This window comes from Engraulis encrasicolus, chromosome 2 (genome assembly GCF_034702125.1).
Source record: "Engraulis encrasicolus isolate BLACKSEA-1 chromosome 2, IST_EnEncr_1.0, whole genome shotgun sequence".
Lineage (NCBI taxonomy): Eukaryota > Metazoa > Chordata > Actinopteri > Clupeiformes > Engraulidae > Engraulis > Engraulis encrasicolus.
In genome coordinates, this window is record NC_085858.1 from 1,069,951 (window position 1) to 1,135,000 (window position 65,050).

The following is a 65,050-nucleotide window of genomic DNA, read 5'->3' on the forward strand; positions in this document are numbered from 1 at the left end:
CCCGGTCCCTATTTCTCCCCCCAGTCCAGCCCTGTGCACACGCACACACGCACGCACGCACACACACATACACATACACATACACATACACATACACATACACACACGTCCACCATTTATGTAGCATACTGATTGATCCCTCATTACAAGTTAATATCATATCACACACACACACACACACACACACACACACACACACACACACACACACACACACACACACACACACACACACACACACACACACACACACACACACACACACACACACACACAAGACTGTCAGAAGCAGGCTACTTGCTGAGTTGTAACACAACATGTGCCATACAGTAATTTCACCACTGTGCACAATTCATTCCAACACATCGTCATCTACCTGCCTGTCTGCCTGTCTGTGCCTGTCAGGCTGTCAGGAGTAATACCCTACTAGGGCACTAGCTCTCTGACAGACCAACACTGCTCCCATTTGGATCACAAACCAATTAGCAGCATCACAGCCCCATGTGTTCTGCTCAGAAGAGGAAGGAATTGAGCATCATGGACTGCCCATTTGCATAAAACTACCTCTACGACGGTCTACACAACAGCACCCTCCTCTGTCTGACCATGGTAATGAAGACCACTTGGGTTCGGTGCAACATAGCCACTAAACAGATGATTGGCCTACACTGATGATTGGTCTGTTACAGTTTGGTTGGAATTGTCTAATAAAAATAATTTTGATAGCTGGAAGCGAGAGAGAGAGAGAGAGAGAGAGAGAGAGAGAGAGAGAGAGAGAGAGAGAGAGAGAGAGAGAGAGAGAGAGAGAGAGAGATAGAGAGAGAGATGTTTCTAAGAGGAGTGGCTCAAAAGATACCACACAATTTATAAATATCACTTTTATAATGATGATAACAATCTAAGGTCTGTGCTAGAATTACTAGCAAAGTTCTAAATTAATATCCGCTGGTGAACATTCAGTTAGGCTGGTAGAAAGACTTACTAGCCACTTTGACCCATTTGTGAGTGTGTGTTAGTTTACTAAGATTTACATCTACTATTAGCCATTTTGCCTGGTGATGTCAATTTAGTTAGTAAAGTTAATTTAGAGCCCTGATTACTATTAGTCCCTGTTAGCTGTTTAATTGGTGTTTTCTGCCCCCCATTCCCCACACCCCCCGTCGTGGTTTTGTTTGGTTATTTGGCTTTTCTGTTATTTCATTACACCACTGAAGTGATTCACTTGATTCATCCTGCCGCGCACCTCATCTGTCACAGGATGAATTGCTGACAATGAGGGGAATATTTTCACCTCGTCAACTGTCAGTCAAATGTCAAATCTGTGCAGAGATGTGGTGAGACAGACATCTTGTCAAGTTCTCGTAGAGGTCCCTGACTCAGCCGACAGGCCGTCTCAGTGCCCTGTGCCTCTCTATTCACCTCTTCCTAACTACCACACAGGGCCGGAATAATGCACAGGCTAGATATGGCTGCAGCCTAGGAGCTCCCATCAGCCAGGTACCCCCTGATTGGTCAAAAGGGGGAAGACAATTTTGCTGAATTGCAGATGTGAAAAAGGTATCCCCTGTTAATACTTAATTTATAGCCAGTGGTGTAGTCTACGTAGAACGCGGGTATACGGAGTATACCCACTTCTAAATTTCAGGGATTTTAGTATACCCACTTAAAATTGATTGATCCATTGCTTTGAATTGCACAAATATATACAGTATACCCACTTCAAAGAAATCTCAAATATACAGTATACCCACCATAAAAAAGTAGACTACACCACTGTTTATAGCTTACACACACACACACACACACACACACACACACACACATTGTGTCAGGCAGACCTAACATTCTGGACTTTCACATCCTCAACTCCATTCTATTCTCTCTCTCTTTACCAAATGTCGCCACCTACAGTCTGTAACCTGCTGTAGCCTGCTGAACAGACCTTACTAATCTATTTCTTCGATTACATCATTGTATAGATTGGTACTGTCTGTCAACTAACAACACAGCGGAAACTGGGAGCGGTTGGCAGCCAAATCAAGCTAACGTTAGTGTCTGTAGCTGGTTTTTCCATAACCCTAGCCCACAATGGAGCTGTGTGAAATACTCTATAACAAGGCTGAATATATAGAAACGGTAAGCGGGCTGCCATAGTCAGCATGTTTTCCACATCTCTGCGTTCGCTGGCAAGAAAGATGTGCTAGCTAACCTACTAGCGTTCTTTTTATCATTGCGAGCTTGTGAACTAGTGCTAGCCAGATTTGTTTGCTGCAGACTATGACAATTTAGAGCAAGGCTTATATTGAGTTGCCGGCCCTACAATGGACTCCTCTTTAGACCTGGAGTTTATTTACCTCTAAACGGAATATTACCATTCAAGTGGCTGGATTTTGATAATCATATGGGTTGCAGTCACATGCAAGTTAATTTCAGCTACCACTGACAGTAGCCTACTTTGTTTACTTGGTATTCGGGTACCCTATATCTATGCATGTATTTATCTGGTATATCTCCATGCATGGTCACCAGGACCGTATAACTAGACACTGTGGTGCCTCCGGGCACTACACCTCACAGATGCCCCCTTTATGAACAATATTTCTAAAGTGTGTGTCATGTAAACTTAGTATCCGCTACCCTGGCTGTATATGGTTGGTGCCCCTGGGCACTGTGCCACTGGCCCAGCCTTTATGGATAATCCGGCCACTAACGTGTAATTTGGAAAATCTGCAGGCATCTGGGAACAAGGTCAGCAGGCAATCGGTACTCTGCGGCAGTCAAAACATCGTGTTGAATGGAAAAGTGAGTATTGGTCTGCTATGGGGGCATTTTAATCTCAGTTTCAATATTAGAGTGTGGATCCTGGACATGTTTAAGAATGGCGTGAAATAGGATTGCAACTGACTTTAATGCACGTTTTTCATAGACCATTGTAATGAACGACTGCATCATCAGAGGGGATCTTGCTAATGTCAGAGTTGGCCGACATTGTGTCATCAAGAGTCGGAGTGTAATTCGTCCACCATTTAAAAAGTTCAGTAAAGGGTAAGCAGAATTTTCTCATCTCAAAGCCAGAACAGCCTACATGGTCCTTTGTGAAATAATAGTTCCATGGATGTGGCAGGGTTACTTGTAAATCTAATTTTACCTCGCACTAATTCTGTGCCCTTATCATCAAACTGTGTTCAGAGTTGCCTTCTTCCCATTGCACATCGGGGATCATGTATTCATTGAGGAGGACTGTGTAGTCAACGCAGCTCAGATTGGATCATATGTCCACATCGGAAAGAACTGTGTCATTGTGAGTACACATTTACGGCAAATTATGGACTTTTTTTTGCACACGGACGACTTTGAAGTAGATTGACTCTTTTGACTTGCAATACTGTTTTCAGGGTCGCCGGTGTGTCCTGAAGGATTGCTGTAAAATTCTGGATAACACCGTACTACCACCCGAGACTGTGGTTCCTCCCTTCACAGTGTTCTCTGGTTGTCCAGGTAAGTGATATGCACTTTCATCGGCTACTTTATTACTTGCACCTCCTTACTGGGTTGGACCCCCTTCTGACTTCAGATACTCAGGTAGACCATGGTGTTGCAACAATGCTCAAATGGTACTAAGGGGCCCGAATTATGCCTAAAATGTCCCCACACCACCAGCCTGAACCAAAGTAGTAAATGGTAAATTGACTGCATTTATATACAGTAGCACTTTTTTTCAAAGCACTTTACATTTATGCCTCTCATTCACCAGTCCTTGGGTATCTTGAACGGCGCTTAAAATAAAAAATATTATTATTATTCACACACTGGTGGCCGTGGCTTCCACGCAGGGTACCACCCTGCCACCGGGAGAAATTTGGGGTTAAGTGTCATAGCCTGATTATGATCGACTTTCAAATCTCGGTTTGCTAATTATTGTTTGCTTCCCAACAAAGTGGGAGGAGTTCCCGTATTTGCGGGAACTCAGAAAGTACTTGCATTGCGTCTTGACCTGACTGGTAGTCACTAGGAGGGCACGGCCTGGCTATAAGTGTCATGCTCACGGACACATTGATGGGAGTCAGACAGAGCGGGGCTTGAACCTGTAACCTTCTGGTTGCCGAACAGGCTCCTCTACCAACTTAGCCACCGCCGCCCGTTATCCATACTTCCATGTTTCTACTAATAGTAGCCTCAGTTTCCTGTTCTTAGCTGACAGGAGTGGCACCTGGGGCTGTCTTCTGCTGCTGTAGCCCATCTGCCTCCAGGTCCGATATGCTGTGCGTCGTTCAGAGATGCTTTTCTGCATACCTGGGTTGTAAACCAGTAGTTATTTGAGTTACTGTTACCTTTCTATTAGCTTGCACAGGTCAGGCCATTCTTCTTTGACCTCTGACATCAATAGGGCCGCTTACATCGGTGTCCCAGCCCCGGGCTGGCCTGGACCAAAAGGTGCATGAGGCATTTTCAGCCACAGAAATGCCCCTCACTGGATATTTTCTTTTTGTGGGACTATTCTCTGTAAACTCAAGAGATGGCTGCTCGTGAATATCTCTGTAGATCAGCAGTTTCTGAAATACTCAGATCAGCCTGTCTGGCATCAACAACCATGCCACATTTAAAGTCACTTAAACATGCCTATGTGATTGGCTTATTAGAAATGTGTGTCAATGAGCAGTTGGACCGGCATGCCTTAAAAAAGTGGATGGTGAGTGTATGCACTGTTTACATCTGCCTTGCCCTCTTTTCACAGGCCTGTTTTCCAGTGAGCTCCCAGAATGCACACAGGAGTTGATGATTGACGTCACAAAGAGCTACTACCAGAAGTTCCTCCCTCTCAGCCAGATCTAACACTCCCCAGCCAAACTATCTTGGACCAAAATCAATTACTGAAAGACACCCATTTTCACCAAGGCTCTCCAAGCTCAGCATATAGCCAAAAAAGAGTAGAGTAAGATGATTCAAGCCTGTGCATTTCCTGGATCCATGTGATGTCATGTGAATGCCCCCTTAGGAGACCTGCTGTTAGGAGACCTTTGGAGGCATTAGGTTGAGAATAAATGGAGTTCCCTTGGCACTGTAGATGGTGGTTGCGCACATCTTATGCAAGCCGTCACCAAATGCCACAGAAGGAGTAGAAGGAGGGGACAACGCCCCTTTAGAAGACCGAAATTGAGTTTGAATCATCTTACGCTACTCAGAAAATCTTTGGTGTAGTCTGAGCAGCAAATAGAAGAGGGACAAGAAGAATGGATGGACATATGGTGGCTCTTTCTGAATGTGGGTCCAAACAATTGATAGGACTAGGAATGCATCTCAAGGTGGTGCATACTTACCGACCTGCTCATCATACTTTGTAAATGCTCTAGTCCTTGGCCATGAATTAAAGGCTGACAGTCCTTAACTGTGTGATGTATCCCTGTCAGCTGCACTCATCAAAGTTAAATGGTTCGCAACAATCACTTCAAACGAAACAAAAAAAGTTTAAGACACCTGTGATTGACAAGGAGTTTTCACATTGAACCCACACTGTATTATGTTGTCATTGTTCCAATGCGATTTATTTTTCCTGCCTGTGCCTCCTCCACAGATGTTGGTAGCTGTGTCGAATGCCCTTTGGGGTGGTGGAAACTAATCACAAGACAGAAGCCATGTCACATGCTGTAGTGTGTCACATGGTGACCAGTTTAGTTTGCTCTCTCTTGGCCTGTTATTTATTGTTTGTTTCACTGTCTTGCATTTGCAACACTAAATACTAAAAATAATAAGAATGGTTGCTAATAAATGCATTTATATTATCTCAATTATGTCATTGTTTAATATGTATATATTACACATTATACACTCTTACACCAAAAAATGCATGTTTTGTAGTTTTGGAAATTAGATCGCATCAAATTGATGTAGTTTCTGAAGACGATCTCAGTTTTTCAAATGGACGTATGACTGTTCTACAGAAGACCATAAAAGGGGGCTTGCCATAGTCTGGGAACCCTTTTCAAAATAGTTACGGATTTATAGCCATCAAGTCAAACAAGTTATAATGTGTTCTGCCTTGGATAGTGCCGACATAGGGCACTATGAAATAACCCTCCACTGACCTCAAACTAGGATCATCCATACTATGAATGGGGAGAAAGGTGCACAAAGTTATCAGAAAGGTCTGGAAGAAGTGTTTCCACAGCCATAGGAATGGAACGCCATAGGTGGTTCTTGTGAAAGGAAAATGTGGTTTGTTGAATACATGTTGAAAAGGCATGGGGGATGAAGAATGATTACAGGCAAGCTACAGCACACCACAGAACTACAAGAATATCGAGCTGCCTATAGTGCAATTCTACCTGGTTCCTTCTGCGTAGTCTTCAGATGGAAAAAGCTCATTGGATGGGTGATGCATGAAAAGGCTTTCGTGTGTATTCATCAGTTGCATGACTATTAAAAAGCACACCTGGATATGCTGAAAGCATTTTTGGAAAATCATGCTGTATGGTTAGATGAGACTGGCATACGGTTTGACCATAACAATAGGGAGGTGTGCATGGCTAAAACAACACAGTCAGTGCACTCACTGTATAAAATTTGGTCCTGTAATGGGTCTGTGCGGCGATGGTACTATAAACATTTTTAATGTTGAGGGCTCACATTTTTGAAACATCAGATTTTTCAAATGGATTTTCAAGAGTCATCCACAAATTTAACCTTCGAGTTGGCCCACGATTGAATTCCATTGATCAACATTCATAAAGGAGTAGGATTTTATGCAAAAGCACAAGTGCAATGTTTTGAAATGGCCACAACAATCTTTAAATAGTTTAAAATGTATGAACTGATTGAAGCAAGCTGTTTCATATGCAAAACAGGCAAGTATCCTGGCTGAAACGGAGGGGTTTTGGATAGAGTAGTTGGCAACTATTCAAACTACCAGATCTGACAGGCCATTATATCAGCCAAGGTAAGCTCCACTTAATATTAATGGAATACTTTCTTTGAGATGCTCATAGTTATGCACATGCATATTTTTTGTTGAAATAAAACTATTGTCTCTATTCGACCTATTCAAATAATTCCACTGCTGTTTTTCACCCCCTAGGCCATGCTTTAACATGATAAAACCATGCTGCTGCCTCAAAAGCTAAAACAAATACAGGTACTAACCATATAATTACTGTAGAATATCATGGAAAAGTTTAGGCCTATTTATTTCCATAATCAATAATGTTTACCTCTCAGTGATTGTAGATGCATTGCCCACATTTTTAACTATTCAAATCATTCATGAATTAATTTGTTTATTTTTACAGAAGTATTTTGGCCTTCCAGTTCCAAAAAACATGAATTGAGGAATTCACATTATTAGAATATTGTAATAAAAGCACCATTTTCTTAAGAGAAAAAAAAATAGATTCAGGTCACATTAAATCAGTTGAAATTTGGTCCTTTCTATATAACATGTCAATGTTCAATACTTGGTTTTATATTTGGACTGTCTTTGTCTTAATCACTGCCATTGACTTCAATGTTAAACGCATCAGGGCAGAGGCATTGCATGGGAGTTATGGAAGGCCAGGTATCCTTGATCAGCCTGATCTCCAAAAATGTTTTGCTCCTGGACACGGATGTTAAGGACACGAAATCCGTGTCCAGGAGCACGGATTTTGCCAAAATTCCGTGCTCCTGGACACGGAATTGTTTTCCGTGCTCCTGGACACAGAATTGTTTTCCGTGATGGGCACACGGAAGTGCTTTCTATAGGCTATTACCACAGCACTGTGTAACTCTATCATTAGAAAATACATACCAAATGCTAATCCTAAACAAAATAATGCTATAGCAATTTAAGTTGTGCCCTGACCAAAACATTCCCTAACCTTAACCTGTCATTAAAGACATATTTCTGAGAGCCCAAGGGGGATTCCTGGGGACTTTTGATTCCTAAAGGTATTCTAAACATATCCTGACATTTTCAGCTTGTTACTAATTTGTTCAATCCACCCACTGAATTGTAATTGCGCTAACACATGAAAAATCATCAATTTTGGACCCCATCTGGGCCACCATATTGAATTTCTCAGAGATGCCAAGTTTAGGCTAGTGACAATGGGCCCAAAAAGGCCTTCGTTTTCGAGATACCCCAACCGGAGGTAGAACAAAACCCAATAATGTTTTTCCTCATCTCTAGGGTGTCCCATACATGAAAATGATTCTTGGCCAAAGTGATTTTAATGCTAAGCCTCAAAATTTTACACATTTTCATTTGCACCTCCAAACAAAAAAAGCACCCAAAATGTGACCTCTCCGTATGGGAGTAGATATACAAAAAATCATGCAGAAAATTGCCAGAAGCTCTGAGAGCTTTGAGAATTGGTATGCTTGTGCCCAGGGGCTACCTGCACCAGATAGAAGTGGTTGAATTTGACCATCTTGATGTATGAAGGAGATATAGGCATTTAATCACACACCTAAAATAGGCGGAAAATGAAAAAAAGTGATATTTATACAGAATGTCATCATTTACATTGTAATTGCTTTGTCAGGGAATGTCATATGCACACATATGATATCTTGATGGAAAGGTGAGATTGTTCTGAATCCAGCAATACCTCATATGTATATATTGTCAGAATATTAAAGATGGCATATCGTTCAATGTATGAGGTGCCCAGAATGAAAAAAAATCGAAAAGGAGTTACAGGACCTATTTCAATACACTTCAGTGGTGACAGGAATGCTCACAATTGTATTACAGTATATTATTTCAAAAAACCTTATTATTATTGTGTGGTGCTATAGATTATGCTTGAATGAAGAATCAGATTAGTGTGAAAATATATTTTTCACTAGTGTTTATATATCATTTCTTGCACATTGTTAAGCTGGAAAATGCAGTGACTCCACCTACTTCCAATGCCTTGCAACTAGCTCATCAGAATATTGCATCACTCCTTTCAGGTAGATATGATAGAGGAAGGGGAAATAGAGTGGATGTTATTCAGTTTGTTCAGAAATCTTTTATCTTCCACGAAGTGGAGGACTCCAGTTCTTCTTCCATGAAAGAGCTAGCTTTCCTTATCAGTCTTATCAGTCAAGACACCCAATACCCCCTCTTCATTGTGCTCCCTCCCCAGCACACCACTGCATAGAAAAGGACACATACTGGCTTCAACAGTCTCATAGAACATATTAAGGAGTTTATAGCAGACAAGTATAGCCAATACTGTATTTTTTTCTAAACTGTATCTTTGGCTGACCAGTCCAGTTTGTTGTCTTGTTAGACGCTGAAATACTTAGATGTGCTTACAATCTCCACTTCATCAACCTCAATGGAGATTGGTTGCAGAGCGGGCTTAGACTTCCAAAAGTCCACCTTCTCTTAGTGTTGAGTTGTAGGTGCATTACACCACTGCAAAGCCCTGTACTCCTGTATTCCCTCCTGCCTTAATACAGCCTACAATTGTATTATCATCCAAGAATGTCTGCATGTGGTATGTGCCTGTGTTGTAAATATGTTAAGTCCGATGTGTACAAAGTGAACAGGAGAGGAGGGAGCACAGTTCCCCAGGCTGCTTTAGTACCACATACTGCAGTGTCCAAGAGGCAATCTTTCAGTTTGACCAACTGTGGCCACTCTGTTAGGTAGTCCCTGATCAAGTGCACAAGGAGGGCATCCAAACCCAGGAGCCTCTCTCCCAATGGAGGGTTGGATGTTGTAGAAAGCGCTGGAAAAGTAAAGGAACATGACTATATGTCCTGTGCAATAGGTATGTAATGGCATCATCCACTCCAACTTTCTCCTGGTATGAAAACTGTACTAAATCCAGTGCATGACATACTGCAGTCTAAGTGTATGTAACAGCATTGTCTTCATGCACATGTGTGAAGGGAGGGCCTCTCGGTTTAAGTCATTTATCTCTTTTGGATGTGGCTTTTTGGGGACCGGGATAAGGCATAATGTGTTCAGAGTTGGTGCCTTACTAAGATGTACACTCGGGCTGAATAAATATTCCAGCAGCTAAGCCACTTCAGCGCCACAGGTCTTTAGCAGTCTTGGAGATGTCCTATCCAGTTAATGGGCTTTAACCAGGTCTGCTGTGATTATAGAGAGGAGGGAGGGAGGAGGGGTTGTGATAGTCTGATAAATGAAGACTGCTCCTGGAAGGAGCAATGATTTATGTTTACCTACAAATGGTATGTGTATTACCAAAGCCTGACAGCAGGAAGCAAAGGCCTTTTATTTCATGAGCCTACTGAAATAAACAGGGAGGGGAATAGCAAACATATTCAGTGAATTCAAAAGTTCATAGATCCATGCACAGCTTCTTCATTAGGTTCACTCAGGCATTACCTGACATCACTCAGGTGTGGCTTAATACCATCATGTAGGAGCGGGAAAGGATCTGCACACTGCTTGCAAAAGACTTCATTTGGAGCAACGTTTCGATCATAGATCTAAAGAAGTTTTTTGATTTGGCACCTGCTGATGCTTTTCTGCTGGATGTGCACTACACTCTTAATACCATCCTGTCACATGTTAGTGAATTGAATTCAGTGAATTATTTGTTTCATAGTTTTTTTTTAAAATTGATTTACCCACTTTCTGCCATTAAATGTTAGTGAAGTCATAAAGCACCATATCTGTAGCCTACTGGTGACATTTCACTTAACTTATCCATGTCATCTGATGACTATATGGCTGGATTGACCAAGTAAAGAACTATGATGTCTCACACTTTTCTTCATCCGGTAGCAGATCGTTTTATTTTTTACAATATCATTTTGGCAAATCATTTTTGGCAAATAGGCGGAAAGGTAAGGCTAGGGTATGTTTGTTAAACTAAGGGAAATAACAGTGTGTCAAATACAGTAGACTTCAATCCAGCAACCACATCATATTCTATAGCTAAGCAAATTGTTTGGCTGGACCTGGAAGAAAGGGCTAACCAAAGTGCAAGTCAGAAGAGTAATGACGTTATCTATCCTGGTCCATTTGTTAAATGTAGACTTAATACAATTCATTGGGAACAAGGCATCGGAGGTAGACCACACTGGGCATTACTTTAATGTACCATGGTCAAGACCCCTCAACTCAAATCCTCTCAGGGGTACCAGGGTTCTGTGCTATAGGCCCCCTGTCTTTGCCATCTTTATCTCATCTCACTGGGCAATGTTGTCCACTCACCCTGCTCCCTGCTATGTTGAGGATAAACACCTGTCTGTCCAGCGAGATAACTCCATAGTTTCTGCGTGTACACTACAAACGTTTCAGAACATCTCTTTCACCTCTAGATGTAATTACCTTTGTACCATTTCAAGCTATGCATTCAATGTCTACAACTTGAATTACAATAAATAGCTGGGACAATTAGGGTGTTATAATGCTCTAATGCATTGTCTTGGTTCCGCCTTTTTGCAATGTCTATGTGTCTATCTGCCTGTCTCTCAGACCTGGCCACATGGATGAAGCAACACCACCATCATCTGCCATTATATCAAGCAAGACATGAGGTCAACCACTGTTACCCCAGAAAATGCTACATAAACCTGGGTGTTATTATTTATGACTGCCCATCATTTCTGAAAACACCGCTTACTGATGCTCTTTTGCACTGTTCAATATACAGAAAATCAGACTGTACCTGACCCAATATGCCACTCAGGTTCTCTATCTTGAGTGCAATTCTCTCCTGGAAGGAACTGTTTCATTTTATCAGAGGCTGCACTAAAACGTAATGTTGCTTCGCAATACTGTAACACCAACAGTCTGGCCTTGGCCTCTGACAAGGTAATCCCAATGGTCTGACAAGTTACCAGCTGATACAAGAGTTTGGTCATCCCCCTCAACTTTTAAGAAGCTGAAAACACACATATCACACATATCATACACATATCTTCTAGGAGTATTTATCTTCATGCTCAACTTTTATAACCCTATATACAGTATAAGCCTGCACTCTGTATTTTCCACACACACTGAATGTAGCCATTGGATAAAAGAGTCAGGGAAATGTAATGAACTTAAATTCCCTATACTGACCAGATCTAGACAGGGTGAGATGGCATTTAGTCATTATGCAAAATGCTGGAACCAGCTTCCTGTCCAAATTAGAACTGCCCCGGTAGTATCTTATTTTAAAAAGAAATGTGAAAAGGTTTATTCTCATCTGCCTTAAGTGATACAGTACAGTACACAATGCATTCTTTCTTCTCTTTTCTCTTTCTCTAATCGTTAGGACATTGAATGGCAATTTTGTATCATGATGTACTTTGATTGATTGATCGATTTTATTGATTTAGGTTTATCAATGCCATTACGATACCTGTATACATCAGTGGTATGTTGGTGCAGTGTATCTGGTACGCTATACTATTGTAAGGAAGTTTTAAGAACAAATATCCTTATACCAAATAGTTCCCTCACTGTGTTGTATTGGTTGATAATATTATACTTAAATATATACTAGGCTTCAGAGCACCACTACGGTTAATTAATGAATCAGCCTTTGAACTTTTATATCTATGGAATGGACTGGTTCGTTTTCTTTCTTTTTTGGACACATTATGTATTGAACGGTGTACCATCATCAATGTTGAGAATATATATACATATTAGGTAATGTTAGATTCAGCACAATCTCATCTTTTCCAGCTTTACAATTGCCTACAGATGCAAGAAATATATAAATATATATATATAGCTGGCTCTTTCATGGGAGAAGAACTGGAGAGCTTCACTTCGTGGAAGATAAAAGATCTCTGAACAAATTGAATAACATCCACTCTATTTGCCCTTCCTCTATCATATCTACCTGAAAGGAGTGATGCAATATTCTGATGAGCTAGTTGCAAGGCACTCGAAGTAGGTGGAGTCACTGCATTTTCCAGCTTAACAATAACTACAGGTGTGCAAGAAATTATATATATACTGTATATACATATATATACACACTAGTGATAAATATATTTTCACCCTAATCTGATTCTTCATTCAAGCATAATCTATAGCAGTGGTTCTTAACCTTTTTTTCTTAACACACCCCTTTTCCAGTGCCGAAGACAAGCCGCGCAACCCCAACACAAACTTCCACATGTGTATATGTGCTAAAAATGGTTTAAATAATGAATTACAATCATTCTTGCTTGAGACATTTATCAATACCTTAATGACTTAAAAATAGGGACCATAACATGTTATAATTTGGTCTTACTTTGACCGAACTATAACGTTTGCAAGCATAATTGTGGTCACAACCTCAACACAAACAAAATTCCGTGCACCCCCTGGAATCTCTGGCGCACCCCCAGGGGGTGCCCGCACCCCAGGTTAAGAACCACTGATCTATAGCACCACACACTAATAATAAGTTTATTTGAAGTAATATAGCCTACTGTAATACAATTGTGAGCATTCCTGTCACCACTTAAATGCATTGAAATAGGTCCTGTAACTCCCTTTCGATTTTTTTTTTATTCTGGGTACCTCATACATTGAACGATATGCCATCTTTAATATTCAGAAAATATATACATATGAGATATTGCTGGATTCAGAACAATCTCACCTTTCCATCAAGATATCTTATGTGTGCATATGACATTCACTGACAAAGCAATTACAATGTAAATGATGACATTCTGTATAAATATCACTTTTTTTCATTTTCCGCCTATTTTAGGTGTGTGATTAAATGCCTATATCTCCTTCATACATCAAGATGGTCAAATTCAACCACTTCTATCTGGTGCAGGTAGCCCCTGGGCACAAGCATACCAATTCTCAAAGCTCTCAGAGCTTCTGGCAATTTTCTGCATGATTTTTTGTATATCTACTCCCATACGGAGAAGTCACATTTTGGGTGCTTTTTTTGTTTGGAGGTGCATATGGAAATGTGTAAAATTTTTAGATTTAGCATTAAAATCACTTTGGCCAAGAATCATTTTCATGTATGGGACACCTTAGAGATGAGGAAAAACATTATTGGGTTTTGTTCTACCTCCGGTTGGGGTGTCTCCAAATTTTGAGGCCATTGTCACTAGCCTAGTTGGATTCCTCTGGATTTTTTGTATGTTGTTCCTATTATAGTTGAGTGTTAGCATACAAGATTTGGTGCTAATCCACCCACCCATTGAATAGTTATTACGTGAAAACTTTTTAAAAATATCATAAATTTTGGACGCCATCTTGAATTTCTCAGAGAGCACAAGGGGGATTCCTTGGGACTTTTAGTATGTTATTCCTGAAGGTATTCTGAACATATACTGACATTTTCAGCTCGTTACTAATTTGTTCCGGGTGAAACCCTAATACTCTTGGCCTATCTTGACATTTTTCCCCCCACATTTTTATTTTTTAAATGATCATTTATTATTCTACACAGCATAGAGCAGTTGCAACCTTCATTTCACTGCCAATTGTGCCTGCACAAGAAAGCATGTGACAAATAAAAATCTTGAATCTTGAATCAACATTGAAATACAGTATTTTGTATTATCTAGGCTACATATAAAATAGGCTACACAATAAAATACAACAAAAAACATTGTGTACAAAAACTACCAATTTGACTTATACAATGATGACATTGAAATGAAATGATGAAAAGAAAAGAAAAGAAATGATGACGAGAAAACAAAGAAGCACAAATAAGAAAGAAAGAGGCCCTGCTCTCTGTAGTACAACACTGACACAGTGGTGTTACTTTGATGATCCCTTTCATCATTACTATTTTCAAACAGCTTTGCATTCAAATATTGCTGATGGGGCAAGTTTATAAGGCCTGCAAAATGAGAGCAATAAGGCTGCCACTGCGTGGAAATGAGCATAGGCTCCACAGGAGTCCACAATATAAATGTACCCCAAAACTCCGGCAGAGGAGCCATATGTTCTATTTTATTGAGTGTACTTTTAAAACTTTTTGAACTTTTCTAAACTATGTTTCTCTTACAGCAGGGTTGGGGAACCTTTTTCAGTGGAGGGGCCACTTCGAATTCCACCAAGGGCCGTAAAAGTCCTCTGAGGGCCGTACTATGATCACAAACCAGGATTTCCTGCAGTACTTTCCGCCTAAATTGAAGACAGCCACCTTTAAAACAGACCCCACCATCTCTAGATCCCCTGAATATAATTTAATTGTATTGCAAATGTATTTTTAAAGAGTCCTTAGAACATGTCATATTTCATGTGAAGCTGCATAACATTAAAATGATATAGGGGCCGTATAAAACGTCCTCCAGGGCCGCAAACGACCCTAAACGACATAGGTTTCCCACCCCTGTTTTACAGGATGCACTGTAAGGATGGTGACCAGAGTAGAAAATGCAACAATGCTGCTCATTAAAACTGTGCTTTCTACTGCCAAATTTGATCTTTTGATGAATATCTACTTACTATTACCAAAGAACAGTAGGTTTTGCAGATTAAGTATCTGTGGATATTCAAAATGGCGGACATGGAGAGGATCCCCCTTTTTGTGTGTGAAAAATGCAATTTTCCCAGTCATAACGAATACTTGTGTGGTAAGTAAGTAGGCCTATTTGTGAAAACGGTAGCATTTGAGAATAGCCAGCATGAATTTTGGCAAGAAACTAAATTATAATACTAAATTATTACACAGTGCATCTTTAAGGATTTGTGTATTTCCTCTTAGTGTTTGCACATTCCTCTGGTACATACTTTTGCTTGCACAGCCAGCGTTTTTCAAAGTGGACATCAGTGCATTTTGATCATTATGTGCAATGAAGTTGAACTGTGAGTGGAACGGTTGAATAATTTGTCCTGTACTGTCTACTGTCATGTCAATGTCCTGATATAGCTTGGTAAATGTGTAATGTAAATGTGCTAAATCTTTATTATATCAGCCCTGCCGTGGTTCAAGCGGTACTAGACAGCCTAAACAATGTCTACTTGTCATGACCATAAAATCGTTTATGACTCATCGTTGACTGTGTCATGATGACAATGTTTTGACACGGTTATGACACCATCATGTAATGGGTATGACGCCGGCGTCAAGTAAAGTGTTATCTTAACAGTTACGAAGAGGCTGGAAAGGAGGATTCCAGTAGGCACCCCTGCAGGGGACGGCTTCAGTCCAAAGTCCACTCACTAAGCCACTGCTGGCACTGTGCCCTCTGCTCCTCCGTCTCCTCTACACTTCTTCTTTTCTCCTCCTCTTCCTGTGGTGGTGGTGCATCTGCAGGAGGTCGGCTCTCTTCTGCGCAGAGGTTCAGCAGATCCTCTAATGCTTCCTGCACCGTTTTCACAAGTCTCTCTGGAGCCCATTGCTTGTCCGTCTGTGGCAGGAAGGGGTCAGGTGCTGTCACTTGAATGGGTTCCTTGGGTAAGGGAATATGCAGGAAGTGGGCGTGCAGCATCATGCGGTAGGGGCCGTTGTCCTGTCCCAAGCTGTAGGTGTAGTCTCCCACAATCGGATGGCCAATGGCCCTACAGTGGACTCTCAGTTGATGCGTGCGCCCTGAAAAGTTTGAACGGTCAAATTACTTGGTCAATAAACATTTTTTTCCTTTTAAACGGATCACACTGCACACGTGATTAAAAAGTGCCAAAAGATAAACGAAAACTGCGAAACAAGAAAGAAATGTCTGCTGAGCTCTAAGGCAGGTCTGTCGACCAAAGGCTTGGCCATTAAATGAACAAAAGGATTGAAGTGTGCAGACATTTTCTTTTTTTGTTTCACAATGAATGATTTTCCAAAGGCAACTGACAACAATGTAACTCATTATTATTATTATTATTATTATTATTATTATGCATGGTTATTGGACACAATGCTTCTGATAATGTATTGGAAGTATGAAGTATTAGATTCAAGATTCAAGAGTTTATTGTCATTGTCAAAAAGGCAACGAAATTGTGTTTGGGGTACAATACTTAGTAGCAGCAGGTTTTCAAGTAAAGTGCAATAAGTGGTAAAAGTGTGACACCAGTGCTTGACCCCCCCAGCCCTCCCCATCCCACTTAAAGTGCAGCAAAGATTAAGTGCATAATGCTCGACATCCCCGCCCTCTCTCAAACACACACACACACAGAAATGTCCAAAGGATAGATGGTACAGTGCTGTAGGGTCTACCTGTAAGAGGCTGCAGCAGCACTTTGGTGACCGGCTCACCGTCATACGTCCCATACTCAAGGACTTTGAGCTCAGTTTGACATGGCTTTGGATTTTCACACTCTGAAACCAAAGGCACAAGGCAATGGAGCATTTGTTTACCATCATGAACAGTTAGTGAGAATTCCTTCATCAGCATCTGCTCGACACTTGACAAATATTCTACACAAACTATTGAGCATAACGCATAAACGCATGTGAAAAAATAACCTCTCACCTTCTGTGCCCTCAATACACATCATGTGAGTTTTGCCTTCTGTTGTGTTTTTGCCAATAGCAAAGTCCAATGTCATTGTTTCCTCTTCAACTGTTCTTCGGAGCTGTGAAAAATAATAATAGAACAGTTGTCATATTCAAGTAAAATGACGCAAATGACCACGCTAAGACTGGGTTAGGAGTGACAGATTAGTTACCAGTGCCAAGTAGGCCTTTGTGACAAGTCGCTCTTTGAAACACTTGTAAGCACTCCCAGCTGCAGCCTTATTCAGAGCGACACACAGTGCTCCGCTCGTGGAGAAATCCAACTGGTGGCAGAATCTGAAACATATGGAACAAAACCTTAAAAGGTGCACTGTGTAATATTATTCACAGTACCTTTGCCCATTCACAAATGTTAACTTTCTCATACTCCTCTCCACCACCACCAAGTTGTAAGTGTTATGACTAGGAATATCCCACTTTTCATACATGAAAAGGTGGCTATTCTCCATCTCTGCCATTTTTAATTTCCAGAAGTAAGGTTAGACATTTTTAGCTGCAAAACCTACTGTAGGCCTACTTTGTTCATGCTTGTAATTATTAGCTTATTATTTAGTAAAAAATATATATATATTAATGAAGAGATGAAATTTGGCAATAGACAGCACTGTCTCAGTGAACATCTCAGTTGAAATAGACAGTATATTTATTCTGGCCACCATCCTCCTTATTCTGGCCACCATCTTTACAAAGACTGTTTTAGCATTTATGACTGGCACTGGCTTAAGTAAATTGTTACTGCCTTTTCACTGACACATCAGAACGTAAATTAATAAATGAAATGGGGATGCAAAATGTAACCAATGCCATCGTTCCCAGTTCGCTACTGGGGACAAGAAACCGCTTGCACGTCTTCCAATTCACAGGATGTAGGACCTACAGAACGATACCTGTCCAGAGGTCCAGACAGACCGAACCAAAGTTCTTTGACTGAACTTTGCTAACTGGCATCCGTTACAAATTCAATTAGGGTTTGCCCCAGAAAGTCCCTTATTTCATATAACTTTTGATTTGTTACATTCTCTGAGTTGAAATAAATGAAAGGTAACGTGAGGAGAATAATACCTGAAACCATAGTACGTCCCAGGGTCGGCCAAATGTGGGAAATGATGTTTCAGCTGATGCTGAACTGTCAGATTTTCATACCACATCTTGCTGTCAATTCGTATGTCCCAGTGCTTATTGACAACAATGTAATCGGCACTGTGGTGCAAGACACTTAGCTTCTCCAAACTCGCTGGCTCCATGTTTACTCCCTGAAACACTATAATAAACTGTGAGCGAGTATTCGGACAGTGGTTTTGTCATGTCACGTCATGTATGCGGTCTGACTAAAGATTGCTTACAAATCATTGCCAAAATAAACACACGTGCGTCTTAACACCGCCCGTTTAAATTCAGCGAATGCCTGACCTTTATAACTTCAAGAAATCCTAGTACACGAACAAAGCTGTCTACTTCACAGGATGCTTTAAAAACGTGCTCTAAATAAAATCAATGCTATCCAAGGACTTACACAATATATATTTTTAAAAGCACGTTTCAAAACAAGTCAAAATCGTTTCCGTAACCGGTTCAAGTGTTCCCCAAACGCGCATGTGCAAATAGGCGATTTTCTTTACACCAATGCATTCTGGGAGATTTGACGGGATTCCTCAGACATGGCGGCCCGTGCGTTGACTCAGTGTGTTCGCTCTCTTTCCCGGTCTACGACAAGGTTATACCAAGGATCCGTGGTCGCTAGATCAAGCAGTGCACTTCTTATTTCCAATGACCGAACATTTTCTGCCATTAGTTGCTCCCAGGGAGCGCGGAGGATCGAACAGTCACGGGTAAGAGTCAAATAACATTGAACGCCGATTAGCAACGTTGGCCTTGCAGTGCAAGATGGTGCAGTGAGTGACCTACCAATGTCTTTTCTGCAAACTCAGTCAGCCCCCCCTGGTTAATCAACTCTAAACCGAAATATGACTTGCTAAAGTAAATCGCTGACAGACGAACGTTAAGGATTGTGTGTTTTCTCGTGGAGCCCAAAGTGACTTTGTCCACTGCTTGGCGTAATGTTGTCTTTGACGTTAGCTAGCTAATAGGCTAGCTAACAAGTTAGTGGCTGACCTACCAACCTAGTAAGTTGACATACCAAGTCGACTGGCGATGATAATACGTGGTGTGGTGATGCCAATGGTTCAATGTTGTAGACGGTTAAAAGGCTTAATTGTACTATTTGGCACGGTTACTTAATGTGAGAGCATGCAGGCGAGATTAAATAAGAACAAATAGCGCTTGTAAACGACACTAAATTGTGTGGAATGATGTGCTTCCTTTCAGATTTCACAGCTGACTCGACAATACGGAGGGTTGCCTCCTCTTACCATCGAGGCAATCGGAGAGCGAGTAATGTACGTGCTGAAACTGTATGACAAGATCAACCCAGAGAAGGTAACCTCGTTTAACCTATCAAAACTGGCACGTGTGGTGTTGTCCTCAGTGTCCAGTTGTAGTTTTCCTGTTAATCGTTTAATAACTTGCACTAACACCCACTTACCAATTGTATCAAACATGGTTAAGCATCATTGATTGTTACAATGTATTCTATAGTCATATTTTTAAACTAACGAAATGGCTTCACCATTTACTATTTTTCCAGCTTCAAGCGTCCTCTCACTTCATGAAGGACTTGGGGTTGGATAGTTTGGACCAGGTGGAAATCATTATGGCAATGGAGGATGAATTTGGTAATTGTTTATATGAATGAATTTGAACAGCTTTTGTTGTGTTTGCTGTATATCAGCATCTGATCCCTGGTGCGTGTGCGTATGTTCCTAGGATTTGAGATCCCAGATGCAGCTGCAGAAAAGTTGATGACGCCTGAGGAGATTGTACAGTACATCGCTGACAAGAAAGATATTTATGAATGAGGTAACTCAATTGAATCAATTCACCATCTGCTGTCATTGTCTCCTTCCTTTTGAATTGATATTGTTTGCTAACTTTTCATCTCTTCCCCCCCCATTTTCTATTCTGTCCCATCTCTAGGTGTTGTGTCAGTGACCTTGTGTTCTTGTTCAGTTACGCCGCAGACGTCAACAGGCAGTGTGTTTCTTTTTTTTATATCCACATGCACACCTACTCAGTTTGTGGATACCATGGTCCACTGCTATGCTGTATGTACCACTGTATGTAATAATAAATGTGACTTCCCTTGGAGTTTTGGAGAGGATAATTAAACCAGATCTTAAGAGAAGACCTGTTGTTCTAATGTCTGTTGTTGCGCACTACAGCACCACCTTGTGGCTTATTAGAGGAATTTCATCTAAGTCCATGAAGGTGCACAACTGACAAATCACCAGTTCCATCTGTTTGAACTAATTCCATTGTTCTGTTTTGAGGAATATATAAAATATCCACCGTCTTTGTTGATGTGCATTCTTTATGAAAAGGTAATGATGTTAAGTGAAATAAAAGTGTATATTATACATGAGAACTAATCTCTCACCAGTACTTACTACTTTGGCTCAGTCTGATGGAAGATGACCTCATTGCAGAAGTTACGGTTACATTTCATTACTTACAAATGATTTCTCCTGCCTCTTTTAAACGGCTAATCACTCAAGACACACCATCATGTGGGCTGATGGTTTATAGGAAATTTAAGTGTGTTTTCAGTATTAGTGTTCAAGTTCATGCTCTCAGTAACAAATTAAGTTCTCCAAGAATTTCAAAGGTACAAGTAGCTAAATGGAATAAATAATGAGTTAGTAATTTCACACAGGAACACTAAACACCACATTTCAGGGGTGTGAATGTTAAGATGCAAGGGAAACTCAATGGGAGATACATCAGAACTCAAATTATATACAAAAGGATTTCGTTTTTAACATATGCCCCACTCAAAAAAAAAAAAAACATTTCCGTCCCAAATGGGTATAGTTCCCCCATTAGCGCGTCACTGTAAGACCAAAGGTGGTATGTTTATAAACGGCTCCATTGAGCATTAGTGAACAAGTTGTAGAAGTTTTGTGAGCAAAACTCAAGTCAGTTTCCTGTACAATGCAATCAGAGGCATGGTGCAGAAATGAAACAGTGCTGTGTAATCGTATACAATGGAGTATTGAGATTCTTCAAAGGCTGCTCCTTTCCTTTTAATGACTTACATGTGCACTGTAATATTTTATGCATTGTCTCTCCAGAATTCATGCTTCCCACTCACAAGTGTTACATTAAAAAAAAAAAAACTTGCCATCAAATTCTTAGTATTCATTATGACTGGGAAATGTTCACTTTTCATACATGAAGTGTGATTGAAGACTCAAAAGAATCTACACATCTGGTCTTCTGACGTTTGTACCAATGCCATTATTCCAAATGAAAATGCTGTTAACTCACTTAATGAATTGCCTCATTATGAGTGAACCATTTCAAGAACTCTGGCATAAATATATCCATGACTTAAGCATCATTAAGAAATCTATCGTTTCAAGAATACTATACATTTAAAGGTGCACTCTGTAGGATGATAGCCAGAGTAGGTATGGCAACTGCTTTTCATTGAAACAGGTGCCTGTTGCCAAATTTGATCTTTTCATGAATATTAACTTAATACTAAACTATTATTTACCAGTATGACCCAACTACAGTTATGCCGTTAAAAAGGTCTATTTCAGGCAATTCAAAACGTCAGACATGGAGAAGATCCACCTTTTCATGTATGAAAACTGCATTTTTTTCTAGTCATAATGAATACTTGAAATTTGATGGTGGTGGGAAGTATTTGTGAAAAAGGTAACACTTGTGAAAGGGCAGCATGAATTCTGGACAGAAACCGCTAAATATTACACCTTTAAGTTAAATGTATATAGAACCTGCTGAAAATACCCCGGAACAATGAAAATTACTGCATAGAGCAGATTCACTTCAAATATTATAACATGATTTCACACAATTCAGGATCACTATACTGTGTGCTACTCTAGAGAATACATGCAAATAAAAGCAACACAAACACCTTGTTCTTAATGTTAGGCTTTTTATTGAGGGTTGTACCCAAGTTATACAGCTTTGTATTCTGATGTCGAGGATCAGAACGTTACAAACAGTTATCAGTCTACGAGTACAGCCAACATAAGACCTAATATCTACTCTACAACCTTAGTACAATGTTCACTTAAGAGCACTAAAATTGAAAACCAAGCAACAAGGAGTAAAATAAAATACAACAGCATCAGAAAAAAAACATTCATCACTAAACACGAGTTTTCTACCTTGTATTGTTAGGCTAATTCCTGTCATTTTTAACCAATACAAATAAGGATTGTCCTTCAAAAAGTGCAGTTCCCCAAGTGAAAATTCTACGATGACCCCAGGAAGACAGTGACAAGTACTTCCTGCTTGTTTAAGTAAGTTTATTGATGTTGATTTCAACACAACTTTAAACAATCAACCAAAACAGTGTGCATATAGGTTTATGAGGGCGCAAAGAATGTTTTTTTGATATACGATTTCAGTTATTTGTTTTTGTTTTTCTTTTTTTTAAGAGGTTGCATTGAAAACTCCAGCTTTTTTCACGTCCACATATTCTGTGTTGGAGGAACAGTGAGAAAAGGCAAGTTTTCCAGTGTAATGCTCCTTCTGCTACAACTGGCCAATGTATTATTTTTTGGAAAGAAATACAACACATAAAATTCAATAATGGCACATGTTTCAGGATTTTTTTTATCCTCCTGTCACTACTGTGTAAGATTATATTGAGAGGAAAAACAAACAAACAAAAAAAAAACACATTGAAGCCTCATTTCTCACTGCATAGACTTTCTTAGTATTCTCCCAAATGGAAGTTAAGATTCAACCCCTCATACATCTTTTTTTGTGTTTGTATTACTGAAGCTCTTCAAGAGTTTTTAAATGACAAGACAGAAATACAGTTTAAGTCAATTGCCGTAGCACAATGTTCAACAGTAGGAACCATTTAAAAGACATGGGTATATTTTGCTCACAGGATAATTTCAGAAAAGAATTACATTTTGTCATACAAAAGTAGAATGTTGGGCCAAGCCGTGTTCCGCTCTACCCTCGCATGGCCATACAAAATGGGGATTGTACATTGCTCATGAATTTCCTTAAAACATCCATTTGCAAGTGGCATTTTAAGCATATACATTGTCCAGCTTTTACAAAAGAACAAATCCCTTTCCTCCCTCTCTCCCCTCAGAAATTTTGGCATGACAGTGAATTTTTCATGTCTCAAAAGGGACACCTTTGTCCAACACTAAACAGCTGTACATACATAAAGACATCACTTTTAAGAAAGACAGGAGACAGAAGAAAAAAAACAAAACAGGGAAACAAAACGAAAGAAAAAGTGGAAATTAATTGGGTGCCAAATGGCTTTCCCTATGCTATTAATTCACTCCATTTAACAAAAGCCACAGTTTGGGAGATGATACCACAAAGTCATCTCTCTCCCAACAGTTAGAAAGATCCTATTCAGAACCATTAGTTAAAGCCATGCACAGCGCACCAACTTTCAGTACTGCCACACCTCTACCCTGGACACAGTGGAAGGCAACACAGCTCCAGACGCACAAAGCCCTGGGACGCTGGCCTCCCATGAACAAAACTTAATAAAATTAAGAATACATGAACAGTAATTACAAAAAATAAGGGGGAAAAAAAATCACAGCACTCTAGTGCCGGAGAGTTCGTGGCTTTAAGGCCCGATACGGTCTCCGCGTTTACATAAACTATAGCTCAAATACAGTCGTTTCCTTCAGAGCGAGGAAGAGAGCAGGCCGAGTCTGAGGAGCAAACACGCACACAGAAGTAAAAAAACTGTTACCATCGTTAATCTGTCTCACACTGCTCGGATTAGCCATTGTGCAGGAAACAATCCCAAAGACAGACAACACACATCACACCTCCCCAACCCTATCACTGAAGCCACAGAAAGCCGTTCTCTCCTCCAGGAAAAAAAATACAGTACAACCTAATCAGTTTCATTTTATGTACACCAAGTGCAAATCCAAGGCTTTTCATTTTTAATTTGTCATTGTGTTTATTCTTGAACCCTGTACCCCCCACCCCACCCCACCCCTTGCCAGAAAAGAAACACAAAAAACCTGGTTCCAATGTTCCTCTTAATATTTGTTAAACAAAATGAGAAGCAAGATCTGGAATTAAGTAAACAAATCTTCTGATTGAAGTATATTTGGTAAAGCAGTTACTCAATATGGTTCAATACTGGCACACCACTGTCAAGTCAGGGTAATACTCAAAGGGTTTTTGTACTACGCTTTTTGAGTCATTAAATACAGATAATTTAACACAGTGAGCAAGTTCTACTATTCAAATAAAACTAGAATGGAGAAGGAAAAAAAAACAGCTTAAACAAATATTAAGGTCCATGGCTTAGCCTAATGCTGACATATCTCTCTCTCACCCTCTCTCTCCATCTGTCTCAAATTCTTCCTCACCTCTTTGAAGCTTTTCAAATATATTGTGCATCTTCAACTAAACAATCAATAATGTATATCGTCCGTAAATCTATGTACATTTTTTTTCTTGTATTCAACTACCAGCAATAGTTTACATTCACCTCTGTTCTAGCCTTCCATGGCTTTGTAATGCAGAGGCAAGCCATTTTCAATGACAAAACCAGCTCTGGAGAGGAAAAGAATACAGGTATTGTATATGAGCAGCCAAAAATGTTTGATTTATTAATATTGTAAGGAACTTCAGATTAACACAACCAAACTGTACACGTTACAATCATATTCTATTTGTAAACAGTTAAAAGCCACTTGACTTGTTGCATCTTCGGACACAATTTGAATCAAGGCAATGAAATGTGGACGACTTTTGCACTGTTAAAAATACCCCCCCCAAACAAAGAAAAAAAAAGAAATAAATTGAACACCATCTCTGGCGATGAGAAATATTGGAAACAAGGTTTTTGCCATTACTCAGAATATACAAAACAAACAAACAGAAAAGATTCTTCTGACCAAAGAAAAAGCCATTCTGTAGGCCGTGTCATTGGGCTACAGTATGCATAGTTACAGATTTCTGCTTTTTCTTCTGAAGTCTGACAGTTACACTGACGGTCACAGAGCAGGAGACAGGAGAACATTGAGCCACCCATGAGAGGAGGGAAAGAGAAAAAAGGACAAGATGGTGATTCTGCAAACCATATCCACCCATTATTAAAAAGACAGCATATTTTTTTGAAAGCAGTATGTAGACCATCTCCAGCTTAAAGCAGTTATTTGGCAGAGAAAAACTTACAGAGCTATAAGTACTTTCAGTGCTAGAAGTTGGATTTTTCCTACAAATGTTTCTACAGGGGAAAACTGGCTATATTTCCTGAGAACCATGCTGGTTATTTAGCAGACAAGAGGAATAGGTCAAATAACCAACAACATGGCCAAACACTGATCAGTATTCCCAGAGATAGAACGCTTCGTCTTCATCCTCAATATCATTTTTTTGTTCATTTTAATATTTTTTTCTTTTTTTTCTTTTTTTAAACTTATGTATTTTTTTGCTTGTTTTTTTTTCTTTGTTTCTTTTTTTATTATTTTAAAATGAAGGAAGAATGAGCATACTTTCCCCCTCAAAAGTCTGTAAACAAGAGGGCACGATGTGGCACCTCCAAAACAAAATTGAAAGCCTATTTGAAAGTGCTGTTCCCCCTGGCTTGCAGGTCGGGTTTGCAAGTCACAGCTGTGGCTACAGTTTTTACACACTGCAGAGCTAAATTCTTTAGTTTTAAAACACAAAATTGGTGCAATACTTAATTCTGTAATATCATCAAATAATCCTAAGTCAGCATTTATTATATCTTGATCTTGAACTCCACAATAGCACAATAAGGTAGGCGTCCATCAAGGCATGCCATAGTGGAGCGCACACTGTAGGAACATCCTTGAGTAAACAGCTACACTGGAACTGACTGCTTTCTCCATATTGCAGATTATACAGAGAAAAACCACATTCAGTGCAAAGTTAAAACAAAAGAAAAAAAGAAAAAAAAGCTCATACTCCAACATTGTCAGCAAACAAATGCAAATAATAAAAATAAAAATAAAACGAATTGGAATTCAAATAAACATGATGAATAAAACACGAGCTCGATTGAAGCTTTTTTCTGCATGAAGAGCACTACCTGGAAGTGTAAATACATCCTTTCACATTATAGTATTGGCCTGCATGATTCAAGTATTCAAACTGATATGTTTTGGGCTAAAACAAAGTGGACATATGTGCAGAGAAGAAACAACGTAACTTTTTCCACAGGGCGACCCCGCCATATTTTTGTAAGTGAAGAGAGTCCAACTAGTGCCGTTTGATTTTTTTTCTCTTTTTTTGTCCCCATCTGTCTCGATCATATGATAATGATTTTTTTTCTCTTTTAAACTACTCCAACTCTGAGGTCACGGTTATTTATTCATTTAGGTCATTTGTATGCTTTTTGTTTGATTTTTTTCTGTTTTATATTTTTTTTCTTTTTTTAAATATATATATAATATATATAGATATTTCTAAGTCAGAGAAAGTGAGTGAAACGTCGTACTACCACCACCACTACTACATGGCCTCCCCACCTCCTGTCAGGTGATCGACAGGAAGGAAGGAGCCGATGGGGGAGGGGCTGCTGATTCGGGGCCCCTCATTGGTGCTGGGGCTGCCCCACAGGCTAGTGGAATAGTTACCCCCACCCCACAGCGAGGAGGCATGGAGCTCTCCAGGGCCCGGCGCCCCTGCCAGGCCACTGCCGTTCCAGTGATTGGGGTCAGTGCGGGAAGGAGGGAAGGGGTGGGCTGAGCCTTCCATGGAGCCCGGCGCCCCCAGGCCTCGGCTCTGGGACGAGCCCAGCGACGTCTGCCAGCCAGGAGAGGCAGTCATGGACTGACCTTGTGCAAAGAATCGGTTTATTTCCTCTTCGCTAGCAAACTCAGCGAGAATAGTAGTGTTCCCTAAAACACACCTGAGAGGAGAGAGAAGAATGGGGGTTAAGAGGTGAGGAGATGAGGGGGAGATGAGGACAGGTGACCAAAATGGATGAGGAGAATTGAGGAGGGAGGGGGAGCGACAGTTCACGTATTGCTTCAAGACTGAAGGACTATCTTGAGGGTATACAGATTGGTGTCTGAGAACTCCTCTAAGAAAATGCTTTCTCCCCCAACCACTGTGTTACTTAAACCAACCCTAGTCCTATAATCAAATTGTACGGACACTTTAATACATTTGACATGACCAAGTAACCAGCCTCTTTCTGACAGTTATCCCATTTAAGCCACGTGCTGCCTATACGCTGCATTGACCTAGGGGCCTGGAGCTACATGGATGCTGCATTCAGGCTCTTGAGATTTGATTAAAAATGTGGGTATGTTAGAGCCGAATTAACACATTCTAATGGAAGATGAGCCTTCTAAATGCAATTTTTTGCAGGTGCCTTAGCTTAAATGGGCTAATGTAACACAGACAGATGTCAACCTTTAGCTTGTGAAGCCGGTTGTAGAACCCCATGGCTTCCAAGACTCCCTCAGTGGTCCACTGTCCCCTGTCCCATGTTTACTAAGCAGGAGGGTTACTTACATGTGCAGAGACTTCTGAGCTTTGGCGGCCTCCTCCTTGGAGCTGTAGCACACCACAGCGTTGCCATGCGGCAGGTTCAGGTGGAATGTAATCAGTGGCCCGTGCTGCATGCACAGAGTGCGCAGGGTGGATCCATCGATCTGCAGGAGAGGAGGAGCAGAGGGGTGGCGGGGAAGGGAGGGAGGGAGAGGGGAGGGAGTGAGGACCAGCATTGAACAGGCAAGCACAAAGGCCTCTGCACATTAACTCTGACCAAGTGAGGAGTACTGCTCCTACCAACATCGTTTTCGATACAACCTTGCACACTGTTGTCGTTTGTTGATTACAATTTTTTGACCGGAAGGTTCCCGCTTGATCAAGAATCTTTGCTGGAGTTTAACAGACACTGAACTTGCAAAATGGGTTACATTTGAAAATAAATACATCACAGGACTGTTGAAGCTATACACAAGCTTGGTTTACCTGAGGTGTGAGATTTTTGAGAACAAGCCAATTAGTTCTCCCTGAGCTGCTGTCACCCCAGCTGGAACCTGTAAAGAGATGAAGGACATTAAATTAATAACAATAATAACAAAACAGAAGAGTCTGCGGTACAGTCTTTTGGACCATGGGTCACAATTTGCCAAAATTTTGACTGGAAGAAATTCCACTTGACAAGAGCTCTGGGTTTCACATATGATGGCAGTGAATTTGTATTGGCGTCAGAGGACCAGTCATTTTTGTCTGTCTAACCTAGCACTGTACAAAAAATTTGCCAAATACGAGAGCCAAGGCTGAAGGCAGGCAGGCAGCCAGACAACCCTACCACTACACTGCGCCTGACGTGGCTACACGTCACATATGCGACTTCTCTTGTGTAGTCCAAATAATTAGATATTTTTGCATGCACACAACACATGCTCTGTCAATTCAAGTTGGCAACCACAACATTTTATCATTAATTCTGAGGTACAGTCATACCTGCAAACTCAGGGGTGTTGAAAAAGGTGTCAAACTATCGTGACTTAAACACACGTCACACACAAACTACACCTTTAACATACACTAGCCAAACATACACAAAACCATATACTACAAAACCTCACATCCCCCACACAAAACCACACACTACAAAACCTCACATCCCCCACACAACATCACTCAAACACACACAGCATAGGTGAAATACCATGGACACAATGCGCAGAAGATAGGGAAGGAGAGGAGTAGAGATGAAGGGAGAGGAGAGAAGGAGAGGGACAGGAGAGCACACACACACACACACACACACACACACACACTAGGGCTGGGCGGTATACCATTAAAAAAAACGTGATAACGGTTTCACCTACACAAGGTTCATTTTTTGATGAAAAGGTTTTTTTGGTTTTTTTTAGTCCAAAAAAGTGATTAAAATAGAAATAGAAAAATAATATTTCAGGATTCTCATTTTTAAATTTAATTTTAGCCTTTTCTTCAGAAACATTGAGATGTGGGGGGAAATCGCTGCTTATGAAAAAAAAATTGTGCAGAGAACCATGATATAAATTTTCCTCAAGAAAACCGTGATGCGATTTTTTCCAGAACCGCTCAGCCCTAACACACGCGCACGCGCGCACACACACACACACGCGCACACACACACACACACACACACACAGTATATTGTGTGTTCATTTATGCTGCTGCTATAAGACTTCCAATTCCTCCACAATTTATACATCTGTATATACACTCTACCATGCGCTAGGAATGACAAGTACTAGCCTACGCTATCGAAACTAGACATCCAATAACGTCACAGAGACCTTACTTCTACTGCTTGCATTCACCAACACCTAACCTTTCTCTAGCTGCTACCACGTTCTTTATCACCCGTTGAAAATTTTGAACCGCAGGAGGCTGCCATTTTAGCGTACCTGGGTGTCATTTACAACCAGCCGGATTGCAACCAGCTGCAATTATAAGTGCGATTACTGTACCAGAAGCTGAAAATCCTGCCTCCCAGGCATCTTGAGGTTTACAGGAACAGGTTGACACAAATCAAGCCCTACTACACTACTGATAGTTTGTAAAACTTACACTTGGCTATGTGTACAGTGGAAAGTGTTTTAATCACTTGTCACATATGATTGTCATAATTGACAGAGAGAGAGAGAGCGAGCAAGAGAAAGAAACACTAACCAGGAGTATATCTGGAGTCAGTACCGGACCAGCTAGCCAACCGGAGGGAGCCATTGTCCCAGGAGGAGGGCGGCGGCTTTTGATTAGTCAGGCCGGGAGGAGGGCGGGACGGAGCAGAGAGACCTTTGGGGGGAAGAGGAACCTTCCACAGCTCATGAGCCAAAGAGGTGTTGGTGACTGTACCAGGGGACCATTTGGAGTCACTGTTTCTGGCTGTGGGGGTACAAGAAAAGAAGCAACACAAGTTGATGATTAAATGCCAAATCACATCTGGCCTTCTGGACAGTTTTTAATCTAAAGCAGGAAAAACGCAACCTGAAAATCATCCAAATATAATGATATAAAGAAATGCAATTGTGAAATTTACTGTAATAACAACTGGTTTTTAGGTCCCATGTCGGAACTCTTTTAGTCCTGGCCTAAGGACATACTGATTGAGCATTTACATGTTCATAGAGAGTGTTGCACAGGGCTGCGAGAATAGTGGGATACAAACCGGAAGTGCTTTGTGCTGTACTGCTGAGGGAACCACTGTGGTTGGAGGCACGAATGGATGACCAGGCACTATTTGAAGGCAGCGTGGTGTTAAGTGATGAGGATGGCCCTGGGGGGATATTCAAATGTTGGGGAAAAAAAGTCCAAGTCAGTCATCTATATTGACAATTTCTGCAAATGTACAGGATAAACAGAGGAATTAAAATGGCATTTCTCACTGTCCCATTGACAAAGACAGGACAGACATTAAACAACAAAATAGTAGCCAGTTAAACCAGCGCCACCCGCTGGACACTGAAAAATATTCAGCTGCGAGTGGGTCTGGCCTTGGATCTGAGAACGTTTTGAACACTGTGCCCTGAGTCGGGCAAAACCAATTACAACGCAGAGATTTGTTTTGAATCAAAGCGGGGGGGGTTTTGAGGGAGTGACGACGAAGCTCGCAACACCGTTGGGAAAACACATCAACCGCAAAGATCACTGATTGGTCAGAGCACCGGCACGGTTTGAAAAAACAACAGGTTGTTCTCATCAACAATCAGAGGTATCGTTCATCGGGACCAGACTAAATTACTCCGGTGTCACATTTAGGCTGGTTTATCAGGCTTACAAAACAGATCAACACTGTGTGTGCAGTATTAACTCCCCTTGACTAGGGAAAAAAAGAGAAAATTCTCCTTTCCCTTTCCTGGCCGTTTCCTATCAGTGTCTATCTGAAGTGTAAAAAGATACTTGAACAGCTAGGACGAGTGCCTCGTGGAGTGGGGATTACTCATGCCCGACTCAATACATGCCATATTTTAGAAGTAAAGCATGGTAGAATTAAGAGCTACCAAGCAAAAAACAACAATGTGTGCGTTAGTGTCCAAGACAAGCACACAGAACTACTGTATGACCTAAAGCAGGCAAAGGGGTGCGTGTACGTGCAGGCAATATGCTGTATTCAACTGGAGCACAATATTTGGATTTCCCCCGATTCCCTGGCTCACTAAGGATTTATAAATGCTCATATCCCACATGTATGAACAGAAAGCAAAGATTAAATAACAAACAAATAGATAGCCTGCCCCTGTTGTAAAACTCTTACTTGTGTATCTGCAAAGCCTCCTGACATGGCAATGGAAAATAAACCCAAAACATACAAACAAACAGCTTACCATTGTTCCTGTCCCTGAGGTGATCAACATCCCGAACTGTATTGATGGAGAGATTGTTGATCACACTGCCAGGAGTGACGAAGGGATCAGTTTCAGGGTCAATGTTTGGGTATCCTTTCCAGGGCTCACCAGGGCGGAATTCTGAATGAAGAGAACAAATGACATTGCTTTAGATTTCAAAGCTTTGACAGATACACACATCTCACATCTCATTTTAAACTCATTCCCTTGACACAACTAAACAGTTCAGAGTGCCAATGTAAACAGGGCATCATTAATATTTGCCATGTTATGGCATCACCACACTTGTCTGCCCAGTCACGATGGTCTGTTAACTAGGGCTGTAGCGATATTGTATCGAACAGAGGAATTGCAATAGTTTCGTGGCTCTGCCTGTCTCGCAAACCTGAGAAAGAGAACAAGAGAGGACGAGCGAGCCAGATTAGAGCGAGAGATGCTGACACTTCCCCCAAATACATAAACAGCCCGAAACGGCTAGTCAGGGGGCCGCCTGAAGTTAGAAGAATGTTCAGGTCAAAAGGCAAGCAATCAGTCAGCATTAACCAATAATCCCCCCCCCCCCCCAACATTGATATGCTGATTGCGGTAATACTAATCGCCTACCTGGCGAAGACATGCTGTATTTCAGTCTCTCCACTCATTCTTGCTTTTGACGGTGTCAAATGCAAGGCTTCTTTAAAAAGGGCTTGGTTTGCTACGGGCCGAGGCCAGAAAAGGTGGTGCCGAAGTTTAAACCAAACATTTTCTTAGTCCCAATAGAACGTCTCTGCTTAAACCGCCTCTAAATACGCCTCTACCCAGGGGTATGGTGTGTGCAGTACTGACCTGGTGGCCAGTTGACATTGCTGGAACCATGAGGTGATTTGGCACGGTTGGGCCAGCCGTCCCCGACGGAGCCCGGGGGGCTCAGAGGGGAGCTGCTGGACGTCATGAAGTCATACGGACCAAAGGGGGAGTCCTCCAGCCTCAAACCGGAAGAGATAGCACCTGCACGCACGCGCACACACACACACACACACCTCATCAGTTTCAGCAACCACACATTTCAGGACAGTCTCCCAGCAGTATCAGCAAGTTCTTTCACAATAACAAACTACCATCTACTGATCATCTCATTCAGAGCTGGTTGGATCAATTTTGGTTGCACTATTTTCAGTCTCATCCCAGGAAAGACATCTTTGCCAATACATTATATAACCATCAAGGCAGTAAGCTTTCTATATTGTTGTGACCTGATCCCTGGCGTTGTTTATGTTATGTTATTGTATGATGTTCTTATTTTATTTATTTTATTTATTCATGATGTGTGTTTATCTTTTTTATAACCATATTTATGGTCATTTTAACCTTTTATTGACCACTGCACTTTATGTCTGTCCTGTGGTATATGTTGTTGCTGTCTATATGTGCTTATGACTTGCTGCACACCTAATCGCCCCTTCTGGGGACAATAAAGTTGAAAAGTTGAAAGTTGAAAGTTGAAGTATTTCTGCCTGTCAAGGTAAAAAAAAAGTCCTTGGTGGTTTCGGAGATGTGCGTACCAGGTTTGCTGGGGTTTTGATCGAGTGGGGAGTTGGAGATATCCATGGCAGTCCACTTCTTCAGGCGGGACTGAGGCTCCTTGAAGCCAACACTACCAATGTCGAGATTGCTTACATTCGAGGTCAGACCTATGGAGACGGGAAGTGGGTCACAAGGTAAGAGCACAACATTAAGAATTTAACAGACAGAACACGAGCCACATGTACGACTTTATGAACAATTACAAGTGAAAACAGAAATGCAATGGCTTTGGATTAAAAACATTAAAATTAGCGTAAAAAGCGTTTGAAAGAAAAGTAAGAACCAAAACTATTGAGGTTATTCTAAAAAGCATGAAAACAAAGACCAATATTACAACCGCACACCATATAACGTTTATGCGCATAAACACAAACATGCATACACAAGGTATGGCTTCAAACCAAGCAAGGGTGTATGCAAATTAACAGACACTAGCAAATAAGAAAAGGCTGCAAGTTGAGAAAAATCACGGGACAGATGAGGGCTAAAGCAGGAGGCCTAAACTCAGCCTGGTTTCCATTCATCGCCCATCCTTCTTTTGCCTCAAAATACAGAAAAAAGAAGGTAAAGGAAAAATGACCAAAAAAAGGCTACATAAATCCACAATACTGTGATCAACATAAAAAACGTGTGTATGGGGGAGGGCACGACGTAAAAAAATAAATAAAAAATTAGGGGGTCTTATTCACCTCTTGCGGACATTGTGTTGTTTTCAGGATAGGCAAAGGTCCTCCCAGACCGGGATGGGAGGGGCGAGCCCGGCGCGTTGTGGCCATTGCTCAGTGCGGGGCTAAGGAGGCTATGGGCCTGACTAGCATGGGTGACTGGGCTGCAGCCTGCCATTTCAGGGGCAAACAACATGTTGGTGTTGCCGGCCTTGGATTGGGCAGCTTGGGCTTGCTGGTGCAACAGAGCAACATCGGCCTGGGCAAGGGTGGCGGGACGGGAATGGGGATGGGGAGGGAACCCACCTAGAGGGAAATTAGTGAAGGAGCTCATGGCGCTGGCCTGCTCCTTCTGCATGTCGGGCGCATTTTGGGACATGAGGCTGTCCAGGTAGGACTTGAGGCCCGGCTGGTGCTGGTGCATGGAAGGGGGCTGCGGGGAACTCTGCTGCTTCAGCAGAGAGGGGTCCAGGTGGCGCGGAGCCTGCATCATCTGGCCTGACGGGCCCAGGGGACGACCCTGCAGAGAACAGACCAGCAGAAACAACCGTGAGAATTGCACAGTGCAATCTTACAGCTTAGTTCAAGAAAGAAAGAAATCCATGCCGGAAATGACCTGTAGAAACGGATAAGGTAATAATGCAGTAACTCCAAAAAGATGTAATGAAGGCTGAAAATGTAATAAATGCCCGTGAATGTAATAAAGTACATTTCCCAATAATGTAATAGTCAGCATAGTGATAATATAACAGTTACATTAACAACTTGACCTCTATTTTGCATGTTCTATTTGAAAACACAGCCATACAATATGAAATAAACACAGCCATACAATATGAAATAAACACAGCCAATAAATTAGGCTACATTCAGACAAGTCGCTACTAGTTACTCTCAGCATTAAGGGTAGAGAAAGCCACATGCCAACATTTGCTGTATGCACTCCTAAAATTGGTAGGCAGCTTATACTAGTCTAGTTACACCATCCCCTCTTACTAATTTTATTTGTACAGAAGACATTGACGATGTATTGAAGGGTAGTAATCCTTTGCATCAACACACTGTTACTGTTACAATTTCCCTCGTGATTTAAAAATTAATTTTAAAAAGCTTTTATTAAAAAGTGTGCGCATCCGTCTACAAGCAAGTGATAAATGCTTGATTGCGTCAAAAATAAATTGGGAATAATCCCCCAAAAACAAAAGTAAGATGTCTCTGGCCTCACCGGTGGCTCCTGCTGCCGGCCAACTGGCATGGCCCTGGGATTGATCTTCTGCTGCTGGAGGAGGAGACGCTGCAGGGGAACACAAACAAATCAAGACAAACGCATATACTAATGAAGGTATATTTTTTTAATTGTCTTTGTGAGTCAATGAAAGCGCAATGGCATAGCAATTTAGGGAAACAGCAATATTTAAGTTCACCAACTCCCATCAATTGGTTGACACATGTTATAAGAGTGCCATATGAAGTCTAAACCTACCAACTGGTTGATCTGGGAGAGTTGAGACAACTGGGACAGCTGGCTGAGCATGGCGACCTGCTGAGGCAGCAGGGGATTCAGATTTCCATTGTTGGGAGCGTACTTCAAAGATGGAGGGACCTGAAGAAGCACGGAGCAAACACAGGTGAGTTGGGGGAATCATAAACACATGAGGAAACAGCAGTCCATTTAAAAGGTGCACTGTGTAAAATGGCGGTCAGAGTAGGTATTGCAACTATGCTGCTCATTGAAACTATGCTGCGTATTGCCAAAATGTTATCTTTTGACGAATATTTACTTAGTAATAAACTAAAATGTACTTGTATGATGGTCAAAGCACAGTAAGTTTTGTAGTTTATATGTCTATTTCTGGAAATTCGAAATGGCAGACATGGAGATCCACGCATGCATGAAAAGTGTCTTCTTTCCAGTCATAACGAACACTTAGAATGTGATGGTGGGGATATGTATTTGTGAAGTCAACATTTGTGAATGGGCAGCATGTAATGTATCTGTAAATAAACTGCTAAAAAAACACTACTCAGTGCACCTTTAAGACAAGCCAGACCAATCTAAACACCATCGTTGCAAACACCACAGCTGCGAATTACAATGCAAAACATTTACTGATGTCATTCTATCAACATATGCAGTTGCCAAACAAGCTCCAACTAACCAGCAAGAAATAACAGTTAGGACACCCATATCTGCATGCTAAAGGATAACTTCTTCTTTCGACATGCAGTTGTAATGCTTACACTACCCTGGACTTGTCAGTACCTGAGAATATTTTTTTATTCCTCAGCCTTTTCCGAGATCCTGGTCATTGTAATGGGGGCAGGCGTTTGTTTACATTAAAAAAAAACATCTTGATTTATTCTCAATAACATCTAAAAGGTTATGCAACACCAGCAGACAACTAGCAAACATCGATACCTTTTGGGATAAGATTTCGAGTAAGCTTATGTTAAGAAGGTTTTTCAATGTTAACAGTCCTCCCCCATTAGAATAGCTCAGGTCTCGGAAAGGGCTGAGCCAAAAAATGCAGCATCACCGGGTACTGACAAGTCAAGGGTAGCGTGAGCAATACAACAGCTTATTAAAGTAAAATTGGGCAGAAGTTCCCCTTTAAGTAGCTGTACGTATGCGTGCGAGCAGTGGGATAAAATGTCAGACCTGAGAGGGCAGTAGAGGCGGAGGCACTTGAGGACGAAGATTGGGCTGCGCAGAGTTCAGAGGCTGTACTGAAGGCTGCTGGGAGTTCCGGCCTTGTGCTGCGTTGCTACCACCATACATGGGGTTTACATTCTGCACCACAGAGAGGGGAGGAGAGCGCACACAGACACACACTTAATGCTCAGTAGCAACAGTTGACAAAGTGACAGGGAATAACAAGAAGGGGTGTTGGGTGGGAATGTCGAACTGTGTCTGTGTGAGTTAATAAAACCTTTCACAAACAAAGGCAAAGGGGGTGACAAGTTGAAAAATGCTTTAGGGAAACATGGTTGCTCACTGTGACATGGGTTGGAGATGATCTGGGTTTAAAATGTGAAATGACAGGATTCATTTTGGTTGCAGTGCCCCATCACTGCTACCGAGTATTGATATTATGCATTTGCACTGCATACTGGGGGAATTGTAAGGAGGACATTGTGTACCCTAAGAGGGATGGAGCATTGGAAGAACATGTCACACTCCTCTCTGTTGGACACTGATGAAATGAGGAGACCGTCACAGAGACACACACACACACACACACAAGTGGACAGACAAGATGGACCAAAGGTGGCAGCAGCAGTAGCAATCAGCACCAACTCACCTGCCTACCAGAACCAGGCCCAGAGTTAGTCTGGCTGCTTGGTGAGGCATAATTGGGGTTCTGATTGGGATCGTGTGGGGGTTCCTCTGACCCAGAGGAATCGTAAGAGGCCACAGAAAGCGAGTTCTGCTGGCGGGGCAGGGCAGGGTAGGACGGGGGGCAAGCCAGCCGGACCGGTCGGCAACAGAGCGAGCAGAAGAGGAGAGCAGGAGGAGCAGTGGCAGAGGCAGCAGCAGCCAGCAGCAGCAACAACATTGGCAGCCACCCAACAGAAGGAAAAGACCCCAAGAAGCCAGTGGATTATAAGAACGGGACATATACAGCAGAGAGAGGAAGGGGGGAAAGACAGAGAGAAGAAGGAAGGACAGAGAGAGAGAGAGAAAAGAAAAGGAAAAGAAGGGAAGGGAAGGACACAGAGAGAAAAGAAAAGGGGAAAAAAGAGCTAAGTTAGCTTCTGTCATAACCTGCAAGGCTGTAGCACAGCTAAAAGCAGAGGTAAAAAAAGAATGGGGCCCAGAACAGCGCAGATGCACTGGTTTGGGGCGAAAAGAAAGGCACAGCATGTAGTCTTTCACTCTGACCCAGCGCCACCATTTCACAAGCGCAGCTCACTAGTCAGAGAGAAAGTGCTAGAAAGAGTGCAGCACTGCATGCAGTCCACTAGGGGGAGACCGAGTATCCGTCAGACACCCAGGGGGAGAAGGAGCAAGATGGCACAAGATGGTGAGAGAGAGAGAGAGAGAGAGAGAGAGAGAGAGAGAGAGAGAGAGAGAGAGAGAGAGAGAGAGAGAGAGAGAGAGAGAGAGAGAGAGGGGGGGCATGAGAGTAAAGACGAGAAAGGGGTGGTGGTGGTGATTCAACCATGCAGCACTACTGACCTTATCGAAGTAGTTACTGCGGTCCATGGAGTCCTTGTGGATCTGGTGGCGAGAGGGGCCATTCTTGTATTCGCCCATGTTGAACACATGCTTGTCTACGTCCATTCTCTTGTCAGACATCATTCCTGCACGAAGAAGTAACAAACGAAAGGGTTAATGACGCAGCCTTTTCGCCTGACCAATGGCCATCAAGAAAGCCCTCTGATAAGGGCAAATAAAGCACTGAACGAGGAGCATGACTCACCACCAGACATGTCCATCTTATTGCTCTTGTGAGAGTCCTCGGATTCTCTCTGTTGGCAGCAGACAAGGCATAGTCAGTTTACACATCCACCCCCTGGCTCTCACTGCCCTACAGTTCTATACGTGTTAAATGTACATGCATACATATATACAATGGAAAACAATAACTTAAGGACCTATTGTTCTGTTTATTTTCTGTGCACTTTGTATCTGAAAGTGTTGTATGCTGTGATGATGTCCTCAGTTGTAAGGTGCTTTGTACCAAAGCATCTGCCAAATGCAATGTCATGTAAAAATGGACAAGCATACTCACTGAAAAAGTCATGCTGTTGAATTGCTTCACCATCGGATTCATCCATTGATCATCCTGCTTTCCGGGTCCTTTAGTCATCTAGAAGTTCATGGTAGAAAAGTGTGTTAAATAAAGCGAAAGGAAATCATCATGAAAACCCAGAACTCTATACCTCAATACTTAACGCATGAAGGGGAAACAACCCTCATTGTGTCCAAGTGTATTTCAGCTGCTGCTGTGTGTGTGTGTATATTTGTCCATCAATATGTTAGTCTTTTTGCACAGTGTGTGCGAGTGTATCTATTCTGCATGTCTGTACAATAAACTACTGTGTGCGTGCATATGTGTGATTCATGCATCAGCATGTTAGTATGTTATTACTGCACAGTGTGTGTGTGAGAGTGTTTGTGTGTGTCTAGTCTAGTGTAACTCCACATTAGAGTCTGGTCAAACGCAATTTCAAACTTCTGTGCTAACCCTGTATCCACAGATTTTGGCCAATGAAGTCCACTTGACTGGAGGTGTGGTTTACCTTGGGAGGCATCTTCTGCCTGGTGTAGGTGCTGTTATTCCACATGCCAATCTCAACCTCCTCCTCCTCCTCTTGCCCCCAATGGTTGTGGCTCGAGCCTGCCATGGGCATCTCCTCTCCACACCAGTTGTCTTGCATAGGTTTGGATCCTGGAAAATGATGTAATACAAAACATGTAATGCAACACTGATCATGATCATAGTCTTCTTTGTAGCAGCTCATTTTTAATCACAACGTACTCAAGGTTAATTATCTCGTATGGTCCCACAGCCTATAAAAACAACATTTCCCTTATGCTTGTATTTGCTTCCTGATGGAACAAACAAACACTGAACCTGAACTTACTACACCTAGTCTAGCCAAGAACTCAAAGAATGAATAATCATCTCAGTGTACCACCCACATGTTTTTTCTTTCTTTCTCACAGACAACACTGGAAAGCCTGATCTCTCAAACACAGCTGTAACTGAAACAAAAGCAAAACAAAAGAAGGACAAGCAAGGCTTGTACCAGTCTTGTGTGGAGGCTGCTGGGCCATGGATGGGTTCCCCCAGCCGCTGCCGCCAGAGTTGTCTCGACCCGTTTCCTCCCAGCTGGAGCCGGTGTCCATGGGCTTGCCCCAGGCCGAGGTGCCGTTGTCCACGGAGACGGGTGGAGGTCCAGACGGCTCGCCCCAGGAAGACGACTCCATCTTCTGAGGAGCGATGTACGTCTCTCCCCACCCTGACAGGGTTGAAGACCAGGGTTATGTTACAGGAAAAGACATGGAGGATGTCAAGTCCTCAAGATTCTGTCATTCATTCCAAAAAACTAAAATGTGTGAGCATGTGTTCTTTTTTGCACAATTAATTTTTACCATTCAAGGGACTCCTACATTCAAGGGACTTGTGTATACAATACTTAACGGATTTTTGATGCAGACAGTGGAGAAAGAAGGCATAGTATAACACCACCAAATTAGCTTAAGAAAATATTTTAAAAAGTACAATGAGTGGAGTGTGCCCTCTTTCTGTGGTCCCAGACTAAATATGTCCCTTATGTAAGTTTTGTTTACCCTGACGTTCTACCCCACGCGCCTCCTCCTCAAAACTGACCACGGGCCATTTTGCACTTTCCTCCCAACACATACCCAGGATAGTTACTTTAAAAATAGCCTGTTCATGCGTGTCCCCGCTGATCAAGTTGCTGCCATATGACTGCAACATCAGCGGTCATGTAACCTTAGCTTGCTACAGCACTGACCCTACAACCAGTAGCCAGAAAAAGAGACTGTAAGGTAGGGGTGGGCGATATGGCAAAAATGTTGTATCACGATTTTTTAACATGAAATCACGACTTCGATTTTTTATCACGATCTTCCATCCAAAAAAATAAAAACAACAAAAAACAACTTTCATATACTTGCAATTTGTAATTTGCAGTCAATAAAATGTTAACACACTGATGATACTCTCATAAAGTGTACAATTGGAATATAATAATGTAAAGAATAAAGTGAAGGCAACAACACAAGTGAGAAAACGTCACTCTGATACTGATAATAAACATCCTCACTACAAGACGATCTATACGATTTCTCCACTTTGGCAGATTCGAGACGATCTTTTACTCAATATCGCGATTCACGATATAATATCGTCATATCGCCCACCCCTACTGTAAGGCGGTTCTCTACTGCCAACTGACTTTGGAGGCCTCTGAAAGCCAGAGCAGTTTTTGGAATTGATTTCAATAGCAAATAAAAAACCACCCTTACAACTGCTGTTCAATATTCTCTGATGTTCTTTCTTGACTGGCAGTTCGTAATAACAAGACCTTTCAGTTCCATAGCCATAACAGGATGAGGCCATTGTAAATTAGTTACATGGCTGGATAGCAAAGCCATGTGCACACCTCTCTGAACCTTCAAGAAGCAAGGTAGGTAAGACTTCGCTTTTGTGACTATTTACTACACTAATGCTTGAGCTGGCCCAGTCCCAGGGTAAACTCTATGGCACGTGTATGTACGCTGTACTTAACTGTGCTAATGTATTTAAAAAATATTGTATATAACCCTACTTGCCATCAGCACTTGTTGTTCTGTATTTCGTGTGCACTTTATATCTGTAAGTATTGTAGGCTATGATTATGTCCTCAATTGCAAGTCGCTTTAGTGAAAAAGCGTCTGCCAAATGCAATATAAAGCAATGTAATGTAATGCGTCTTCTTTCTAGGCCACTGACCTGAGTTGCAGCTCTTCTCCTTGGGGGCCATGTTGGGGGGCACCTGAGGTGGTGGGGGCTGGGAGTGGGAGTGAGAGTGGGAGTGGGAGTGGGGGTGGGACTGCTGCTGCTGCTGCTGCTGTTGTTGCTGCTGCTGAGGTGGCGGGGGCCCCTCCATGGCCTGCTCTGCAGCGCTGTTCTTGTTCCACATGTTCATGCTGCCGTAGTTGTACTTGTTGGGGTCCCCCCACGCCGAGGTTCCGTCGTCGATCTCCATCCTGCGCCTGATGGACTCGGGGGACGGCTCTTCCCATCCGCCAGATAGCTCCTCCTTCTGCAGCGTGGGGACCGGGCCTCCGAGCCAACCGGAACCGGAGGCCTTGTTGCCATTGGGGCCGCCTGACTGAGGATTGGAGGAAGGGCCACCCCGGAAAGACCCACCGCCGCCGCCGTTGTTCTGGTCCTGCGGTGGCTTGCCCCACTCGGAGGTGCCGCCGCCGTGGCTGGGTTTGATTGGCTCGCCCCAGCCCCCCTGGTTCTGATTGCTGATTGGTTTGGAGGGCTCTCCCCAGCCTGTAGGGCCGCACTGATCGGGAGTGTTGGTGCCACCGCTGCCGCCCCAGGTGTTGCTGCTGCTGCTGTGGTTGTTGTTGTTGTTGTTGCAGCGGCCTGGCTCACTCCAGCCAGAGCCTGAGCGGTCGCTGTCACTGTCCCTGTCCCAGCCGCCAGAGTTGGACTTGGGCGGGTCCCCCCAGTAATTTCCACGGGAACTGTTGTCACCGCCTCCGCCACCACCACCGCCCCAGCCATCTCCACTGTTGGAAGGGGTGCCCCAGCCCTTGTTGGTCTTGGGGCCGTTGTTCCAGGTGTTGGAGGAGGAGGAGGAGGAGGGCTTGTCCGTGTTGCCTCCCCAATTGCACTTGTCATCTTCCCAACCTCCGCCACCGCCGCCTCCTCCACCACCGCGGCTCCCCGTCTGGGCTTTGGCATTGCCCCATCCAGAGTTGGGCTTGGGGTCGCCCCAGGTTGACATGGTGTGTCCGTCGTGGGCGTTGTTGTTGTTGGGCTCGTCTCCCCAGCCACTGGAGTTCATCTGCTGCTGAGGAGGAGGAGGAGCGCTGCCCCAGCCAGACGTCTCATGCTGCTGCTGCTGCTGCTGTGGAGGTGGTTGTGGTTGTGGTGGTGGTGGTTTCTTCTGGGAACTGGTGACATCCCAGGCAGTGTTTTGGCGCACCGGGGTTTGGCCCCAGCCGGTGTTGGACAACACGCGGGGGTCCATGTCGGCCCGCGTCAGCGCCGTCATGATGAGGCCCTGCTGGTTGGTGGGCCGCCGGCGACCCGCATTGCCACCGCTGCTGCCACCACCGCGAGATTGCCCGTCCCTGTCCCCGCGTCCACAGGAGCTCTCTCCGCTGCCCTCGCTGCCCGTGGACTTGTTCCATGTGCTGCTCTGAGAGGCCTGGCCGCTGCTGCCACAGCCGTCTCCCCCACTCCCGCTGCCGCCGCCCACGAGCCCTCCTCCTCCCAGCCCCAGGGCGTCCTGCTCCAGGGACTTCCAGCCGTTTGTTCCCTTCCTGCTCCCGTTTGTGCTGTCATTGGAATGCTGATTGGTGCCGGGCAGTGGGTTCCACTCCCCGTTGGAGACCTTAGTGCCAGTGTGAGAGGAGGAGGAGGACGAGGAGGAGGAGGAAGACGAGGACACGCTGCCCCAGGGCCTGGGGATGCTGGCGGCGGGGCCCATGCCCGCGTTGTTGCCTTGCGACCAGGACGACAGGTCTTGGGACGACTGTGGCTGTGGTGCGGAGGAGGACATGCCGCCTGAATCCCAGCCGCTGCCGTTGCCGTTGCCAGCGAGATTACTCTTGAAGGAGGAGGGGGGAGGTGGAGGGGCATTGGTGTTGGCCAGAGAGGCCGGGCCGTTGGGCCCCGACTGCATTAGAGTTGCGTTCACAGTGTCGCCCACCACAGAGGCAGAGGAGGAGGAGGAGGAGGAGGAGGCAGGGCCTTTGGGCGCGGGGCATTTCTCTCCAGAGTAAGTAGTGCCGGGTGGAGCTCCCCACGCCGTACCGTACAAGCCGTTGTTGCCGCCGTTGGTTCCGTCGCTACCACCGCCGTGGCCGTGATGCTGCTGCTGCATCTGCTGTGACATGGAAGTGCCGTTGGTGAGCGGGGAGGGAAGGGGAAGCTGTGCCGACCCCCCCGAGCTCACGGACCAGGGTCTGTGCCCCGCCTGCTGCTGCTCCATCATCTGCTGCACTGAACCGGTAGAGTTTGGTGAACTAGAGGTCAACGTGTTAGTAGTGTTATTTGGTCCATTCATTTCAGTGTTAAGGTTTTGCGGCTGCCCACTCGGAAGCTTGTTTGTACCGCTGACTACGTCGGACTCGGCCATGCTGTCCGGCAGGCTCCCCCAGGACATCTTAGAGTTGATGCCACTCTGAAGGCTGGGCATTTGACCTACGGTGCTTTGTTGAGTGTTGGTGCCACCATTCCCCAGCGGGTTAGGCCCAGTGTTCTGCAGAACAGGCCAGGCACCATGGTTGGCATTTGGGTTCAAAGTGCTTGGATTTATACCTCCATTGGTTGAGGGACCTTGGGTACCCCATGCATTTAACTTGCCGTGGCCTCCGTCGGCCATCTTGACGCCAGGGTTCTCTCCCGAGCCTGGACATGTGCTTAGCATCGGGCCGTTGGAAAGCCCCCAAGGCCCCTTGAGGCTCACGCCGCCGCCAACATTATTGCCGCCGTTCGCAAGTAGGAATGGCTGGGAGCTCGGGCCGTTGCTGCTGCCACCGCCGCCACCCTGCCTGTTGCCATTACTGTCACCAGTGTTCCCAGACGCCATCATACTGCTCATGCTCATGGTTTGACTCTCCGACCCGGTCATGCAGGTGGAGTCAGCGTCCGTACATTCTGAGGCTACCTCGGGCTCGCCACCGGCGATGGAGGAGGGCCACGGTTGTCCCTTGTTGTTGTCGACGCAACTGTCTACAATGACTTTGCCCCAGTTGCTGTTTGAGTCGCTGCCAGAACTCCAGGGAGAATTCTCATACTGGGATTCCAGACCAGTGTGATCCAAACCTGCAGAGGAGAGGGAGGAAACAGGGAAGGGGAAAGAGGGGAGGCAAAAAAACAATTGTAAGTCCTTTCAGCACATATAATGCATAGATTAATAAAACCAGACATACAAAATACAATTCATAACATACCATTAACGGGGCTCTAAATTAACACTAGCCAACTGGCCAAATGCTGGTGAAATTGTGTTTAGCCGTTAGAAAAGACCAACATATGAGCCACTTTGACCCATGTGTTTGAGTGTGTTTGGCTGGTAACATCTACTAGCAATTTTGGCTGGTGGGGAAAAAAAAAGTCAATTTAGAGCCCTGACTGTGAATGTTCAGGACAAGACAGACACCTGAAACATATATACATTCAAGTATGCCACCAAAACATAAACCAGTCCTGGAGCTGTCATGAGAAGAACAAACACCAACACAAACAGACAGACAGACAACCGACACAAAGCCTGGCTGACAGAATGGCATGGCTATGGGATTTCACCACCAGTACCACCACACAGTCACGGTGGAACTGCATGACAGAAATTCCTTTGCTTTTTGTTTAGGGGGGCTCCTATTTGTTTACGGATTAGTGCACATTAAAAGCCAGGAGCGGACTGAACCACCACCACAGGGCCGAGGGAAGCTGCAGCCCTGTGTCTCGCTGTGCGCAGTCTCGCCCCCAGTCTGGCTGCCACATAAGCGCAGCTGCCACCATTTTGTTGAAGCAGTGTGATCCCCGCCACCACATGCCAAGAGCTGGAAGAGGGAAGGGAAGCGGCGTGGCTAGAAGGAGAGGGCTTGAGAGCTGTGCTGAACAAGAAACGGTGTGTGTGTGTGTGTGTGTGTGTGTGTGTGTATGTGTGTGTGTGTGTGCATATGTTGAGGTGGGATTGGGCTCAGGTTGGGTTGCCCTTTTTGCTTTGGCCAACCTAGTTTCCCAGGGTTTTGTTTCTCAATTTTCAATAGCAAGGGTACACCATACACCCTGACTTACACGCACAGCCTAAACTTGTTGTTTTATTCAAACACAGACCCATCCATAGTAAATTCAGAGAAAAACTGAATTTCGCAGTGGTCTCTTAATTTTCTCCACGGCTGTACACCCCGACTTGCTCACATATCCGCTGTCCAAAGCCATGCTAGTGAGAGCTCTGTCCATTGCCACCAACCTTACACCCCCCCCCCCCCCTCTTGTGCTCTTGTTTCTATGGAGAAAGGAAGGATGGAGAAGGGCACAAGTTGGGGGAGAGAATGTCCTTATTGCTCTTCACTCTTTCAATTCACACTTTAAGATGGCTGCCAAGCTCGCCAGAGAACGACGGTGGGCTTGCCAAGTCTGTCTGAATCAGACATGCCATGACAACAAAGGAACCCAGACCTTCCTGAAAGAGCTCCTTTTTCTGGCTGAAATCTAGAGCATTTCATTAGATCAATCCCAATCACCATTTCAGCTCACTGTTGTTGGCAGCTTTACAGAGAGAAAAACAAAAACACACACACAAAACTGAATTCGGTCAAGCTGATGATTTTTCTCCAATCTGCCGCGTAGCGTACATCACGTATTTGTATTACAAGAAGCGGAAATAGATAACAGATTCACAACAAAGCGCTCTGCTAATATTTAACATTTCTCTCACTTTCATTAAAATGACCACTGTACTACTCGCAACTCACACACATGGAGAGATGTATTTAAAAATAAAATGATCAATATCAATAGCATTTTATATAGCACATTATCATACACAACCGTCATCTTTGCAAATACAGTGTGCATGGCTGCAGCTGTTAGGCTACATCTTCTCCTCTCCCTACCGGACACCACATAGCGAAGATGCAGGCAGAGAGCAACATACCCAATGCTTCCAAAGGCATAACTGCACGACTACACTGCACTCCAATGCCAAGCAAACCAAAATCCTTAGATTTCAAACAGTTATTAACGTCAATAAGACTAGGAAAAATACTAGACTATTGGATATTGCGAAACAAAAGACTGCACACACAAATGACTGATGGGTGGATAGCCATTCGAGCCTGTCGGCGCGTGTTGGCAAGTCGACATACCAGAGCTGTTTGATGAGAGAAGACATACACTGGACATTTCTATGTGAGACAGACAAGGTGAGCAAAGCTGCACCACACCAAAACACACCACCACACCACACCCATCACCTGGCAAACACACACACACACACACAGGGCACAGACACCAACACCCAAAAAACTACACATTCCACATGGCACAGGGGCACACAGCAAGAACACCAGTGATGACGGGTGAGGAGATGGGAGTCACCTGTTTGATTAGGGGAGTGGCTGACCGAGTCCCGAATGGGAGCCATGCCTACGAAAACAGAAGAGCAACACCATCAGACACCCTATTGCTGGACGCAGACTGGGTGAGTCCACTTCGCTTCCTTGCTAAAAGGTCAACACTACCACCAGATAACTCGCTACACGACGACGATAAACACCATTATAAAACAAAAATGTGTCATCACAACAGGCAGACAGGCCTTATAGGGATGCCTTTTGCGAAACATGTTTACATATGCTGCCAATGGCGGGTCACCTGTCAACTTGAAAGGCAGGCAGACACAAACACACACACACACACAGTAGTGAAATACATGAACGACATGCTCAAACCTCTAAGCACAACCGTACACCACACATGCTTTGTGTTGTTCTACCACTAACCATCAACACACCATTTAATGCATACATCCTCCAAGCAAACCCACACAAGGAGTGGCTTCATTTGTCGTTAACCTCAACAACTACCAGAGACTAGACTGTCAACACAAATCATGTTTTATGAGACCGCCTGATCACAGCTCTGCTTTAATTGATGGCATGCACCTCCTTTTCCAAGTCCCTTGGTTATTATGTAAATAAACAAACACTACATTAAACCCCACGGCTCTGATCAAAATCATGCTGTCTGCTGCATTTCTGTAATGGAGTTGTCTCATCTACATTGCTGTGAAATTTCACATACATGCTGGACATTGCAAAACATTAGATACTTTCAACATGCGTTTCTGAATCCTTTTGCATTTCATTTAATTCTTCACAAGTGAAAAATAGACACTCAAGGGAGAAAGACGGAGATGGAACTTGGTGTTCGCTACAGTCCTACTGCATGAATTAATTGGGCCTTTTCCAAAGGAGACGGGTATCTGTGTCTACTGATGACTCCAAGCACGCTTTTTGAACTCGTCACTGGAATAGTCAGAGGGGAGAAATAGCCGAGCAAGCTAACTTCACTCACAGCAATGACAACAGCAATGACAACAACAATGACTCACTCTTCCTTCATTCCAGCTTTACGAATGAGCATCAGAGTAAAGGGAGGATATGTACTGTTAAATTACTCTACACCAGTGGTTCCCAACCTTTTTCTTAAGGGACCCATTTTTTTACTATTGTAAGCTTTGGTGACCCAACCACGCGAGCGCCCGCACAAGTCACAAGATGCCCTCTGTTTCCTGCGAAAACTTATTTTAGTTATTTTATTCCTCAATTCGTCTTTGGTCAAATATAGAATAAATGTTTAATGTAGCACTTACAATTTGTTGCGTCTATGCATTTATTAGTTAAATGCTTTGTCTTTTATTCAACATGGGCTATATATATTTAAAACGAAACCCCTTAAAATCAAGAGGGCTCCGCGACCCCCTGTGGATCTTTGGCGACCCATAAGGGGGGTCCCGACCCATAGGTTGGGAACCACTGCTCTACACTATGTGAATGCTTTCTATCCACAGACACGGGGAAAGCCATCAAGCCAAACATTCTCACTTGCACAATTCCGTTACATGTATACATTAATTAGGGAACTTGCTGTGCTACACATCAACCATTACGCTTTTCTCCAAGGTCACTTCTCTTCACTGCTCAAATGCACAGCTTCACATGTGAAGCTGCATTTCTTTTGCACAGGTATCTTCGCGTTCAATGCAGTGATTGGTCTGCTGAATCTATTCATAGGAGAGGAGCTTTCCCATGTAAATGTGCCCCTGTGTATGTGTATTAAGTCACCTGTCTCTCTGCGTGTAGTTACCTGCAAAGCTCAGTAAATTTGTGCCTGTATGAGAATGTGAGTGTAGTGTAGTGTAGTGTTATGCGTAGTCACCTGAGAGATGGCCGTTGGCAGCGTGGCGATGCAGATTGAGTGGACCCCCCTCGCTAGTAGTGAGCGCTACCCCTGGGCGGATGGAGCCGAGCTGCACTTGGGTTCCCAGGGTGACAGCAGCAGCAGCGGCGGCGGCGGCAGCGGCAGCGGCGACAGGGTGATGTGGAGCACAACAGGAGGCTGCTCCCTCTTCCCCACGTTGAGGCTTCACCAGAGGGGGCAGAGGAGGAGATCACAGCTGCTGCTGCAGAGGACCCGGGCCTGGGCCTGACCTTTGTGGGTACTGGACACGGAGTGGGTAGCAAGGCGGGGCGTGGGGCGGGCTGAGGATGACCACTCGGGCCCTGTTGGCATTGCTGGTGGCGCAGGGTGCAGGGGGGTGGGGCTTGCTGTCCGTGCTGTCCGTTCCGCTGCCGCTGGCGGTGAAGAGGGACGAGGCCGCCAAGAAGAGGAGGATGAGGAGGGGGAAGGCGGTGGTGGTGGTAGAGGGGAGGGTGTTTGTTGGCAGACTTTGAGGCTGGCTTTTTTACACTGGATTGGATATGTTCTGGCACTGTGGGGGGAGATGAGAGGACACAAAAAGAGAAGTTATGCTGCGAGTTGTGCTGGGCAATATGGAAAGAAACATACATCACCATATCAATTACTTTAGATAACACTAACGATATACAGGTCCTGGCCATATAATTAGAATATCATGAAAAAGTTGATTTATTTCCCTAATTCCATCAATAATGTTCAAATTTCATGGCTTATAGACGCATTGCCCACATGTTTAACTATTCCAATCATTCATTTGTTTATTTTTACATATTTTGGCCTTCCAGCTCCAAAAAAAAACATGAATTGAGGAATTCACATTATTAGAATATTGCAATAAAATCACCATCTTAGTCAGAAAAAAAAGAAGACAATTCGGGCCACATCAAATCAGTTGAAATTTGGTACTTTCTACATAACATGTCAATGTTCAATACTTGGTTAGGACTGTCTTAGTCTTAATCACTGCCATGATGCGTTAAACATTGAAGTCAATGGCAGAGGCGTTGCATTGGCATTATGGAAGCCCAGATAACCCCACGACCTCGTAAATGGCTGGAAAATACAGATTTATAACGGTGGCTATTTTGGTGCTGACAGACTGCAAAAGACAAATGTTAGCATCAGCTAACTAGCGCTGGATTTCTGAATGCAGAGAACTTAAGCAGGTGAGGTATGTGGAAAAGGTTAGCGCTGAGCATCATGCTTTAACACTATTTAAGCCATTTCACACCGGATTTCTCCTTTAATATACAGTCATATCGGCAAGCCCTACCTGAGAGTATTGAACAGAACGCCTTTTTTGCAACTTAATTTACGTGTACAACTGACACTATACAAATATCACAACATATAGGAGCATGGAGTAGCAACAATAATTGGTAGCATCCTTTTCAAACATCATTGAGGTGTTTTGATTATTGCAGGCATGATAATATTCATCTTGTACCTACACATGCAGATATTTCCTTTGCTCTACTAATTTAGCTGGTCATGGGCACATTCAAACCAGCAAATATGGAGCAGGGAAAGACGGATTGACAGAGGACAGAAATAGATAATCCATGTACTGAAAGGAAACTCACATAGATTCTTAAAAAATAAATGTGCAATTCGTAAAAAATGTTATTTGTGTGGTTATGTCGTCAGTGAGATTACAGCCTTCTCAGCGTAATCGAAAAACGATATTTTTCAGCACAACTGTGTTTTCTAATCAGACACAATGGTTACACAGTTGCAAAATGGACTCTTAGGTTAACGTGCCTGTGGACTTGGAAGCAAGAGAGCCCTTGTATCTGGTTACACAACAGGCTGAGAGAGAGAGAGAGAGAGAGAGAGAGAGAGAGAGAGAGAGAGAGAGAGAAAAAGAGAAAAAGAGAAAAAGAGAGAGAGAAAAAGAGAAAAAGAGAAAAAGAGAGAGAGAAAAAGAGAGAGAGAGAGAGAGAGAGAGAGAGAGAGAGAGAAGGAGAAAGAGAGTCAGAGAGCGAGAGAGAGAGAGAGAGAGAGAGAGAGAGAGAGAGAGAGAGAGAGAGAGAGAGAGAGAGAGAGAGAGAGAGAGAGAGAGAGAGAGCTTTCCATAGCAAGAAAACCTCTTAGGGGAGAAAGGCTGGGGTAGAGAGACAGTCAGGCACAGGCACAAGCCTGAACAGCACGCTCTTATGTTCAACTGAACTAGCCTACTTTCAGCAATTTTGGAAGTATATCCTGAAATGAAGAGAGAAAAATAAAATGACCAAATGGGTCTTTGAATGGCATGAACACTGACTTAAGTCTAGTTGTTGGAACAAGCTCCCAACTGTTGAATCCATTTAGACAATGCATGCTGAAAAAGACAAGGTTCAGAAACTTCAAATACAAACACTCCAAAATGCAAATCGCTTTCTGACAGAGGGACCAACAGACTGACCAACGTAGTGCTATATTGAGTCATTGCACACGACTAAATAAATAAATGAATAAAAAAAGTTTTTAAAAAAAACACATCGGTAAGAAAAGCTGTCAAGGCCATAGAGGTGGCAAAGCCCATTTAGCTCTTGAACAGTTTTTCCAACAGGTAACGAGAGCTTGCTCTCTCTTTCTCCCACAAAGAGAAAGGCATGTAGTATAACATAACACGTCTGCCTCCTTATTCTTCCACACAGGGCCTAGACCTCAGGGAACTGTCTAGTGTGCCGAGATCAGAATGTTCTCGCTGGTATGCGCGAGTGGGGAGCGGACAGCATATGAGTCAGATCATTTCCTTCCAGTATTTTAACTGGAGGCTGGGGAGGGTGGTGGAGGTAGTTGCTGGGGTCTAATGTTACATGTGCGTGCAGACTGCACACATAGATCTACAAGTCTGGGGGGGGGGGGGGGGGAATAAAAAGTTGATTATCCATCTCAATTGTTACCCCTCCCCCCTCCCCAAAGAAACAGCCAACCAATGTATTTTCTGTGTTCTTGAAAGTGTTTCCCAGCAGACCTTGTTTTGATTTGCAAAGACCGTGTGTGGGGGGGTGGGCTTTCCTATTAACAGTGATCTCACTGTGCAGCGATTCAGTGGCATATTGAGACAAAAAGGAAAGGGAGGCCAGAGAGAGAGAGCGAGAGAATGAGAGAGTGAGTGAGAGAGAACATGCCTGTAGGTTTGTATGTGGATGTGCTGTGTGTGTCTACGTGTGTGTGTGAGTGAATGAGCAAGAGCGAGAGAGAGCAGAGCAACAAATTCCTCAGCAAAAGACCATCCTGACCTTTAAGGAGAACTACCCTCCGCACTCACCCCTTGGCTTTCAGCACCGGGGAAACTATTAATAAACACATGGCTAAAATAGCAACTCATTTATACAGTAGAAATCAACAGCACTACCATCAAAATCACACTCACAAATTAGTTACACCAAAAAAATGTTCGGGCAGCTTTTTTCCACAGTCAAACAGCAAGGGTGAATAGACAGCATCGGACTCCACAGTACAAGAAGCCAGTCAAGGCAAGAGCAGAGGCTACCGAGGTCTCATCAAGGACACTTCTTAATGTAGCAGTAGAAGTGTGGGACCACGCAAAGGCTGCCAACATGCAAACCGACCCACATCGAACGCTCAACGTGGACTTCAAACAAGCAACATGCAACTTCTACCTTGAACGTCAGAGCTGCAAGAAGCTCTTCCTGCCCCCTTGCGCCTTCCTTCTCCTGCAGCCAGTTTACATAAGCGCCGGAGTCTAGAGAAGTCCTCTCTATCCAAGCTTTGTTCCTTCCTTCTTGCTACATTTCAATGGGAAAAAATGCACAGAGGGCTTGGCGTCATTTTATGGTTTCAAATCTGCCAACCCCTCCTGCTCCATGTACTGAGAGAAGTGGTGGTGGTGTGGGGTCTGACTAGGGGGCAGGGTATGTTGAGGGCTGCAAGACACATCACTGTAGATATTCTCCTCAGAGGTGGAGGCTACTTGAGTTTTAGGTGGAGAAAGTGGTGCGATTTATTTGGCAGAGAGAGAGAGAGAGAGAGAGAGAGAGAGAGAGAGAGAGAGAGAGAGAGAGAGAGAGAGAGAGAGAGAGAGAGAGATAGAGAGAGAGAGTGAGAGAGGAAAAGGAAAGAGAAAAAAAATAGGAGCAAGAGTGGGGGGACAAAAAGTGTGAGAGAAGTAGAAAAATGGAAACAATGCTAACTGAAAGGCAACTATTGGTAATGTCTGCTGCAAAGACTCTCTCTTCCGGGACAGCAGAGGTGCAATGAGGGGGGTCAGTGTGGCTGTTATGAGTGACAACGCTTCGAGTATTTCTTGGCTGCCACTTCCTGTTCTCAGAGGCAACGTGCAGTGAGGCGAGATGAGCGGTACAACAGCCAGGAAATGAAGCAGTCATGTCGACGCAGACGCTGCAACCCTCCACGATGCCTGCCTACTTGCAACTCCTCATGTCATTTCATGCAGAAATGACTTGCTCCACATGTTACTCATAATCCGTTACCACTAACCAGCTTCCAGACAGGTCATACAGCTTGCACACAGCCTAGTGCATGCACCTTTCCCTGTTGTCAAATGTTATTTGAACACAAAAAAGACTTTGACTGAACATCCTCAAATGCTCACGCTCATATTCAATGGTTATTACTAATACTTTCCATTATTGTGTTCAAGAACAATTCCATTTTTCCTTTGAGGGTTAGCCATGAGGTGTTTGTCCCTTGTTTTCCATGGAAGCAGCATGTCTGTTTCAGACATTTTCTTTCTTTTCTTTCATTTTCGTTCAAAAGTGCTCAAATTCCACAACAATAACTTACAACTTCAATTTAAACTCATTATTTATAATGTTCGGAAATTTCCCAGTCAGATCTCATGTACATTCAATTTCTTATTGCCCAGTGCAGGGTCAAAAGATGAAGTTCATGTAGGGCAAGAAAGAACAGCACACTGATGAGCACCCCTTTTCATCCATGTCATTTCTGACAGGCCGTGGTGGTCACAGATTAAAAAGGTAGCGCATTGGTGTGCGGTCATTCCTTTCCCTACATGTAACTTTGGGGGTTTGTCATGAAGTATTAGCACCCTTGCCTGGTTAACACCAGACCTAATCACAAGTGAGATTAGGTCTGGGGAGTTGCCTATTGTAAATTCCATAGGGGCCGGAATACTTGGCTATTATGACACACTGCCCTGCTCTCTGATTGGGCCATTGAGAGTAAATAGAATTGGGCAGAGAAACTGTTAAGGTCGGAATGCTTGGCCATTATGACACATGTACCATGATCTTGTACGTTATGAGTCATCCTCGCCATACTGTCTTTCAGATCGAAACGATTGTGTAGAACTAAAGGCAGTATGGGAGTTCCCAGGCTATTAGCACCCCTCTATTGCACCCAAATGGTAGGGCTAGGATTGTGGCCAGAGAAGGAATTGCAACTATGCTGCTCATTGAAGCTGTGCTGCCTATTGCCAAATTTGATATTCTTGAATATTTGCTTAACCCTCTAGCTACCAGAATTTTTTTTGAATAGGCCGGAATCCTACCAGGAATTCTAAGGAAAAATTGACATTTTTGTCATATTCTAAACAATGTCAAATAACTTGAAAAGAAATGAAAAGTGTCAATTACAAGTTACTTTCATATTAAAGTAGAGAAAACACACTTTCAAATGGTATATCATTTATGGGTAATTAATTGTTCAGTATTCCCATAGAGTGCCTTTGATGTGGATTAAATGATAAAAATGTGATAAAATCCGATATTATCTAGGCCTATCTATCTATATATCTATATATTTAGGCATATCTATCTATCTATCGATCTCTCTATCCATCTATCTATCTATCCTTGGTCTATCCATCCATCCATCCAGGGTCAAAGTTGAACAATGATCATGTGACGACAACAAATGTCGTTCACCCAAAAGTCCTGTTTTCAAGCGGTATAACTGTAATGGACTACACTAGCTAATAATGTTTGAACTAAACCATGCCAAAGACGTGTACGGATAACCGGAGAAGTGTCCGCGATAGCAGACAGGACATGAATGGAGCTCTAGGAAGTTTCCCCTCCCAATTTGGCACAGGTAAGACGCGCCAGGCATCACCGACTTTGACCGGAATTGAAGTGCTACAAACACCACGTTGGTAGGCTATTATTGTAAGTTAGCATTCAACTCAACGTCTTCGCGCACATTTTTATGAAGGACAACGTGGAGTAGTAACAGTCCTTGACTGCTTTGCCAAAGCTGACACGCAAAATGAGTAACCAATTGTTCCATGCTGCGCTTCCTTCACGGTGCGCTGTTACGCAGAGCTGTCGCTGTAAGTTGTTCCAGGAAATAAGATAGTTGGATACCAACATATGGTTTGACTCTGAAAACACACCGAAGACAGTTTACATTTTTAATATGTAGCGTGTAGACATCGGCTGGACAGTTGTGTTTGCCATTTAGGACCATGGCAGAACTCACAGTTGAACACTATCTCATAAGCCTAATAAAACAACATGATCTAAAAATAGCCTAAATAGTCATACACATGTGCTGTTGACCATGAAAATAGATCGAAGAGGGTTGGAAGTTTTCATATTTAGTGTATATTGGTTGTAGAAACAGAATGGTTGTGTTTGTAGCCATCCAATCTCGGACGGCCGTCATTTGAATTGATGGCAGATTGCCAAATCGCATAAAGCGGCGCATCTCGTAATAAAATCTAAAATACTGAAAAATAATATAATATAAACATATAGTTTTTATACTGAAAGTATATCGAGGAGGGTCTGTAATATTGAGCTAAAGTGTTTGAAAGCTGGAAAAACTGCATGATGACGGCCGTTCAGCTGTATTTTTATATGAAAATATTCCGGCCGGCCGCGGCCGTTCTGGTACAGATCCAGCCGGACGTTCACGGCCGTTATGGTAGCTAGAGGGTTAATAATAACTAATAATAAACTAATACTAGTATGACCAGAATATAGTAAGCTTTGCAGCTAAAGAAAAATCAAAATGGTATACATGGAGGAGATCCACCTTTTCATCTATGAAAAGTGTGATTTTTCCCAATTGTAATACTTAGAATTTGATGGTGGTGGTATAAGTATTCATGAAAATGGTAACATTTGTGAACGGGCAGCATGATTTCTGAAAACATTACACTGCACCTTTAATAGGTCTGTCTTTGATGGGAGAGCACGCCAGCGTCTCTGATCCTCCACTTCCTTCTAATGTTGCTCAGGGCTTGGAGGAGCCAGGCGCCAATCACTAGGCAACGGCCACAGCATTTAGTCAACAGACCCAAAGCCTTCACTGATCATCACTGGCTGCACAAATCATCTGCGTAAAGCTTTCCATTTCAGCTCCACAGACACTGCACTAGCCTGACACCCAGTCAATAATAAAAACTCTGGGGAAAAAAAAGCAGAGATGAAAAGGGAAGGAAACATTTCCACATGGCTCCCATTTGAACACTTTGCTTCTGCCTGTCTGTGAGGACAAAGGCTAGATAGATTCATAGCAATGTGTATGTGGTGGTCATATTTGCACGAAATGACAAAAGCTTGGCCTGGCCTTCCATTAGGTGTGCTAGGTTATAACCAGGGGTTAGTTAGGAGTCTTTTCAACAGGACATTTCAAAAAGTGTCTCAGTTAGAAGTGTTTTTTAGGATAGACCTGTAAACTACGGCTCCTTTAAGAAACCACACCTTGTACTTAAACTGGTCACGGGGACTTTTGTGACGCACTAAGCATGGGAGCCGCAATGGGCACGATTTGGGACATGAAACCCGATGATTAGGCCCATTGGGCCCCAGTATTTCCACCCTGATTAATTGATTCAACATCACAGGGAGGCCACCGAGACGTCTGCGACCGGAGATAAGGACGGTCACGAGGGGGGTGGGGGGTTAGGTGGCAGGGGCCAAGAAGGTGTAAGGGAGGACCAGAAACCTGACCCCTACCCTACAGCTTTCAGAGTGCCATTCCCATGACAACATTTTTTTTAAATCCGTGCAACAGCAGCACACCGGTACAAAAAAAAAATCACATCATACTGGCTTACATTAAGTCAGTTAGATCTGTGTTTTTTTTATTTCAATGCCCACAAATCTTTAAAATGATAATGAAAAAATAGAAAAAACACGACAAATGAGATGACAAGTGTTCGGTTACTGCGTACAGTTATCTCCGAAAGGGAAAAAACAAAACAAAACACACGTTTCTCACTTGTTGCGTTCCTCCTTGTAATCCTATTGCTGCAGTCCTATTGCTACAGCTTTGACAGACTGCTCAGTTTGCACGTCAGTCACACCACTGGCTCTGGGCCTAAGCCTCCAAAGGCACAGTGGAGACAAGGTCAGAGATAACGGGACAGCCATCAGCATTTCGCCCTCCACCCACAGGAGGGGGGGGTGGGGGGGTGTACACAACCACTACCTCATTACCGATAGGCTAGCGAACCAGAGGCTACCTGAATGCCTTACACAGTGTTGCCCACACCCTTACAAATAACAAAGAAATTGGTGAAATTGGCAGAGAGGAACGTCATGCAAAGAGCCATAACATAACTACTGATATTGTAGTAGTATTGTATTGTACTGTAGTAGTATGTACAGTGCACAGGCACATTCAGAGAATTTACACGCCGAGTTAGCATGCAAATGACTGTCAAACACATGCATTTGAAATAGCTCAACAAATAACTTTGAAATATTTGTCAGCACACAAACCTTCACATCAGTCTTGTCTCACTCTTCGTGTCTCCACTGTTGACGCTCTTCCCGTCCTTGTAAGATTGTGGTTTCCCTGGAAGAGGGGAAGGATCACACATAAGACACTTGTTTATCGTTTTATCCAAACAGGCCTCATTTTCTCTCTCTCTCTCTCTCGCTCCCAAGGTCACAAGAAGGCAACACAGAGCCCTTTAACTTTTCCTTGGTTTCTGTCTTTATTTCTTTACTGCCTTGCCTCGTTTTCCTTCCTTCCTTCCTTCTTTCTTTCCTCCCTCCAGTCCAGTGAAATAAATGATGCAGTAACACTATTAGAAAACAGGAGAAAGCTCCAGCTAATCTCCTTAAAGGATTAAACTGGTAAATTGCTACTCTATAAACAGCTAACTGATTCTGTGGGTCAGGCCCACGTCCATTAGTTCAGCCAGAAACACAGATCCAAGTGGTCTCGCTATATGTTCCTCATAAAAAATGATGACTAATTAGGAAGGATTCCATTAGCCTGTGCGCTTGCTTGTTGCCGTTTATTTTCTTTCTGCCAACAAACTCGCACTTGAACAATTTGCACAAGATGATCCGTGTTATCGGGACTGCTACCAAGTCAGCATGGTCACTCATTCATTCAAGGCTACCACTTCACACCAAACCAAGAGGGCTGGCCATGTGCTACTGGCACAAAACCACTCTCGGAGGGGGGCAAAAAAACCTCAGTTTCATAGCATTTCCCACACTGGTGATTGTGTCAGGACTGTTACACACTTCAACACATAGCCCTAAGACACAGAAGGCACCAAGCAGCGGTGGATGGGATTAAGCTATGCTGCAACCCGAGCCAAGTGCCATGCCATGCCCTCCTTTAAACTTGTGAGGTGGATCAAGCTGATATTTATGATTCCAGAAATCCTACCACAACACACACAAACACATACCATGCCACCGAGAAGCTGTAATTAACTCAACTACAACTGTAATCCTGTTTACATAATGTGTTCAAATGATATAAAAAATGAACCCAACAAGAGAATTCAAAAATTATGGTGACAATATCTCATGCTACTGGTCATGCCATGAGTTCATCCTAGGTCAAATATTCACATGGGTATGCTACATGCCTACTTGGCATGACTTTGCCTGATAATAACAATGTGCTGCTACCCACCCAGATACAACGCTGACAGAGAGTTGCATTCGATCCCACAACTAGCCCCAGACTCAAAGGTCCTTCTCAGTGAAATCATTTTTAAGTTCTGAAAGAACCATCAGGCGATAGCTAATCCCATAGATTACATTTAATTCCACGATGGAATTTCCCTTGGCCTAGTGTTGATTTCAGGTAATCAAGGTCAAGATTTGAGGACCTCCTCTTTTAATTAAGGAGGGCTTCAGTGCTGTGTTCACAGTAATTCAGTGTTGGCTAAATAATGTTTTTTTTTAAAGCTAAGAGTAAACAGAAAAGCTCGTGTCACCTCCTGACAGTGGCACTTTCCCTTCGTTCCCCCCACTCCCCTTCCCCCCTCGAAGCCTCTTTTTCCCATAAGTGTTTAACCAGATGGTAAACTCGACAACAGTAGTCTTCCTCACAGACAGACACACACACACACACGGATGAGGAACAATGAGCACAGCTGAGAGGACCATTAGTCAAAATCAAAAAGAGCAAGACCCCCATGTCAACTTGGAGTGATTTTCCTAAAAACCTGTCTATGTCAATTATGAGTGGCTATAAACTTGCTATATTAATGATCATGAGCCAGAAAAAAATAATCTACCTGTACCAGCCCTGTGCCCATTAACCATGTTAGATACAGTACTTTACAGTGATTTGTACCTGATGACTTGACCCTATGAATACTTCTGAGAAGAATCATTGACAAAATAAATACCAGTCTATACATCAGGCATTTCTCATCCCATGGGTATACTTGACTGAGCCTTAGCTTTGCTACAGAAACGTGTGCTATATATTTTTTTATTATTTTCTTGGTTGCGAATGATTGGTAAGGTAAGCAAAGCTCACAGGGTCTGCCTGACTGACAGCGTGACTACAGGCTATGTCGGGGGACAGTAGGGAGGTGCTGGGATTAACTTTTGCCTCTTGCGAGTGACATGCAAAGGTGTCAGAGAGCAAACTCCATCTGTATTTGGCAAGTGAATCCCAAACTCTCAAAGTTGACAATTTTCTCAATGGACTGTGGAAAAACTCTGGATGAGGATGGGATTTTAGGTGGTCCAGACTGCAGTAAGGGAGAACACCTTCAGGTTACATCCCAATCAGTCTAATGTTGGAGGTATTGGATAATGGTCGGTACGGGTGGGCGATATGACAATATGAAATTGTGAATTGTGAAATCGGGTACAAGATCGTCTCGAATCTGCCAAAGTGGAGAAATCGTATAGATCATCTTGCAGTGAGGATCGTTACCATCAGTATCAGAGTGATGTCTACTTACTTAATGTTGTCTTCACTTTTATTCTTTACATTATTGCCTTTCAATTGTGCACTTTGTGAGACTGTCTGTGTTTACATTTAATTAATTGCTAATTACAAATTGCAAGTATATAAAATGCATGTTTTTGTTGTGTTTATTTTTTTGATGGAAAAATGTGATATTAAAAAAAATCGGAATCGAGATTTTCTGCCTAAAAAATCGTGATGGGCCATTTTTGCCATATCGCCCACCCCTAATGGTCGGTTAATTAAGTAAAAAAAAGTCCAAGTATATTAAGTATGTTTTGGCTCTAAATAAGTGCAACTTGCCTTATGTGGACCTAGCATTTAGATTCAAATGTGTAACCCAACCAATCAACATACCAGTTCCACTGGTAACCCCACATTTGTAATCGGCTATTCTGCCCTGCAAAACAAGAACGCAGTAACTCGAAAATGGTCGAAATTGAGTTTAGATCGGAAATGGGCTATAACCTACCTCATTTGTCTTGTGTCAAAAAACTGTGGTCCAACATCGTCCCGTTTTAGAGAAAAATCATGTTGAAAGTGCAAAAATTATGTTACGTTGTACAAAACAAAAACGCAGTAAGTCGGTGAGTTACTGCTGCACTTTCCAATGGTTTGGGAGTAGACAGTAATACTAGCCAAGAACGCAGTAACTATTGCAGTTAACTCCATTTTGTGGCAGTAATACCAGCCAAGAATGCAATAACTCTGTTTTTTGTGGCAAAAAGACACATAAATGTTGTTTTTTCGGGGGGGGGGGGGGGGGGGGGGGGGGGCGGGGTTGTGTGCATTTAATTTCTATCCTAAAAAAGTATTACAAGGAAGTGTCACCACCACTTAACCGACAACACAGTTGTCGAACCATATAGGAAACTTTGAAGCCTTTTTTCTCAGTTCTGAGTTACTGTGTTCTTGTTTTGTAGGGCAGTATAGGGGCTGGACCAAAAAAGTGACCAATAGATCAAGGAGAGGGTACTGTGCATTTCAAGACTCATTCTAATTTAATTTTAACTTTAACTTTCAGCTGGGTTGGCTGGCGGTGTCTGTCTGCTGCCTTATATTATGCCACCATATCTAGTCTTTATCTTGCATTTAAAACACAAAGCAGTAATACTTCTGTGATGTTTACAGAATGCTTCCTTTTCCACTGTGTGTGTGTGTGTGTGTGTGTGTGTGGGTGGAGTGCGGTTTCTAAGGTCAATGTTCATATCTCTGATAACAGAATAATATCTGTCTTGGTCATGTGGATATCGCATAAACTGCTTCAACAAGCAACACCATGCTTTGGGGGCTGGGTGATGTCTTAAATTAAAACAACTAATGGGATTTTCTTGGTTTTAGATTTTAACATGTACACAATACATACTATATATATGACATGACGTTTTTACATTGGGTTATTATTGTAAAATTATTTTGATCCACACCGCTCATGCTAAATCAATGCCTTAAAAAAGACAGTGACAAAACACAACAACAGGCATGTGGTAGAGAGCAGAGAGATTCTACAGATTTCTCACTTCACCGGGAACTAGGTTTTTAGAGCTCAATTTCAAAGTGCAAGTGTGGGGGGTAGGGCAAGGCCTTTTGTTACCTCAGTGACCCCTTTATACTGTATAGGTAGGCCTACAATGAGCCGCGCAAAACACCCGTTTACATTCTGCATTTAAATCAGTTACGCTTGCTCAGCAGCTCAGCTCAGCTCGCTGGCCCCTTTAATTCAAACGGAACTACATGTGCTTACACCAGCAGCTGCCACCGCTTTGACCCAGCTATGGACCAGTCACTGGTGTCCGGCACAGGCATGAAGGGGAATCAACTGGAAAGGCATACATGGGCCACTTAAACCACAACACGGACTTGACCACACACAGCAACCGTAGGCTGCTATTTCTGTGAACGAAGAGGGTACTGACCTGTAATGTTTCTTTTCAGTGTCTTTGGTGGCAAAAGCATCCAATTCTCTATGAGAAAAAATAGGTTGCTTTCACAAAACTTGAAGAAGCAAAACACTGCAGATAGATGACAAATGATGTAGACTTTGAAGTCATCTACAGCAACAATATACAGAATTGTAAGACAAGGCCGTGATAATGAGGTATGGTACCGGCCAACTGATATTCCCATGAACACCAGTATGCCATGACTTATGGATTTTGGATATGCATCAGTTTTGTCTGATTTGAGATAGCCTCTTGGCTAAAGTTCTAACTGCATGTAGCGCCTATGCATCTATTTCACCCTATGAACAACATGTTGGTGGTCGAGCCTTCTTCACAGAAATATTAAGAATTTGCAGCCGGGGGCAAAGGGTATTTCTGATAGGTCTCTCATATGCTATTCTATTGGGGGGTGGGGGGTATAAGGACAATTAGCAGGGGCAGATGTGTCACAGTTCGATAGTAGGCTATTGTCGAATATGAACAAGTCTGACCATGGCAAAAAATAGGAAACATTTTAGTAAGGCGTAGACGCTCGTTACTTCGAACTGCGCAACACCAGATCCTGCGTAGGTTATTTAACTGGCTAACCAGCCTATGAACAACACAGCAGACAAGCAGTCTAGTCTCAACATTAACATTAAACCATTTCGCACAAGTGCTGACTTCAATGAAGGTTATATCCGGCAAAAAACACCGTAGAATGGCTCAATGGTGAACGTTAGAATTGGCTACGTCTTCTTTTATTTAGCGATTGAAAGCTAGCATGGCACTGAAAGCTTACAGCTTAACAGTTGACCTTAGCTGTTAATAGACTGCAAATTCCATGCATCATATTTCCTTATGAAACGAAATGGGTGCGACTGTATCAAGCAAACGAAAGCAGTTAAACCAGCCTTCTGTACAACATTTAACACAAATGTTGCATAATTCAGACAATCTTATCAAATTATACTAGTCATGCAAACAAGACAGTGCGAAATGTCACATTGTATTCAGATTTGCCGCATGCAGACAGGCACAACTGGTACATTGTAGCCCCGTTTACCTTGGGCCAAAGAACCACGAGAACGTTCGAAAATGCATCGGGGCAGAATGCACCGACAAACTCCAGCAGCAGTTCCCAGACACACGGCACATTCAACCTTTCACGGGAAACACTGTAACGCACTCCCCGGTTCCATACTAATATTGTGGTAGTGTGCTTCGGCTAATGTAATCACAGACAGGGTTTCGTGTCCCAGGCGTTCCGTTACATTTCTTGATAATGGGTTCAGTGGCACAGAAGTAGACTAAATGGTAGCACGTAACACTGCCACAACGACTGCAAATGGAACCAACCCCCACTCAAGGGAAAACGCTAGCTGTTCAAGCACAACTATCGACCGACTCGTTAGGTTTGCCAAAAATAGAACTAGACTAATCCGAAAGTTAAGGAAATCAACAGATTCGTATGCGTTATTTACACAAGCAATCAATATTTACCAACAATATTGACATTTGTTTAATCCATTGCAATGGCAAACATCCCTGTTACTGCTCAAAACTGAGCAATGTAAACAGCTAGCTACAGCCAAACAGGGAGCAGCCTCAACAATCTCCTCGAAATGTCCCACTTCGACAGCAGCTCGGCAGTTTCTGCTACGTTGTCCAAATTATATCCACACATTCTCAAATAGCAGCCTTGACATTTTCTAGGGTGCCTTCACCGAGAACACTTTGGTGAAATAGAACTTTCGATGGAACTTAGGCTAGCGTTGAGTTAATCGGAAAACTACAGCAAGCATACGCTCATTTGCAACTTATTGTTGCGGGTGGCTGCTTCAAATCACCGACGCGCAGTAAACAGAAACAAAGCTGTACATTCACATACCTCTTGATAATTAAAGTGCATCACAGAATACATGAAAACTGGTTGTAAGGCTGAGGAAATTCAACGCATAAGTTGAATCTAGGAGGGGAGACATTTGTCCTGCACGGTCGCCATTTTCTTCAATCGAAAATCCCTCCTCCCTGTATCGAGTAAGCTACAGAATAACGCAGGAAGAGCATGAGATCCGCTCAAAGACCACTTCCTCCGCCCGTTTCAAAATGGTTGCCTCCAAGAATTGACGCGGAAAATTTAAAGTTACACTTACACGACAATTTCAGGAGTAAAATTAATAGGAATGATCCAGACCAGCAAAATAGGGGCGTCTGGGCGTACCAGGTGGATACAAAGTAACACTTCCATTTCCTGATGTATTTCGCAGAGTCAGTCTGCATGCAACATTGTAACCCCCATAATCATTTTGGGTAGGCATATTAGCCTAGTAACATTGTATACACTGTAGGCCTATTTGGATAGGCCTATTTTAATGTGGGGTTTATGGAAATGACAACGTGTGAATTTTAATTTTAAATGAACTCAAATATTCAAAAATTACCCATTTAGTAGCCTAAAAGGCTACACATCATGCCATGTAGGCCTAACCATGTAAAAGTAGATCCACATACCTAAAATGCATGAAATTATTGTTTTTAGTATATAATTAGTAATATAAGCAAGAGTTTTGTCAGATGGTTTATGAGAATCTCAAATAGCCCTGTCAGGATTGCCTCATGATCTGACTGTTATCACATCATCATATGTCTCACCAGCGAGATGTAGACCCCTGTAAGATTGCAACAAGGCCATGTGCTATAATAGGCCTACTGGAGCTTTGACCGATGTTCAATTGCATCTACATTATCAAACTTGGTATTTTGACATACAGTAGGCTATTTGAAACTCACAGTTTGAATATCATTGTACAGGGAAAATGATCTTTCAATAGAAGCCAAAAAAAACAAAACTGAACCACGAACCGTTTCTGACCAATTGCAGTGTGAGGATAAAAAACAAACAAATGTGAAACAATGCACGTATATACAGTGGAGCCACTTGTCTGGAATTTGCCTACATTTTCAGACTGCAACAGTAGGCCTACCGGTGAACATGGCAGTCAGTTAGGGTGCTTGTTCCAGTCTGTCACCCTGTTTGACAGTAATCATAGTTGAGCTAACTGTATGACAGAAACTGTCATAACATAACACAAATATAATTTATGTTCATTAATTATCTGGGTCTATGTATTCATTGTCTGGGTTTTTTTTTTCTTTACCTCACTATGCTGTGGGTTTTTTTCTCAGTGGGCAGGTGTGATGAAGCTGATAATAATTCCATGTCTAAAAGAATCCTTTCTTCCTATGATTCGAAGACTGTTGTAACCTGCATTGTTACTAGACACACACATT

The 65,050-nt window shown here is 43.1% G+C and overlaps 4 protein-coding genes across 7 annotated transcripts; 2 read left to right on the forward strand and 2 right to left on the reverse strand.

The window, feature by feature from the left end:
- The first annotated feature begins 1,985 nt into the window (after positions 1-1,985).
- On the forward strand, positions 1,986-5,786 carry dctn5 (dynactin 5). The gene is made up of 6 exons (XM_063212234.1): positions 1,986-2,136; positions 2,734-2,802; positions 2,927-3,045; positions 3,190-3,301; positions 3,396-3,498; positions 4,736-5,786. The coding sequence occupies exons 1-6, from the start codon at positions 2,089-2,091 to the stop codon at positions 4,831-4,833; spliced, it is 549 nt and encodes a 182-aa protein (XP_063068304.1). The 5' UTR covers positions 1,986-2,088; the 3' UTR covers positions 4,834-5,786.
- An 8,543-nt stretch (positions 5,787-14,329) lies between these two features.
- Positions 14,330-18,927, reverse strand: rpusd1 (RNA pseudouridine synthase domain containing 1). Of its 3 annotated transcripts, none has more exons than XM_063219391.1 (6): positions 18,880-18,927; positions 18,429-18,627; positions 17,519-17,642; positions 17,323-17,425; positions 17,067-17,168; positions 14,330-16,451 (listed from the first exon to the last, which is right to left on the reverse strand). In XM_063219391.1, exons 2-6 carry the CDS (start codon positions 18,608-18,610, stop codon positions 16,063-16,065), a joined length of 900 nt encoding a protein of 299 aa, XP_063075461.1. In that variant the 5' UTR covers positions 18,611-18,627; positions 18,880-18,927; the 3' UTR covers positions 14,330-16,062. The 3 variants fall into 3 exon arrangements, with proteins under 3 accessions (XP_063075461.1, XP_063075454.1, XP_063075446.1); XM_063219384.1 differs by having other exon boundaries at positions 18,777-18,917; XM_063219376.1 differs by having other exon boundaries at positions 18,429-18,917.
- A 61-nt stretch (positions 18,928-18,988) lies between these two features.
- ndufab1b (NADH:ubiquinone oxidoreductase subunit AB1b) lies at positions 18,989-20,607 on the forward strand. The gene is made up of 5 exons (XM_063219399.1): positions 18,989-19,195; positions 19,692-19,802; positions 20,011-20,098; positions 20,190-20,282; positions 20,400-20,607. Exons 1-4 carry the CDS (start codon positions 19,025-19,027, stop codon positions 20,279-20,281), a joined length of 462 nt encoding a protein of 153 aa, XP_063075469.1. The 5' UTR covers positions 18,989-19,024; the 3' UTR covers position 20,282; positions 20,400-20,607.
- A 1,768-nt stretch (positions 20,608-22,375) lies between these two features.
- Positions 22,376-48,902, reverse strand: LOC134465636 (trinucleotide repeat-containing gene 6A protein-like). Of its 2 annotated transcripts, none has more exons than XM_063219417.1 (20): positions 48,675-48,902; positions 46,833-46,880; positions 41,490-44,549; positions 39,778-39,990; positions 39,268-39,416; positions 38,757-38,834; positions 38,445-38,493; positions 38,201-38,325; positions 36,680-36,811; positions 35,504-35,623; positions 35,246-35,314; positions 34,045-34,540; positions 33,334-33,462; positions 32,618-32,779; positions 31,772-31,912; positions 30,616-30,723; positions 30,120-30,332; positions 28,419-28,486; positions 27,957-28,096; positions 22,376-27,345 (listed from the first exon to the last, which is right to left on the reverse strand). In XM_063219417.1, exons 2-20 carry the CDS (start codon positions 46,876-46,878, stop codon positions 26,946-26,948), a joined length of 5,898 nt encoding a protein of 1,965 aa, XP_063075487.1. In that variant the 5' UTR covers positions 46,879-46,880; positions 48,675-48,902; the 3' UTR covers positions 22,376-26,945. The 2 variants fall into 2 exon arrangements, with proteins under 2 accessions (XP_063075487.1, XP_063075481.1); XM_063219411.1 differs by having other exon boundaries at positions 34,327-34,540; positions 48,675-48,759.
- Between the last annotated feature and the right edge of the window lie 16,148 nt (positions 48,903-65,050).

What these genes read in the sequence shown, in the direction of transcription:
- dctn5 (XM_063212234.1), top strand. Translation starts at nt 2,089, where the DNA reads ATGGAGCTGTGTGAAATACTCTATAACAAGGCTGAATATATAGAAACG. An exon ending in TCGGAAAGAACTGTGTCATT is followed by an intron (nt 3,302 to 3,395) that starts GTGAGTACACAT and finishes TACTGTTTTCAG; the next exon opens with GGTCGCCGGTGTGTCCTGAA. An exon ending in AGTGTTCTCTGGTTGTCCAG is followed by an intron (nt 3,499 to 4,735) that starts GTAAGTGATATG and finishes CTCTTTTCACAG; the next exon opens with GCCTGTTTTCCAGTGAGCTC.
- rpusd1 (XM_063219391.1), bottom strand. Translation starts at nt 18,610, where the DNA reads ATGGAGCCAGCGAGTTTGGAGAAGCTAAGTGTCTTGCACCACAGTGCC. An exon ending in CAAAGGCCTACTTGGCACTG is followed by an intron (nt 17,426 to 17,518) that starts GTAACTAATCTG and finishes TATTTTTCACAG; the next exon opens with CTCCGAAGAACAGTTGAAGA. An exon ending in GCTGCTGCAGCCTCTTACAG is followed by an intron (nt 16,452 to 17,066) that starts GTAGACCCTACA and finishes CAAACTTTTCAG; the next exon opens with GGCGCACGCATCAACTGAGA.
- ndufab1b (XM_063219399.1), top strand. Translation starts at nt 19,025, where the DNA reads ATGGCGGCCCGTGCGTTGACTCAGTGTGTTCGCTCTCTTTCCCGGTCT. An exon ending in ACAAGATCAACCCAGAGAAG is followed by an intron (nt 19,803 to 20,010) that starts GTAACCTCGTTT and finishes CTATTTTTCCAG; the next exon opens with CTTCAAGCGTCCTCTCACTT. An exon ending in GGCAATGGAGGATGAATTTG is followed by an intron (nt 20,099 to 20,189) that starts GTAATTGTTTAT and finishes GTATGTTCCTAG; the next exon opens with GATTTGAGATCCCAGATGCA.
- LOC134465636 (XM_063219417.1), bottom strand. Translation starts at nt 46,878, where the DNA reads ATGGCTCCCATTCGGGACTCGGTCAGCCACTCCCCTAATCAAACAG. An exon ending in CCTCAGGGACAGGAACAATG is followed by an intron (nt 30,724 to 31,771) that starts GTAAGCTGTTTG and finishes ATATCCCCCCAG; the next exon opens with GGCCATCCTCATCACTTAAC. An exon ending in TACAGCACAAAGCACTTCCG is followed by an intron (nt 30,333 to 30,615) that starts GTTTGTATCCCA and finishes GTACCCCCACAG; the next exon opens with CCAGAAACAGTGACTCCAAA.